The sequence below is a fragment of the Eretmochelys imbricata genome, chromosome 6 (assembly GCF_965152235.1).
Source record: "Eretmochelys imbricata isolate rEreImb1 chromosome 6, rEreImb1.hap1, whole genome shotgun sequence".
In the NCBI taxonomy this organism is placed as follows: domain Eukaryota; kingdom Metazoa; phylum Chordata; order Testudines; family Cheloniidae; genus Eretmochelys; species Eretmochelys imbricata.
The window spans coordinates 123,117,612-123,189,700 of NC_135577.1; the positions used below are offsets into that span (position 1 = coordinate 123,117,612).

The following is a 72,089-nucleotide window of genomic DNA, read 5'->3' on the forward strand; positions in this document are numbered from 1 at the left end:
TGTGCTGCATGAGCTCCTGAATCAAAGTCCAAAGTTAAAAAAAAAAACATACAAAAAATACGAAATGTATCAAACAAGGTTACAGGTGTGGGGCGGGGGGGAGAGGGTTGCTTCTCTTTTATTTATTTATTTGTTTGTTTTCAAGGTTCTCAAAGTTTAGCAGGTCGTTCATACATTTGATCTGCAGCGTTCTCGTGCTTCACCCCTAAGTATCTTGTGGCATATTTAAGAGCATTCATAGGCTTTATAAAGAGAGACCATACTGTGAGAAGGTTGTTTGGATTTGTGTATTGTTTTTCATTCTCTTTGAATCTTAGTAACTCAACTTTAACCAAATGGCTGATTGCAGAAAATTAGGTCTTGCAATTCACACTAATTTCGTTTTAAATTATTTATGACATATACGGACACCAGTCAGACTGGATGCCAACTTTAAAAGTCTGTAACGCCACTGACTTGCCATGAATATGGAGCTTTGAGAGTAGTAAACTCTCCAGATCTGCATTCACGGGGTGGAGTCTGAAACTTGCAAACAGTCACCATTCAGTAATTCTTTTACATCAATAAATCTTGCCCCAAGATTACACGCTGGTTTATTATAAAGGGATTAGAAATTAAAAAATAAAAAATCTTACTACAGAATTGCAAAGACACATTTCTTGTGGAAAACTCTTAGCTTATATACACCTCGGACTATCTCCAGGTAGGAACATCGCTCTATGATTGGTGCTTGAATTAGACTTGCCATGCAGATCCAAATTAAACAGACTTTTAGAGGGTACTGACAATGATGTCTTCATTTGATATCATGATCACTGCAGAAGCTTTAGCTGCATGTTTGCTCATGTAATGATGTGCCAAGATCTTGTCCTTTAAATGTTCCCAGAATTCCCTGGAAACATGACTCATTCATTTGTGAGTACAGGCTTTAGAGCTGTTTTGCATTTGTGACAAGTGTCAGGATGAGCAATACGGACAATCCTCCCCCGGCATCTCTTAGTGGGTGCTGCAGTTAACCAGATGTCTTAAAGCAAGCCAGCAACTCATCAGGACTTTTTTGTTCAGATCTAAGCTTGTAAATACCATCCTTAAGGCTGAAGCCTAGTCTGGTAAATTTCCAAAACACACAAGTTAAGTCGTGAAAACCAGAGAAAGGGTTTTGTGCCATAATGCATGACCCTGATGTTTTTCAGGCTGTGCTGGACCATGAGACATTTTTAGTATAAATATAAAAGTATCTGAAACACGGAAACAGTTATTTTCTGTTTGACTTGTGGAGGGAGGAAAACACACCTAAATTAATTCTGTATTTAACACAATCTCTGTTTAAACAAAATATTAGTTTACAGTAAAACACCTAAGTGCCTACAGTTATGGATTGGTTGATTCTAACCCTTTTTATTTGTTTAGTGCAGTGGGGTATGCAGAGGGGTATGCAGAGATCTACCGGGGGTGCACCAACTCCTCTAGATATTTGCCTAGTTTTACAACAGGCTACATAAAAAGAACTAGCAAAGTCAGTACAAACTAAAATTTCATATAGACAACGACTTGTCTATACTGCTCTGTATACTATACACTGAAATGTAAGTGCAATATTTGTATTCCCATTGATTTATTTTATAATTATATGGTAAAAATGAGAAAGTAAGCAGTTTTTCAGTAATAGTGTGCTGTGACACTTTTGCATTTTTATGTCTGATTTTGTAAGCAAGTCGTTTTTAAGTCAGGTGAAACTTGGGGCTACACAAGACAAACCAGACTCCTGAAAGGGATACAGTAGTCTGGAAAGGTGGAGAGCCACTGGTTTAATGAGATATCACAGTTGTTAGATATGGGGCAATATCCCAAGATCAAAATCATCACTGGGCATATGGAAACTATGCCATATCATTACACTTCATATCCCGTATAAATGGTTGCAAATGATTGATATCAACTTTTCCACCATATAAAACAATTCCCTGGCCATGGACATGCGCTGTTTTGAGTGGATAGATGCTTATATTGCATTCATGGCTATTTAATGGTAATGCAGACACCCAAAATCCAAGTCAATTTCCGAACAGAATATCCCTCTGTTAGGATTCTGGCGCCATGATTATTTTATAAGCAGTGACTGTACATCGTGTAAGCACAGACGCGCCCATTTACCAAGTACTTGCTTAACATTTTACACTGCACTGAACCCTAACAGGTCTGGTTTTGTTTTAAGGTAAACCAAGCATTTTTTGGTTCCTCCCTGTGGAGAAGTTACTTTCAAGTCAGTGAAATTTCTTGGCCCATGATTAAAAGTCTTTGCCAATTAGGACTCAACAACTTCAATTCATTTTTTCTGGTTCAAGATGAGCAGGAGCCTAATAAGGCTGTGATAAAAGGGCAAAAGGCACCGAGAGCCAAAAAGGGATTAATGAGCTCCTCCATTTATTTGTCTTCCTAACAGCTGAACTGTTACAACTATTGACACTCTTCAAAAGGTTCCGCTCTGAACCCTACCCAGACTCTGCAGGCTCCAATGGACATCTTCAAATCCAGAGAATGGAGGGGCAAGAGCTTCCCCTGTGTGATGCCAAAACCAACAAAGCCCCACGGATCAGGTAATGAAACTTCAGCTTTTCCCCCTTTGAGATTTATTTACTGGCAGCTGACAAGGGGCAAATTCAGCTCGAATTGTGTAGTCAAGGCCCTGTCAAGCCTTTAGAGGCACCCTTGTCTTGAAGCACCTTCATGACTGGCATTTCACTCAAAAGCCCTCGGCACTGGTCCTTAACAGCTTATGACATCACAAAGGACACTCCAGACAGATGCCTACATGGCATCCTGCAGCATTTTAAAAGAGAATTAGTGGTTTTAATTATGGTCGTAGTCTGAAAAGGAACCATGCAAGCTCCACAGGAGACCTTTGATCAGACCCTTTTGCTAGTACAATGCCACGGAACTGTGACTATTCCTAGTAAGGGGCCTTTTCTTGCTGAATGACTCACCAGTGATCTTTGAATGCAGACAAGCTTCTAGCCCTCCCTCTTCATTAGTGAGCATTTCTATACAGAGGCCTATATAGTGCTTGGAGTCTAGGAGCTATACAATTGGAGGGAAAAGAATCCCTACAGATTCTGGCCTCTACTTAGGAAGTGCTGAAGGACTTTGAGTGACTTTATTCATTAAAACAGGTTGCTATTAATTAACTGTCATAATAAAATAAAGAACTATTATTTGCATTTCTTAGTGCGCTCCCTTTAGTAATATGTATAAAAGATGCTTGTAACAGAAATGAATTTATAAGAGAAACCCTCAGAAGTCTCCTTTTTTACATTTAGGCAGCAGGAGTCTGGCTAATTATTAGAACCAGTTCTGCAAGAGAACAAATAGAGGTAAAACACACATATGAAAGTAATTAGGAAAATGCAAAATCCTGTTTACTTGGCAACCGATTCATGCAACTGAGACTAACGAAGACTTTATCAGCTTTGCTTGTTTGATAAACTTAGGGTGCCACCTAAGAGGAGCTGATAAAAATTAAACTTCTGCCAGCATCTCTGAGCATTGCCATTTAGCATGTAGGCTTTGAAACGTTCTCAGAACAATTGCTTTGGGTAAAAGTACCAGCAGACCTAATCCAAATGGTTTTATTAAACGGAATCTTGAAACTTCTGTTGCTTCCAAAGTTTTACCTTCACAGTCTGACATCAGTGATATTTTTCAGCTCTAGATACACACACTATCTATTTCTATCTACCTACATATGCATGCACACATGTACTGGGAGTAGATAATCCAGGGAAATTCCCTCCCAACCCCTTAAAATAGCTGTTTACTAGCTCCACATTTCCAATAATTTTCCAGCCAGGGAATGTATTTATCTGTGGGAGAATTCTTCTCTGGTTTGCGTTGCTACTTACTAAAATAGAGATGACACTTTATTTTAATCAGATCACAGTTTAAATGTCTGTGTGGCTCTGCTTTTTCCCAAGTAGGCATTAGAATCCACAAAGGCTTCAAATTATTTCAGGGCTATACAGCTAAGACCGGGCATCAAATCAAGATAGAAATTGCCTAACTATATCTGCCTGAACCGATTGTGAATAATATAGGGAATAAAAGCAGTCAAAAAACCAGAGTTTCTAATGTCATCCATTGTGCTGAAGGACGGATCAAGAGAAGGAAGAAGAATGCTTATTTTAAAAGGCTGGTATGTAGGGATGTATGATATACTGTCGTTTTATATGAATGCTTTACTTATACAGTAATTGACAAAATGGAAGGGTACTATCAACCTGAAATCTAGTCAATTGCAAAACAATGAGTTAAAAGCACACCTGAGGACTTCTACATGCAGCCTTAGCTCACGGCAAGCTGAGGTGTAAATCCACCCCACGCTAGCCCGTCATGCACTCAGTGGCTGTCATATGCTAAAAGCTCCCACCTCTCATTTCAAAGTGAGGTAGATCAATGCAGAACAAAGGGAACACAGATCAAAGGAAATTTTTAGTGCGCAGCAGCAGGGTCCACCTGGACACTTGGTGCATGCGCTTAGTGCATTTAGCACCCCAACTTGCTCACAACTAAGTTTTCGTGTAGACAAGCTCTGAGTCACGCTGGCAATTTTTCTGATTTTATAACCACATGTTCCCATTCTTCTCAGTGTTTGCAAATCCCCCACCACAAACATGGAGCAACTGACTATTCAAAACGTGCTGCCAAATGTACACAGTGACCAAAATGGAAAGAAAGAGAGGAAAATATTTTTCTCTAATATTGTAGCGTAACAACTGGAGGGTAAGAACTTTCAGACAGAAGGGTGATCTTTAAGTACTCAGTGTCCATTTAAGCCTTTATGGAACGGAATGAATCTGTTACATTTAAAAACACAGACCTACACATGAAGAATATCTGAGAAATATCAGAGCTGGTAAGTGGAGTAACAGTCCAGAATCACATATGCACAGACAGATATATACATATATCGGGCGGAAATCCATATCATAAATTGCAGAGCCATGTGATAAACATATGGTGCACCTTTGACCATTTCTCCTGCACTCTGCTCACTATACAATCTCCACTTCTTCTAAGGTTCCAAACCTCAAAATAGCTTTGATCAGTGGTAATTGAAAAGAAGAAGAAAAAAATATCAACCTGCCACATAAATGTTTCCTCTTTCTCCCCAAAAATTACCTCCACCAAGATTCCGTTGTGGGCCAGCAACAGCTTCTCTAAATCTAAAAATATCTCAAGGGCCTGCAAGGCTAGAAACGGGAACGTTATAATCACTGGGAAGGTAAAATTCCTACCTTGCCAGTGGGGGCCCAGCACTCAGTTTTAGCCCTTGAAAGACCAAATAAAAAGGAATAAATATCAGTAACAAAATAAAATACAGACCAGCTATTTTAGGTCATTTTTAGACAATTTTATTGGTCCCTTGAGCCTGACACAGTTCGACTCATGGTAACCAACTCACTTGGCTCCATAGGAAAGACGAAAAATAGTTCAGATAAAATGCTCTAAAACATTCCTAAAACTATTTTTTGTAGCATCTGTGACATCTACAGGATGCGTGAGAGAGTAGTGAGGTGTAAAGGTTTTACCAGCACTCTTTCTGGATAACTTGTGTAACTCAATCATGGCTTCACCCACTATGAATAATGATCCTATATCCCAGACACCCACACACACCCACACGCACTCTTTCTCTAATGGAAGTGTATAATATTGTGCACAAAGATATACAAAATAGAGATATTTTACACAGCTGAAACTCTACAACAGAAAGAACTTTTAGTAGGAAATGAATTTCATATATTTATGAAGTAATTATACATATCAAATAAAATCAATGGACGTATCTGCACGCACAGTATTTTGGATTTCCTCACTTTTTTTTTTTTTTTTTTAAACACAGTGCTTAATTTGGTAACAAATTTTTTTCTACACAAATCAATGTGAAGGGCGCGCTGGCTACCAGAACTCTTCATCTGGCGACAACTAAAAGAAAGAACAGTGCTACATTTCCATCCAGGAGGCCACTTGATTTCCTTCTGCTATCACGTCTGTCGTATTTAAAAAACCTTCTCATGTTGTTAACTAACAGATTAAATTTTACCTCCCAACTTCAGAATTTTAACACTTCAGAAAGCAGGTCCACAAACGGGTTCTATACAGCCAGCTGCTTCAGATCTTTTTTCATTTTTCTCAGCCCCTGCAGCTCTTTCTTCAGGTGTTTTACAGCCTGCAAAATATCGGCTCGTTGGGGATCATCCTCTGCTTTCGCCGTATAGAGGAGGAAATGTTTAACAGTTTCAGATAACAACACTTCAGGGTCCACATCCACCTTATGCAGATGCAGCATCCTTTCGCAAGCTATTGCATAGTTTTTATGCCAATTGACTGGATGTTTTTTGTGTGAATTGATGATTTCCTTGTACGACTGTAAAAATAAATAAAATATGAAGCGCACACACATTTCTCTCTCTAGTGGCTTTTTCAGAATTTTATAGTGTTAAGAAAACAGACAAGATCAACATCATTTTGATGGCCACAATCTAGAATGGCATGTCTGTGAAATCAATCTAGTAGTAATGCAGAGAAGTATGAGTTGGAATATCATTGGGTGGCAAAAATATGTCATTTACTAGAACTGCTATGTTTTCTTTAGAATGCTGCAAATAAATGATATAACCCCATCCCCTGACATAATATACTTCCCTGAGAGAGTTGTTACACTATGGAAAAAAGATTCAGCTGTAATGCATGGAAAGACATTTATCATAGTTCAGAAGGTCAGGACATCTTAAACAGGACTTAAGCAGTCCATTGACTTCAATGGGACCATTCACATGCTCCAAAGTTAGGCACATGCTTAGGAATCTGCCTGACAAGGGGATGACTCAAACTCTAAAATGTTACACAGCAGGGAACAATTTAAAGAAAACTATTAATAGTTCATCTCTTGGGTTAAGACGTTCCTCATCTCTACCAACGGAGATTATTAGTTTTGCGACTGTGCATCACTTAATACCATTACCAATAAGGTACTACCAATGAGCCACTGATGAGGTCACAGCTAATATTTCTAGTGGTGTGAAGTACAGCACAACTTATTTCCAGAACGAAGATTTTAGAATTTTATATATGCTGGCACAGCTGTGCATAGACATGGGGACTAGTGTGCACAGGGAACTTCAGTGCTCAATTGGCATGGTTTAGGAGTACATAATGCAACAAAACAAGGTGCTAGCTAGAGAGAAGATGTTTTGAGCATCACCTTTATTTGCTAACTGAATGACCATCCAGACATGCTGCTGCAATTGTTTGGGGGCAGGCCTTTAAAGCGGGAAACAGGAATGGATAAAATCTCTGAACAATCCCCTTTTAATTTGCTATATACTTGGATTGGATGAACAAGAACACATCCAGCACTCATGCTATCTAGCTATGTGTATGTGCCCTGGGCACTAACACAGCACTAGAGATAGCTCGCCAACAACAACAACAAAAGGAAAAAAAAAAGGTGACAAAAAGTTACCTACATTGTACGCAAATGTATAAAGTTGAGATTTTATATCTGCAGACACGCTAGCAGTTTCTGCAAGGTCAAAAATAAAGAAGGCTGTTTTCATCCTAGAAAACAGAATAAACTCCATCACGACAATTATAATAATTTTTAAATACAACTAGATCACTTCACATTAATAGGCAAAACCTTCAATATTATCTTATGGAAGATGCATCCACAAAATCCCCTTATAATTGTATATGAAAGCCCACCTCTCCTCCACTTGAAAGTCTGCTGTGGATTACATTTGACACAAATATATTTCCTCACTCTATCTCCAAACTATCCTCTCCTTCATCGAGACATTTACAGCAAAATCCACATTACTGCAGGACCCCGCAACAGAATTCACTCAGTTCTAACCATTTCATCAAGCTGATGTACAATCCATAGGATGCAGGGAATTTTCCTTATAAGCAAGTCTTCCTCTAGACATTTATTTTTTTCTGAGGGGGAAATACTTCACTTCGCGGCAAAGCAACACCCGTTATTACAGCACCCACTTTGACATGCGTTTCACGGCAACAAATTGAAACCATTAGCCGTGGGTTGCTGGGAAGTGAAGGGAACCTCACCTGGCTTGCCACATCTCTTCATTTGCTACAGCTTCCCAGGAAGATGGATCAAACCTAAAAAATAATTAAAGTGAAATTCAACCACGCTGCCTACAGCACTGCGTTTCATCCATTGGACTCCAGGCATATCACCCACTGCACGATCATCTTGCGCTCTACGACAAAACCCCTTCCCCTCCAACTTCTCAGATTATAACTCACCTAGGCAGAAGGAACGGGGCCATGAAGTCTAGGGCACGGCAGCAAGGAATGCAGAATGAACCTGCTCCTGGATAAACCTTATTTTTCTCGCTAGATATAATCTCTTGCTGCTCCTTTTACACGTCTCACAGTGCCCTGACTATTCTCAGCCTGGGCAGCCTGATATAAGCACCCTTTGTAGCTCTGTTTGTGACGCTTTGGGAGTTAGATAAGTGATGTCCTTAATACTCTTGGTCCCTGTGAACAGGGAAAAGAAGATCTGAGCCCAGTGAGTCACCAAACTGGCCTGTGTCTCATATTTTAACACTGCGGGCATGAAAGAGTAATATAAGCAGGAACTACGGAGATTATAATTTTACACTTTAAAAAAAACCACAATTATTTTATTATTAAATTGGGGAACAGAAGTTGCAATTCAGCACAGCACTTAAGCATATGTTTAAATGCCATTGACTTCACTGGGATTCAAACATGTGCTTAAGTGATCCACTGAATAGAGATGGACTTAAGGACATGCATTTAAGTGCTCTAGTGACTAGGGGCCTTTGTGCTCTTGAAGACAAGGGATCACAGCACTGACTACAACCGGAAAAGGAGTGAGATGGCTCTTTATAAGAGCCCCTACCCAGCTGTGTGGCTGCCCCATAATTTCGACTTGACGTGCCAACAAATCTATAGTTATGAAATACCCCACCAGTCCTACAGATCCTCACTAGCCCATTCCCAAGCCTCTCTCCTACAGACACTATCCATCCTGGGGAGTGGAGCCACACTCACCATGGTGGAGGAAGACTGTGATGACACCTCTACACCAATTTTCACTTGTGACCGCATCAGTGTTTGAGCCTCTCTGAAGGTGAACAGCTACGAGAATTAACACTGCAGCACACAGCTCCCCCACTGTTTATGCTGGTGGCAGAAGACTAATTAAACAGGAAGACACAGCACAGAGTCCTCATGATTTACGAGGCCAAGACAGACAAATAAGATTTGAAACAGTCGCGCTTCATACCTTCCATAGTCTTCAGTCCAGTTATAGATGTTCCTTGTAAGATGTATCCACTCTCCTGGGTTAAAAACCGTTCCTGAAGAAACCAATTTGTCACAGGAACCCCATGGCCAAAGTGAATGGCTTTTTCTCCAAGTTGAGTCCCCTTCGTTAAGTCCTATGCAGGCAAATGCTTCCTTACTGTCAACAAACAGAGAGACTCCGTTATTTGTAAACGCTTCCAGCGTTCACTGCATCGCTCACCACTACAACGGAAAACAGCTCCTCCCGAGCGTCGCCCAGTACAAAGCACGGCATCTGGGATAAGGCGCAGGCAATGAACCGGGAGAAGATCTGAAGATCTGAAAGAAGTTCAGTGAGTATGTGCTACTTGGGACTGACAAGGAGGGGGGACTGTTGCAACATCCCAGCAGATAATGACTCCCCTGCCTGGCGGCCATTCACATCTGCAGCAGCTATGGCGCCAGCGGCAGATGGTTTTGTCCTGAGGCTCCTGTTGGCAGCCGCAGTGACAAACAGGTCATCTGCTGACCTCCAGGCTGGGCAGGTGGGAGAACGGGCCCTGCCGGTGGTGGGCTGGGTGATCAGTTGCAGGGATGGGTCTCCCTGACAGTCTTGAAATGGGCAGGACTCGACTAACAGGTGTGTGCAAGAGTGAGGAGGGGGGAACCCCTGTTCCCCTGGCTTGTGTTGGTGGAGGGGGCTCCTTATTCAGTTTCCAGGTGGGGGCCGGGCAGGTGTACACTAGCACATAGAGAGACAGGCTGCAGTAGCTGCAGGACTTCCACTCAGTGGAGCAATAGCTTGGTCTGTCTCCTCCTCAGGTGTTCCTGGGGGGCTAACGAAGGAGGGAGGAGTCTACAGGAACAACATCCCCCCTAGAAGAACTGATGTGGGGCAGAAGGGAGCCCAACACACACACACACACACACTGTCTGCTGAGGTTGCGGCAACAGAGGGCGCACTCAGGGAAGGGGCTGCCCAGGGCAGAGTGAATGTAACTCTTTCTATGCCAAAGCGTAGGCAATGACTCCGCCTTCTCCCCATGCAGCAGCGTGTAGGTGTATCTGCCAGTGCTGCGTAATCCACCTCCCCTCCTTCCATTCCATTGAATCTATTAAGGTATTTCTAGCACCCCTACCACTGGGCACCAGATAGTAAACTGGAAGTTATCTTGCAGTCTGTGAGCTCTACAGTGACCCAGTCAGGCTGAAAGGAGAGTATCTAAGTCTGAAAACACACAGATGCAGACACACACACGCAGAAACAGTTTTTTCCCAGAGGTCAACTGTTAAAATACTTACTTACAATATTAAAAAAGGGAAAATTACCAGACCAATATCTTAGGAAAGGCTTTCTATCCCTATCAATTAATGCAGAACAAAACTATTAGAACTCTGGTGTTATGAAACAGCATTAACTGACTTGCTCAGAATTGCAGACGTAGCCTTTGTCAGGACTGGAATCAGAACTCAGGAGTTCCGGGTCCCGGTCCTGTGTCCAGACCACACAGCTCTGTCCTCGAGAACTGCAGCTAGGAGACCTGGCAATTGGACATTCAGCACTATATTGCCTATCCTTATACAACGGTCACCCCTATGTGTGTCACAATCTTTATTCATTAGGTGCACACTGTTATTAGCACAGTGCTGTGGTGTGCACAGCATTTGACTTGCTGGGCTTTGAATATTGAAACCACTGCTGTGTTACACGCCCATCAAGGCCATTTAACTTTAGAAGGGGAGTTTCTGTGGATTAGTCTAATGTTCCATCCAATATTGCACCTCTGGAATGGCTAATACTGGATGCTTCAGAGTGAGGTAAGGAGACCCCTCCAGTGCACATGGCCAACTGGGAACCATCACACCATGGAATGGAAACACATTTCTTCCTGACCACACCTGACAATTGTCTTATGCCTTGAAGCCCTTGCCATGTTTCTCCTGGCTAGTCAAAATGTGGATGCTATTCTTATTCATGTGAGTGTTTAATCCTTTCTTTGCTCTTACTAGGCTATTTTTGTACAATGTTTATTCCTGGAGTACCTTCATTCTATACTACTAAGATGGCTGCAGTGTCATGAAGGGGAAACGACAAGTTTTCTCTCCACCTGTGGTGATTTCAAGTATGTAGGAGCTTTGCTTTTTTTTAACTGAATTGTGCCAAGATCTTTTGAGCAGTCTTTATTAATCACCTTTTATTTTTCCTCCTGAACAATAAAGTTTATAGCTGGACAGTGTTACTTCGGCCTAGACATTCAATTAGATCAGTGGGGGAAGTCAGTGTAGACAAGTGGTCTTTTGGAATGTAATAGCTGCTGCTACGTAAACAATTTTACGAAAAAAGCTTAAAGGTTTTAGGAAAGAAATGCTTACTGTTTATTTACTTTGAGAAAATGATGGAGATTAAACGTGAGCGCTCCATCGGGTAATATTCCTTCCACAGGATTCCACCGCCTCCCAGGAAAAGAGATGCCTGGCAAATGCTTAGACATCTTTGGTAAATACCACTCATAAGTCATCATCTACCACAAAAGATAAAGAAAATATTAAAATGATCTAAACTTTAAGACAAAATTCCCCACCCGCACATACACAAAAAAAATGTAAGTTTGCACAGATTAAAAAAAAAAATTTGGCTCAAGAGAGTCTAGAAAAACCTCTCTGCATGTGTAAATGTATCCACTGACTAGAGATGTGCAAAGATGCTAAAGTTTGGTTAAACACTAGGCAGCGTATTTTGGTTTTGCAGGCAAATCAAAAAACCTTGCAAAATAGATCATTTTACACATTCAAGGTTTCAGTGCTCATTTGTGACAAAGTGAAATAAGCGATCTCCTTTTCCATGTTAAATAATTCTTTCCTGCTTCTAGGGCTACAAGGGGAATGAAATAAACCCTACAAACATACCACAGATATAATCATAAAAGGACTCGTTAAGGCAGCTTTATAAAAACTGTACAACTAGGAGCCTGGAAAATCTCACTCACAAGACAGCAAAGGACACAGAGTGCAGGAAAAGAGCCACAACATTGTACAAAATGCCAAACCCCATCACTGGCATACTGCGGTCAGCATCTTGCTTGGGGTGGGGGCCAGGGACCTGCTCCCTTCTTGCAATGCCTTGTGGGGACAGCTGACAGACTTGCTCCCCCTTTTAACATTTTCCAGGTGCCTTTCTGCACCCACGGGAGTCTCTCTCTTTGCTGGCCAGTCACAAGAGGCTTTAGGTCCAGTAACTTCCCAAACAGCACAAATATTGGCTGTAAGTGACATCCGAATATTTTCAGTTATCGATTACTTGGGCAGCCTATTCCCCCTCCACCTCCTGTTGTCTGTGGTGCTGAGAAGAGAGCACCGGAGGTAGAAGCACTGATCAGTGTCCCATCACTGCATCTGCCTCTGACTGAGCTCTTCCTCTTCTTCAAGGAAGGGGTATGATGATGTCCTTCTGAGAGCTCTCCTCCCGGCAAACTGGTAGGTGGAAGAAGGGGGGCTGGAGGGGGCAGGAATGGCAAAAGAGGCATGCGGCAAGAGGTACAATCTTACACCAGGGAAGACAGATTGGGCACAAGCGTCGGGGAAAGGAGGAAGCAATCTTTTGCAATAAACGATGAAGCTTCCCATTCAATGGCAGAGCTCCATTGCGGGTGCTGGGTCAGAACCCCTCTGTGAGAAGGCCAATTGCCATGGCTGCTCTCAAGAATCTGCATTTGAGAACATCTCATTGAGCACTTCACCTGCCTCATCAGAATAGCCCCAAACTCTTGTCACAAAAGTAAGTGACCCATGGTCGTGGATTGTGGCTACTTTCTTTGGGGTCCTTTCTGTCATTCCTCTACAAACTGTGCAACCCCTGATCAGTGTTTGAAAGTTACTTGCAGCTAGTCCCAAGGGGAAACCTCACACTGGACGGCTTGTTACCTTGAGAAAATGTATCTTTTTAATTAAATTAAAGTCACATGGCTAACCATGTGGAAACCTCATGGGCCATTGCATAAACACACACACTGATACCGGTATCTCCATATTGACAGGTGAAAAAACACTTTTCTTTTACATTTACAGATTTGCCATATTCTTCTTCACTTCTTCCTCACACCCACTGGCTATTGTGGTACCCTCTTGTTGGCATACATGCTCCACTCTAAGCCAAAAGCACGAGCGATAAAGTTCAAGCGAAACTTCGTGCCACTCTGGAGGAGTGCTGGAGGCACAACCTTGCAACAGAGAAAATGGGCCCTCATGGTTTGAACACATCTTCTGAGTCAAGCCCAGTCGCTTCAAGTCTCAGAACTTGGAAACTTCAACTAGACCCTGAACGGCAGGAGACTATTTATAAAACAACGTTATAAATCAGAAAAATGAAACATAAGGAAAAAGTGAAAAGCTGAACCTGCATTTGTTTTCTATGACAAAGTTTTGGATTGCCTCCTATGTATTTACCTACCTCCTGATCCACTAATGTGACATCAGGCCTCATTCCCTCACAATAATGAAGGTAACGAAGAGAATTCCCTGGTAGGTCTCCTCTGAGCAAGATTATTGCATCAGGTGGCATGGAGGACAAAAGGTTCCTTGCAAATTTATCGACAACGTAATTGCGGCTTTGGTCACAAATGCTTAACAGAAGAGATCAAAATATAAACATCTTAGAATAGACATTGATGGGGGCTTTAAACAATTTTATTTGATAGGCAGTCAGAAATATAAATGATACCGGATAGCTATTCAATAGTATTTTTCACCCATAGATCTCAAAGCCTTTTATGACTATCACAATCCCCATTTTACAGATGGGGAAAATGAGACACAAAAGTTGAAGCGACTTGCTCAAGGTCACATAACCATATAACCCATACCAGCGTTTATTAGTTTTAGCTGCAAGTGCCAGTACAATGAAATGTCTGATAGTGTCAATTAAAAACCATTTTTCTCGCTTTAAAAAATACCTCAGTGTATTGAGAATCTCAGCATGGGAATATAAAGTCAGCCGGAGAGGGGCAGATTTACACCAGCTGAGGAGGTGGTTCATTTTAAAACAAAAACAAACAAACATTAATAGGTAGCTCCAACTCAAAATGTCTGTGGTTTTCCAAACTGCATAGACCCCACACAGTCACAGGCTTTGGGATAGGCTGTTGAATGACTTTAGAGCACAGGCCGAGATGCCTCGGAGGCCAGTAGTAAGTTGAGGAGCTGCCTATGAGGAAGGAACTCATGAATTCTCCACTTCCCACACTTCACTGCTTCTGGCTCTTGCAACCTTTCTCCTTCAGCATGCAACCACCAGAAATTAGTTCATACCCAAGCTGGAGAATCTTTGGCTTGGCCATAGAACAGGGCTCTGGTGAGACCTTAACTCCCCAAAAGTACCCAGAGAGGCAGGCAAGGCATGTGGAAAGCCAGAGTAGAGCAGCGGAAGGTCTAAGTGGCTGTTCTGGCCAACTGAAATGCGTAACCCTCTTATTGAAATAAAATGCAAATGTATTGCTTTGTTTGAAAACAATTTAATTCACCTCCATGTTTTCCTTCTGACGCTCCAGGAGCCCCAGCTCCCTGGTCCAGAGTGCCACCTCTGGTCCCAGAGAAGGAGTAAGGGCAGGCGATGGAGCAGATTATATTCCACATGGCTTCAGCAGTCAGGTTGGAACACTAGAAGCAGGGGATTTGTTTTCTTGCCATAAAGGGAGATCAAAGCATAGGACAGAGGGGCAGTGCAGAAGGATGGAAAGGGTGATACCAACACAGTTGGACGGCACTCCCTTGCATGGTTCAGAAAGATGGCATCAACAAAACCCGATTATGGAAATAACCTGAGGCCACTTTGGGTGGTGGCTCCAGGGACTTGGGTGCTGGGGAGAGGGCCTGCAGGACAGAATGGTGCTTCTCTAGGATGAGTAGGAGGCAAAACAACATTGCATGTCAGAAGGTCTTCAAGACACTGCCAAAAAGGCCCTGGACAGCACTGTCTCCAAACCCATCTCTGGATGTGGCCTTTGACCTGCGACCTTCCTTCCCCAAAGCCAGCAAAGAAAACAGCCCCCAGGCCTTTTACTGCCTTTGTACGCCCTCTGAGTCCATCCAAGGAATCACCCCAATTCCTCCACCCCATTGCCAAAAATTGGCCTTTTAAAGTTTGATAAGCATTTGAGAATTGAGCAGTATGGTTAGGGCCACTACAAATCCGAGATGCATGTGGTAACAGGGCCACGAGGTCCCGTCAAGAAGTATTTCTGGGGTATTTGTTACCTGTAATTGGCATAAATTTGACTAGTAACAAGAGCAGCGGCGGAAAGCCACTCCACGCACTGCAGCACACGGTTGTTCTCAAGCACTGTACTTCCGACGGAGACAAGAGAGGCCAGTCCTAGTCCCGCTAGAACAGCGACCACTGCATTGCTCTGCATCCAAAATCGTTCCACCTACGGCTCAAAACACAGCGAGAATGGACCCAGCTGACAGGCATGTCGTTATTATTTATTTGTATGTGGCAGAGCTCACAGTGGGCTCAGCACTTTCCAAGTTCCCAGACAGGATAGTCTCTGCTTGGAGGTGCTCACAGATAAAGGGCAGACAGAGATTAAGGAAGAGGAACAAGAAACAGGGACTTTTTATTTAAATACAGGTCACCTCGCTTCAAACATACATTTCTAGACAACAACCTCTTCATATTTCACACATTTTATAAGAAAGTACACTACTTATTTGTATTTCTTACTAAGTTTTATGTGGCACTGTCTAGACCTGCACCCTCTGATGAAATAAAGATAGATAAGGGTAGCCCACTGAACATGATAGGTGCCTCTTTATAAAATTAATATAACACAAAACTTACCACACCCATAAAAAGTGGTTTTGTAATATCCAAATTTGCCCTCCAAGCAAAGAATAACGAATAAATGCAGAGCATTCCAGTAAATAGGCATATCATTGAAGACTTCTCCTGCTTAGCCCTAAAAGAAACAACATAGCATTCCACTGAAAATGATTAAAAGGAGAACAGAAAAGTAATATTTATCTTGAAAAAGCAATATATGTATATTTAAGACAATGAATTGGCCTCTAGATAAACTCAGTCCTGCCATGAGTGCAGGGGACTGGACTAGATGACCTCTCGAGATCCCTTCCAGTCCTATGATTCTCTTTTATTACTAAAGATAAAAGTTCTCTCTTTTCAAAGTGCACCACCAATGGAAGGATTCCAGAGCTACACATTAAACACTAAGTTTAATTTAGAAGAATCACTAGGTCATCAGCAACAAGTAAAGTTTGTCTAATTAAGGCACAGCAGCAGCAGATTCTCTGAAAGTGGGCACTGTAATTAAAAATGGTCGGTACTGGCACAGTGCTGAAAAATGTTACTCTAAACTATCATTCAGCCGATAACCAAAGACAGAATAGAGCATATTCACTCTGACTTACTGCATTGCTGTACGTAGCCACGCCACAATCGCAAGGGCTGGGACAGTAAAGGAAAGTTCTGTTTTCATGTGTGTTACCTGCGAACTATGGAGAAATCAATGGTTATTTCATCCCCCCAAATCACAGTTGGCACAAAATATCGGTGACAATACAGCATAAGCACAGTGTCATGGATTCCTGTTGCGCTGTGATACAGCTGTATGAAATTGCAACCAAGATGTTTTGTATTTCAAAAAGTGGAACGAACATCATTTCAGTTGACACATCCCACCATCGGGGGACAGAGAAAAGGAGAAACACTGTCGTTTCCTGCCCTTCTCTGATTCATTTCATTATACAGCGCAGTGCCCATCCATTTGTCTGGGTGCGTCTCAAAAATGCAGAAGAGTGCCTTTAACCTCTCGCACCACCATCTCCTCACTACAGAGGAAGGCAAATCAGAACAAAGCTCAGTTCCTTATGGCTGGCTGACACCAAAGCTACTCTGGGCTAAGCCTGCTCTAGCTCTCAGCTAGCTGCCCTGCTCTTGATGACGGCGACTGGTGAGTGGCGGAATCGTGATTTGCGCATTGTAGCGATGAGCTCTTCTTACCTGGGATGGGTGGGTGCAGCAACCACAGGTTACTGGAGCCCTCAAGCTGAAGTAGCTGCCAGAGAAATAGCTCTCCTGCCATTGCAGAGGCTGGTGGTAAAATTACTCCCTTTGCAGGGCACTCCAGCACCCAGCCTAGATACTTGGACTGTGTGAAGCAAACGGAATTTAGCCCTTCCTGCTCCGAAACAGCACTTTCTGACTTACACAGCATATACCACGTCTGCTCGGCAGCAGGAAAAAATACCAGCGTCCCACTGAGTAGGCATCCACCCTCTTCCTTTGGTATTTTTATTTAATAGAGAATTAATGTCAACAGCTGTCATGTGCATCATCCCAGGGCCAAAGCTGGGCCTAGACACACATGCCAACATGGCCACATGCTTTCTAGACATCCCCTGCCCAAGCTATGAAGTCCATAAACTCAGCACTTCAGGAAAGGAATAATTATTACAAAGAATAATTGAGGGAACAGGGATGACCCCACAACTTCGGGGTGCGTTAAAGTTTTTACTCACAGCAACATCTCTCTCATAGTGGATCCTGTCTCTGATTTGGCCTAGACACAAAAGTTAGAAAAAACATATGCTTAGACTGTACACTGTTTGCGATGCTGCCTGTGTTTTCACTGTGTAGGTGCAGAGTGCTTAGTACAATGGGGCCCCAACTGGAGCCTCTGGGCATGACCATAATACAAATAATAGTGATGACCTTATATTTTTGAAGACAAAACTCTAGTGGAAGTTTTGCTGTGATATAATCTTCCAGCAGTTTACATTCCTTTTGACATCCAGTTATAAATTGTACTGTATTTCATGCATGCAATAAGAACTTTCTTCATTTCAAATACTACAACATTATTGTTTCTTCCACCCTTTCAGAAACATATTATACACCTTAGCAGAATCTTAACTGCATCCTAAGTCTGCTTTGTGACTGTCCTGACAGTCTGTGTCGTACGTGGGTGTTGTCCCGTGTCTTAAAATACACAGAAGCCATTCACAGACAGTAAAAATATCAGCTCAAATGGGAAATTTGTTACTAAATGATCTATTTTCTGGGACTTACACCTCCCCCAATTTGAGATATTTGGGCTGCACTTCTCTTCCTGAATACTGGCAGCAGCTTGTGTTTGTCCACGTGTGCTGAGGGCTTGGCCATGCCCCTTCTTCCCTCCTGCCACCCCGTACAAAGCTGCACAGAAGTCCGGGATTCTTAGCAGCAGAGAAGAGTAAACTCTTCACAATAGCACTTTATTCAATTGTATTAACTACATACATGGACCTGAGAAGAGGCTATTGCAGATGTACCAACAGAAACTACCTCGCCTACGTACGTACAGTCGGGGAGAGAACAGTCCCAAAAAGGAAATAACCACCTAACAGACTTTCCATTCTAGACCCCAATCCCCACCCTCCTAGTATGAGATATTCAGGATGTCGTGAGCAGTGAGGAAAAGCTAACAGAAGAAGAAATAAATAGGACAGGAAAAAGATTCTCCTCTTCCCTACAATTAGCAGTATTTATTTTGGCATCTCTGCTTGGAACGATTTCCTGCTGGAGGATGCTGCTGCTGAAGACTGGACATCAAGCCTCTAGTGTTTTATAAAAGGTGTTAGTGGTTGAGTGCATGGTAGCTTTGTTGGTTTTCTCTGTGGGGGATGATGGCCTTCCTGCTCCGGGTGATGCAGTGGAAATGTGCTGAATGGGTTAAATCTCTTTCTAGAACTAATTTCTATGCAGCTGAATATGTATTGATTCAGCACTTGATCCACCCAGCTATGGAGGATTTACATGTTTTCAGACCCATACACTGAAACGGAAAAAAAAAAATGAATGAAGATGACATTCTCCTGAAGTAACTAGTTCTACTTAGATAAATGGTAGCAGCTCCTTTTTCATCTACCAGGCTTTTTCGTTTGAGTGTTGAGACTTTGGGATAAATGAAGGAAGAAAGCTTTCCTGTGAGCTATGGAAGAAAGAGTTTATCTTGGTAAAAAAAATTACACTGGAGCCCAAAGAATGACCTCACCCCTTGCGGAATCATGGACTCAAGCAAGGATCATGCTTTCCAAGAGCAGAGGTTCTAGAGAATCTTTTTGTCAACATGATTATGACGAGCGAGCACATCTTTACGGAGAGAAACCACAGGAAAAAGGATGCTATCAGCTCAAAAGGAGTGTTATCTAGAACTCATAACACTGTGGTCTGGCCCCAGGTCAGGAAAATAAGCCTGACTTTTTGGCTGGATACACGTTATCCTTCAGTAGCCTTGAACAAGCAGGTGACTACCAGACACTTGGATGTGCCTGCGGTTTTGATATTGTGCAGAGCTGAGATGTGGGAGGGTCTTAAGTTCAAAACTAGGCCATCATGTGAGAAACATAAGAAACCCAGAAGAGCTGGAACACTGTTCTTGGGGGTTTTTTTTCCTTTTTTTTGTGGAATATGTGTTTTTTTTTTTTTTTTTAAACACATCATAGTGTTCAGTTTTACACCAGGCTTCCCATTTGGTACTTGCTGTATCAAGTAGTAAGTTACAGATGTCCCACTCGTGGTTTGTTTCAGAATCTAGACAACTATTATAGTTTTATTCATCAGCCTGTTGTACTGTTCCCTTCTCGGAAACATAGATACATCCAAGAATTTTCTGATATCCTTGTTCCTGACTGTTGTCGCCTGCTGGATGAAGGCAGCTATTCCTAACTTGACATAAATAAGAGGATCTTGTTCAGTCTCTTGCCATCTACGAAGGGGTGGGAGGCCTGAAGGAGGCTTCCAGAGTATGTATCACCCTGGGTGAGGATTCTATCTTGGCTAGGCTAAGCTGCCAGATGCAGGTAACCCGTGGTGTAGGAGCAGGCCATGGGGTAAGTTGACCGGGGCTCAATTCCTGGGTGTCCAACTTGAGATGGCTTAAAGGGGCCTGATTTTCAGAAGATGGTTGTTGACAGAGTAGATCTGAGGGAAAGCTGAAGAAGCCTCCAAGACCTTCTGAAGGTAGCTTCTATCTTCCTACCTGCAAGATCTCTGGTGAATAAACTACCTTCGTCAAGCATTACAGCCTTTGCCAGAAACGCTGCACCTACGCTGCCCTTCGGTAAGGTTGTAGTGGTATTCTTTATAGCAAGGATGGAGCTTGTACCAAAAAGCTATGATGAAGCTACTGTGCACATTGGACTTTTCTACACAGAATCTTTCGGTTCTGGGACCCTATGGAGTTTGCCAAATGAGACATTAGTTTCCCACTCTTCTCCATTTACTTTTGTGAAGGAGGCATGAATGCAGGGATGATAACCAACTGCTCTCTTCTTGCTGCCAGAGGCAGAGAACCTGATGCAAGGATGGAAGGGGCCTGGCCAAGCCCCAAAGCTCCATGGACAAGTATGAACTAACTCCTGTATTTGCAGGAAGAGGGGCACAGTCAAAATGTTTCAGACTGGGGGAGAGGTCAAGAACCAAAAAACTCCTTTCGTTTTATGTAACATTTATACTAAGAAATACATTAGAAGTACATTCTTTTATAAATAAAATGAATGAATGAAAACTGATTGTGACACTTTTTAAACAGCTGAAATTTCCCCCAAGTTTTATAATTAAAAACCAACACAACTGAAGCTGTGTAATTTGACTTAAGACAGGGTCATTTAAAATTTACTTTTCAACCTTTCTTAACTATTGTTTATTCTTCATGCCAATACACACTGGTAACAGGACTGCAACTGAATGTACTTGTACATTTTCCAATAAATAACTGTATCCCGAATAGCATGAAGGTGGATTAAATTATTTTTCTACTCTCCAAGCCACCTTAGCGATCCCAAGAAACAAGCTCAGGAATAAAGTGCTAGAAGGTTAACATTTTACATCAATTCTCCTACAGGACACTGACCTAAATGAATGCAAAGGCTTTGCTGTTGCATAACTTCAAGAAGACTTTTCTCTTTTAGAAAATGACCCTATTTACCAGACTGAATGTCCCATATTCTTCCCTGAGAAAGTGGGTCAAAAATCCTTGAAAAGTCGTCTGGTCTCCCCATGTCCAACGTGCTTGATTTAGGTAGGACGAGGCAGGCAGATAGAGATAAGGCAGCAAACCAGCCAAGAAGCATAAGCCCAACTTCATCAAATGGCCAAAGGACAATTCCTGCACCAAAATGTGTCATATTGCACAACAATGTTTATTTTAGTTTAATCACACTGGAACTTCAAGAACAGATAAAGAAAAACATCAAATATATTTACACAGAGTTGATCTCTCAATTTATAGTAAGTCCCTACAAAATGCTATGTTAAACCTTACAATTTTGTGGATTACTAGGAAACTGCATCAAACTGATCTCCTTTGCATGGCAGGGTGAAATTTAAGTGAAGCAAATAATATTAGCTAGGACTCATGAGTATCATATGCATTGCATCTTTTACATTTAAATCATGTCATGACATGCATAGATGGCTGAAGCACTGCAAGGCTGAGATAACCCACTTTCCAGTGATTAAGAGTTGGCTGGTATTCCATCTGGCAAAAAAAAAAAAAGCTGTTCCCATGTAACCGCTTACATCATCATCAGGAGTCCGTTCTGCCATTTACTTTATCATGATCACACCGGCTAAACTGGGTCACTCAACTTCAGGGGTGGGATTTTGAAAACGCCTAAGGGAGTTAGGCGTGCAAGACTTTCAAATGGACTGCTGCTCCTAATTTCTTTAAGCACTTCTGAAAATCCCACTCTTGAATATTTCACGCTGCTTTTTTCGGGGGGGGGGGGTCATTCATTACATTTTAGTCAAACAAAAATACTTCCTTTCATATTTGAGTTTATTTGGGAGAGACAGTGTTTAAAACAACCTTCCACATACTGAAATGTAGTTTAAAAGTTGGTGGCTAAAGTTCCTTAAGACTGAGGTGGAGCAATCTTGGAAGACATTTTACTATATCAAATAACTGGTCAATTATAGGGTTTTCTGTCGCCCGGAACACCAGGATATCTAAAGCATTTCCGAGGTACATTGAATCTGCATGGCAAGCTCCCTACTGGAATTCATGGAGCTTTCTATTCTTCACCCACCTCTGGTTTAAAAAAAGGCTTTGCTTAGGGAATTATGTTGATTATAAAATTAAATGGTCATCATGCCAGTTATGGTGGAAACATTTTGGCAAAAAGGGCTTCACAAAACGTGCTGAATATAGTCAGGTTCTGTATCATTCCTCTAGAAAATGAGCCCCATGGAGCCAGAACATCTTATCCCCAGATCCCATACGTTTCACCCTGGGCTCAGTACGCTGCCTTGTCCCAGAGAAGAACAGCTGTTGTATTGGGTCATGGATACTGATGCAGTCAGGACCTGACCAGTTGACAGCTTTGAAGGTCAGGATCAAGATCTTCAACTGGCAATGGAAGCAAACTGGGAGCCAGTGGGAGGACTGAAGCCACAGCAGTGATGTGCTCACAACATCTGCCTCTTACTGTGCTTTGAGACCTACTGACGAAAAGCACTACGTAGGAGCTGGGCATTATTGATTATTTTTACTGAAGTGGGTCAGCACATTTTGTGCAAACTGAAGCATCTGCATTCCATCCATATCCAGGCAGAGGCAATGATTTATAGCAATCCAGTTTGGAAGTGAGAAATGTTTGATCTCTGGCTGGATCCTCACCAAGGAGGAATGTGCAAAGTTTCCTAGCAAGCCGGAGGTGGGAAAACACCACTGATGTTACCTGATTAGCGATACTTAACCATGAGTCTAACAGAATCGTGAGATTTTATACAACTTTGGCAAACAGGGGACTTTGACGGAAGGAGAGGACAGTGTTTCAACTAGTTTTTAAGACAAGCATCACTTTGGTCTTGCCCAGGTTGAGTTTGAGCCAGATGCTTGTCATCTGAAAGCTGATCTTTTGCAGACCTTGTGACATCCTTGAGATGGTGCTGTTTGCATTTGTGGAAAATGAGATATGCAGTATGGTGTTGCTGATGTATTGTTCACAGCAGAGCCTATGGCATCTCATCCCCCTCTCCAACCAGTTTCAGATAGATGTTGAAGTTGAGTTCTTTTGGAGAGGAATGACTGGAGCCATTTTACTGCTGTGCTGTCTACTCCAGCCATGCCATATGTTTGCAGAGAGGTTGTGCAATACTGAGATGTGAATACCAGGAGAAAGTCAGTACATGGAGACTAGTCCTGTGGGTTAAAAGGATTTCCATGCCACCGTCAGCCACCAGGAGCTCTGAGTTGTGAGGGCCAGACTGCTCCTACACTTCTCTGATCTCAAGGGAGTACAGTCACCATCAATTTTATCTACTCTTCTGTCTGAGGAAGGTCATTTTACACACAGAATATGCTCATAATTCCACACACTCGGAACTTCCACCACTCTGCTCATCACAGTACTAACAATGCTCTAGCTACATTGTAGATGGTCAGAAGACAGGGTCCCTGTCCCAAAGAGTTTACAATACAAATGGACGGCTCTGAGAATGCTCATGTGACTGACAGCTTCAAAATCCTTCAAAGACATAATCCTCGGCTGGGATGCCAGCCAGATGGATTGTGACTTTACGTTGTCTGTGGATCATGATTGACTAGCTTAGGCATATCATGAACTGTTGCCATCCATACACACATACTTCAATATAAAATCAGTGTCGGAAGAATTACCATCTGTCCTTTGAGTATACTAGAAAAACGACACTCTTTAATATTCAACTCAGCAATAGACAAGTTACCTACCTTCCCTTTGAAAAGTTGGAACAGAACCCATAGTACAATGCACAACACATAAAGCACTATGGTGTGCTGATTGCACAAACTAAGCCCACAGCAAAAGGCACCAACTTTCGATATCTGAAAGGAAGAAAGTACTTAAAATTATTCTGAAAAATCTGCAAAATATACACACAGTGAAACTGCATCAATGCTATGCGGTGTATTCTTACAATGGAAAGGCAGCTACCTTGTGTGTAATGTTCAATAAATATTTACAAAGAAAATATCACGTATGTCTAAATAGAGGTAAGCTAATTATTTTACTGGAAATCTATAAGAACTATTTCAGACTCCGTTTTTTTACAATGGTTATATCTTGATATCTATATAGGTAGACAGCATACGCAGATATGTGGTGGTAGTATTTATGTCATACCATGTACATGATGGTAATATCTATATGATAAATTGCAGAGCCAGAGTGATAAGCTGCAGATCCATGTGGTTAACTGCATGTATCATGGACCTCTGATCACCTTACCTACCCACTGTCTACTGGGAGTGCTTCTACCATCCCCAATCTCTCAGCAGCTTCTAACAACCTGCCTTCTTTCCCCCAAACGTGCAGTTTCCCCTAAAATTACATTGGTCTGAGGCGCAGCATAAATAATATTCAGTCCTGCACTCGTGACAGGTGTGGGGTCCAATATCTCACAACCCATGAGGGCTAGAAAGGGAACTTTACACTGCTGGAAAAGGGAGATCGCTCATAGTACTGCATATTCCCCAGCAATCAGATTCTAAAATCATGATTTTACTACAGACAGAGAAACTACTTTAGGTTGTTTCAGTGGTTTTAAAGATTTATTGGTGATGATTTTTTTCTCTCCCTCTCAGGCGTGCACAGCTGGCATCAGAGTTTAAATTTAAGCACCTTTGCTTCATGAGCTAAGAGAATTCAAGACAGTACCAATAAAATGCATTAAAACATTTCTAAAATAGTTTTTCTATAAAAAAAATAGCACATCCAACACATACAGCTTAGACCCAAGATTTTAGTGGGGTTGCTTATGACTACACGACTTTGTTACGTGGCTACCCCAAGCTCCTGCTGATAGAAGACCTTCTCCCATGCCAGAACATCACGTGTTCTGCATGCCCCCAAACATGCCCCACTAAAATCAATGGCAAAACACTTGAGAGTTTCAGCAGCAGCCTCATATGAGCATTGGGTCACCACCTTTAATCTTTGCCCCATGAACCATAAACATTCCCGTTATTTGAATTCATTGTCTACTTATCACCTTTGGTCTTTTTGTCTTACGTTTTGTCTGCAATATATGCCTACCACCAGCCTACTTCTATTCAGTGGGGTGCAGCCTCAGCTGGTGAAAACCGTCACAGATTCACTGAAGTTAATGGTGCTACAACAATTTACCAGATGAGGATCTGCCCTATATCACCTGCCCTTCCGCACTCCTCTGACGGGTCAGGCACTGTCGTCTCTTGCTACTCAGGCACTTTTAACATTGAAAATGGAACCATGGCATGGCTTTCTTTGAGAGTCCATTAAAATGGAAGAGATGCGCAATGCGAATGTTTGCTTTCACTGAGTGATGAAATAATATCAGCACGGATGTGAGTTTCTGTCAATAGTCTGGCATTTTCCTTTGAATATGATTTCCACCATTAACAAAGGATTTTTTTTCATCATTGCAATACTAATACATCTGACATTTTCAAACCTGCTTAACAGGTTTGGACACCCAGACCACATTTTTCAGAAGTCACTAGTGATTTTGGGTGATGAGCTGGAGGTGTCAAATGGGTGGGCCTGAGTCCCAGGAAGTGCTGAGCACCTGCCTTCTAAATACTAACCCCCTTTCCGGTGTACATAGTAGGATACCCCAAAAGTTGAGGCCACCAAAACCATTAGTCACTTTTGAAAGGGCACATCCATTGCATTAGAAAGGTAAGAAACTACTGATATTAAAATAGGAGTTGTGTGCTTTTATTCGTAGAACAAAAAACGTTCATTATTATTAACTTTTTTTATTTTGCATTTTTATCCAAAGCACTTTACAATAGTTAGCTAACAGTACAAACAACATTTGGAAAGATCATTAAGTGGTCCGCTGAGACCCTCAGCAATTTTCAAGTGGTCCGCAGGGAAAAAAAGTTTGAGAACCACTGCGTTCGGCGGCTCTGAAAATGTCAAATGACATCATTAAGGAATTTAGCAGTCAGTGATCCAGAAATGGTAGTAACCAATAAAACAATTGCTCTTCGTGATGTTTAATGCCAAATAAAAAAGCCCTCATCTGTCGCGAACCAGAAAACAGGTATGAAGACCCATTACAGCAGCACAGAATTAGTCTGAACTTCAAAAATTCTGGGCTACTTTTATTAAAAAAAAATTGTATTCAGAGAATTTACAGTGGTCATAAAAAGAGAGCTTATAAAAGAAGAATAGATATGATGTCCCCATGCTTAGGGAGAGTGAAGAGAAACACTAACCATTTTTAAAAATTGCTTGAATGTGCCATTTTTATGAAGTATGTAATGTGAAATTTATGGGCGAGATTTTCAAAGCTCTAGGGCTGATCAAAATTTCCCATCCAGACTTTCAATAGAACTTTGGGTTTTCAACTAAACAAGGATTTTTGTGGTTAGTTCCTGGTCTCCATCCAAAATACAGTCTTTTAACTGAAAAATAAGAACCTGAAAACCAAAAACTTTTCAGCGTTTTGACAAAAAGTTGCACTTTTCTGCAGAAAATTTCAATGAAAGCCATTTTTTTCTTTCATCATAATTTTCTACCCCACCTCCTGAACAGCACTCAATGACGCCAACTTAGACCCTTAGTAAGTGGCCGTATTTTTAGGAGCTTGGCACCTACCTAGTGTGGCCAGAGTCTCAGAAGTGCTCAGCACCCAGTCCTCCCATTCAGAACAATAAACGCTTAGCACTTTTGAAGATCTAGCCCTTAATTTTTAAACCAACCAAAATTATTAAAAACAAACAAGCCACACACACAACAAATACATTTAAAATCAATATTCACTTTGATCCAAACAGGTTACCTTTGATCTCTCCTTCGCAGTGGCTGCCTCCTCAAAATGTACAGTAAGCATCATCAGCAGCCCCACAAACAGATTGTTTAAGCTAAAAACCTCTGCTGTGATGGACCACTGCCATGTTAGACGAGAAAATGAAAACACCCCCGCAGCAAGGATTCCTCCAGCATATGAGCCAGAAAGCCTGCAAACACAGATAACATGAAATCTTCTTTTCCAACAAAAAGAGCCTACTTCATTGTCCTTTTTTTTAAACATACTGTAGCAGCAGAAATTATGACTGGCATCCAGCACCCTTCCAAAACATTATATGGTTAATATGTCGCTTATAATAATTTCCTTGCACAAGATTTCACTTAGGAAGGCCAGTTATTAACCATACTGTACACTATGCAAGGTAGTGAATGCACTTCCCTCAATGACCAATGGCTAGCATGCCATACACAATAGTTCTTTCAAGCACAGAGGGTAACTTCTAGTATTCGAGTCAGTTTGGAAACCTTGATGAGAGATGACATAGTGGATCATGGCACACCAAGCCAGAGAGTCATGCTTTCAACCAGATACTCTTAGCTGGAAGATTTTTGAGCGACGGTGCAGTCTTAAATTCATCAAGACGCTGGATAAAAAATGGATTATAGATATTCATGACAGTGGGTATTATAACGCTTTCCTATGGGGGAGCTTTTAGTTTCGTAGGGCGGGGGTGGGAAATGAAACACTGAGGGCGCTAAGAAGGAAAAGTGTACTTTGGAGTTGGGAGTGTGGCCAGGAAAGAGAGGAAACAAGTGTGAATTGCAATGAGGAAGCAAACACAAACACACGAAGCACCCAGCATTTGGACGTTTGCAACCTTTTCTGTCAAACCAAGATCCCACGACGGTAATCACTGCCTTTCTGACTTCCAGACTGGATTACTGCATGCACTTCCCATGAAGCTACATTCCGAGACCACTTGGATGCTCAGCTGTTGCAGAAGGCCCATTAGATGGTATTTAGCCCCAAGAAACATATTCCGTCAATTCTTCAACAAGTACCCTGGCTTCCTCTCCATTCCTGGGCCAGTTTGTTATTTAATTTGATCTATAAAATCCTGAACTATTCAGAATTTGGCTATCTGGGAGACCTGGCCTCTCACTGAGTCATCATGAAAGTGTTGTCGGGTGACGCACTCAAGCTAACAGTCCCTAAGATTTACGGGGTGGCAGCAGGGCATTCTCAGGAGAAGACTCTTGTCCCAGAAATTCACTTTCCGAGCTGGTGTGACTAAGCCAGAGTTTATTGCCTTTCAGAGCATAGTGTAATGCTCATCTCGTTGCTCAGGATTCTGTCAGAGAGGACGGCTGTTAGTTTATTTGGGGGATTGTCATTTCTCTGCCACTCCCACTTATATTTTGTTTTTTAAACTCTCTGCATGTCCCTTGAGATGGGGATTTGGAACATTTGATAAGTTAACAAAAGAAAGAGATTTCACCAAGCTGTACATTGTTGTTAAAGGTTTACTGTAGCCTCTGATACTGACATGGCTTGAATCAAGTCATTGGTTATTCTACCTCAATTGTTTCGCTTGTTAATGACTGCGAAATGCATCGACGCAATGTTTGCTTCCTAAATATTTATTTTAAAATAGTAACATTGAGATGAGTGGGGGGCACCCCCCCTCCATTCCCTAACTGATATAAAAGAGAGGGAGCAGCTGGCAGAACATTCTCTACACAGGCTTCTTTCCTCTCAGATGCTCTCCCTCCCCTGGTCTGAAGCAGCCCAAACCCATTAACCTTAGCGAACGCTGCAAAGCCAAAGGATTTGAGCAGGTTCAGACAGTTGGGGTAGAAGCTTTAAGCCACAATGGACCAATAAAAGATGGGAGGCAGTGTGGTCTAGTGACTAGATCGCTGCACAGGGACTCAGGAGACCTGGGCTCTATTCTTGACTCTGCCACTGGTTTTGGTGGCTGACCTTGGGCAAGTCACATCACCCCACCCCACCTGTGCCTCAGTTTCCCCATCAGAAAAATGGGGATAACAATAGTCACCTCCTGTGTAAAGTGCTTTCAGCCCCATGGATAAAATGTGCCATAACAGCTTGGTATTATCATCTACTCACTGCTGATTGGTTGGAGGGGGGGAAAGAGAAGCACTGTTGTTGCTTTGACTTACTGTGTAACTCTTTTATTGGGTTTTAAATAAATAAGGGCCCTCACAGCTCCTTTCTTCAGCATGGAATCCAAAATCGAAACACAGAAAAGTCCAGATCTGTTTGTTTCATTTAACAATTGCCCCCTTCTCTCCCAGACCACAAGACTCCAGTTAAACAAACTTGAAAAAAATCCAGATTTTGTCCCAAAATAGATTTCATCATAAAATGTGCTCCCGAAGGGGGGATCTCCCCTCCCTGAGAGAAGATACTTCCATGAACGTATCCAGTAAATTGATTCCTGAAATTGGTAGGGAAATAAAATCAGACACTACCATAATTTCGATTTGCAGGGATAGTACAACAAGGCCTTGATCCTGAACCATTGCAATCAACAGGAGCTCTCTCGCTGCTTTCAGTGGATCAGGCTTGAAATGTTTGCAATCGGAACAACTGGTAACATTTAGTGGGAAGGGGAGAGAGCTGGCTCAAAGGGACGATGCAAACTGAATTCAAATCCTTGCTTTGCTCACAGGGGAATGTGAATTTGATCTGACCCAGTATCCCCATCACAACATTACCATGCAACCTGGCATGGCCGCTGAGAGAGGCAGAGAACAGGAATGGAAGCAGGTTGTTTTACACCCCAGGACTGAGAAACACTGGCACAACTGGCTGAAGCTTGCATAATCCTGCTGGCATTGTGCTGGGCTCCTGACAATTAGATCAAACTTCACTGATAGTATTTGCGCTCCTGAAGATTTTACATGCTACCTAATCCATGCAAAGTATTTACTGTAAGAGCCAAATGCAGGGCTTTTTTTGTTTAATACTCAAAATCATTTAAGGGCCAACCTAGTAACACTTTTATTGTGAGTATCACAGCTGCACGGCAGAGCCCCAGTCATGGGCCATGCTTACAACCTCAGCACTACAGATTTGGGCATCAAGCTTCAAAGGGGATATTCTAAAACAGTGGCTCTGAACCTTTCCAGACTACTGTATCCCTTTCTGATTTGTCCTGTGTACCCCCAAGTTTCACCTGACTTAGAAACCACTTGCCTACAAAATCAGACATAAAAATACAAGCGTCACCGCACACTATTACTGAAAAATTGCTGGACTTTCTCATTTTGACCACATAATAATAAAATAAATGGGAATATAAATATTGCACTTACATTTCAGTGTGTAATATACAGAGCAATATAAAGCAATATAAACATTGTCTGTATGAAATGTTAGTTTGTACTGACTTCGCTAGTACTTTTTATGTATCCTGTTGTAAAACTAGGCAAATATCCAGATGAGATGATGTATCCCCCAGAAGATCTCTGTGTACCCCTAGGGTATGCATAGCCCTGGTTGAGAATCTCTGATCTAAAACATAAAAATAAGATTTTATAATCCCACCTTGACAGTGGTTTTTTAAACTAAACTCAGATTGTGACTATGGAGGGTTATACATGCCTCGGGAAGAGAGATGCAGAGCCTGTAAGGAGGCTCTTTCTGGGCTGTAGAAGCTAACGGGAATGGAAATCACAAAGTCCTGAAATAACCCTGATGGCTAGTTAAATGCACTCACCCATTCATGACCCTATTGTGCAAGGTTACCCTGTCACAACTGACGAATGTGGGCATAGCAATCATGCCTCCTTAGAGTGGATGCATGCTCAACCTGGCTCCTTCCAGAGGCATTTTGGAACTGCATTTCACCACCTCTGCAATGCAGGAACGTTTTTATCACATTAGGCTGAGACTGTCAGAGGCCTGAGGGAGTCAGGCACCCAAATCCCAGTGAAAGTCCGTGGAGATGGAGGCTTAACACTGGCCCTTTTGAAAATTACAGGTTTAAAATATTATAACGCTCAGCTCTGATATAGCACTTTTTATCTAGATCTCACAGCACTTCATGAAGGAAGGTCAGTATCACTATAACCATTTTAGTGATGGGAAACAGCAATAGTAGCTGCTGAACTTCCTATGTGCAAGACACTTCTAAATATGTTCCCACGCAGCTCAAAGATGTTCTTGAAGAAAAAGAAAGGTGAATCCATACTAACTAGAAAATAAGTAGATGAATGTGGACACATTTACTTATTGTCTTCCTGGCCACAGAAAATTCAGTGTAGATTTCAAGATGGGTTGGTTGGAACTGGCCATACAATTTGTTGCATACGGTGTTTGTTCGTGTCCTTTGATTGGCTGAGTCTATCTCACGTAACCAGGAGGTGCAGCACAAGCTATCTGAACTGTTTATTTGATGCTGACAGCTATGTCTTTCTATAAAATTCTCATATACATACCCAGGTCTGTACTACTGTGGAACAGTGCCCAGGAAAGTCACTGTGGTAACTATTTTTTTACTTGTCTCTTACAAACTAGGAAGAAAATATCTATTCTGAACATGTAGAAAAGTCCCCTGTGCACAATAGTTGAATCTCAAGGGAAGATATATATGTATTTTAGGGCAAATGCCATCACACCTACAAGACTAACTACTGCACCCTTACCTAAATCACCAAAGTAGTGAAAGCAATTTTAAGGTGAGGTTCCGACTCTGAAAAATAACTCCTTAAACATGGCACTATGGGTTTCCATATCAGGTGTGCTCTGTTTCTAGTTGCCATCCATGCAAACTCGATATGAGTTCCCTTCCTGGGCAAGTTCAGGTTCTGCAGGCCAAATTCTGCTTTCAGGGACACCTAGGTAACTGCACTCTCTTCAGACTATGCACCAGGTAATACCTGTGTAATTCCACTGATTTCAAGTGGTTTGCACAAGTGTAACTGACTGTTGTTTTGTAAACGATCCCGTTGATAATGCACTAGAAAGAGTCTAGAAAAACTGATTTTTGTCACTGAAGTAGGCAGACATGACCTGATACACACAGAGAACTGATCTGTTCAGCAGAAAAGGAGTTTTCTCACACCTTTTGTCTGTCTTGCCCATTTGGGTCCCAGTCCTGCAATGAGGTCCATGTGGGTACACCCTTGCAGAGCTCTATTGATGTCAATGGAGTTCCACACAGGGGCAAGAGGGTCTGCCTACTGTGAGATCTATGCACGATCAGGGTCTTCAGTAGTCAGCTGCTATGTATATAGGAGCACCCAGCACCATGGGGACCTGTTTGGAGCCTCTAGACACTATTATAATACAAAATACAATAAATGATAACAACAACAACAGAAAGGTGCCATTTTACATGATTACTTTTTACAGTGGAACAGCAATTTAAAATCCTTAACAGATAAAATGCAATTCTCTTAGTACTCACAGTAATTAATCATTAAGGTATTCTACCACCAATAATGTAATACAATTGCAGGAGTCCTTTGACAGACACACAAACATGGTACTAAACAAAGTTGAACTCTTCTCTATGAACTTTGACTGTGCAATTCTGATAGACCCATCTGGAAGCACTGACTCACTGGATGTCATCACATGGACGATGGGCAGAAACACCTGGCAAAGGTTTCGGCCCTGAGGACTCCCTGATTTTGCTTTCCTCCCCAAAAACTCAAGTGATGTGGCAGTCAGAGTGGAAGAGGAATGATAAGGGGGAACATTACAGAAATTAAACAAACCAAAGGTAGCGCCTACTCCTCAACCAACCTCCCCACAACCCAATGGGGTTGAAAAAGTTGTAAGAGCAGGAGGTTGTGATCCAGCAACATTGCTAAACAGTGTCTCTACGTACTCTTGGCTGGATCTTTCTAAAATTCTCATTTCTTTCTCCCTCCAAAGAAATAGCCTTCTAAACCACTATAGAATCTTTTCTGAGAATTCAAGCCATAAGATTACCCTGTGCTATACACTTCTGAATGTAAAACAAAGACTGAGACAAATTTCCCATCATATTTATTTACCAATTTATTCTCATTTTATAAGCAATAGGTCCTTCCTTGGAAGAAACTTCAATGCTGTGTTAAAACCTACATGAGATTAAACAATTCCCCGTTTCCAGGTAGACAAAAAAATCTAAAACTTTATTCTATTTTATGGAATAAGACTTAGGCAGTGGCTGTTAAACCCAAATGTTAGAGGCTTATCCTAGATTGTGAAGGGTGGAGCAGGATACTGTCCTTTTTTCCCCTTATCTGAACAGCACCAAGCACAATAAGGCCTTGACCTTTGATTGGGGTCCCTAGCTTTTACTGCAATAAAAACAAAAACAGCTTTTACTTTCTATTCTAAAGTTCATGATTCCTCATTTAGAATAGATTTGATTTTTCCAAAAGCTGAAACAAGCCTTAACATGCTTAGCAGCTTCTAGGATGGATATGATTCTTAGTTCAGAACGTGCCTCAGTATACACGTGGTTAGAAACACAGGATAGCAAAGACCAGGGTAAGGATTCCCATCTGAGACACTAAGCATTAGTGTCCAATGTATCAGTAATACTTTGAAATAAGTGATACCGAAGCAAACCCCATAGGGATTTTATGGGAGGCAATGAAGACTTGATTTTCAAAAGGGATGAGCACCGAACAGCTCCCTAGCCAATCAGCTAGAGACAGACTTGGGAGAGCAAGACTGCTGGAGACAGACGTTTAGAGCATCACACTTGACAAATTCCCTGCCATCGATGCACCTCGGTCCCTCCTGTTCTCCCCTTGTGGCACACAATAGTTTAGTCTCCTCAGGGCTCTAACACTTGGTTTAATTCTGGTTGTTGGTCTGGGTACAGGGGTGGCTGGGTGGTGTTCAGAGGCCTGTGATATACAGCAGGCCAAACTAGATGATCTGATGGTTCCTTCTGGGCTGAAACTCTATGACTAATGAATGCAAAGTAGCACAGACAGAACAGACAGACCCAGGAGATGTGCGTTTAAGTGGCTCTCTATAAGAAATGTTCCTTGCCCACCTCCCTAGATTTATTAGCCTTTTCTCTCCTATTTACCTCTTTCGTTTTTCCTTTCAACCACAAAGGAGCAAGGGCATTCACCTGCAACTCACCTCCATAGAACCACAAAGGGCTGGGGAAATAAGGAGAGAGAGTGGAACCTAAAGGCTTCAAAGCCAAAACTTTTGCCACCACATAACTGCAGCATCTTCCTTTCTGACATTGGTCGCTAATGACCCAAAGGTCTACAGGAGTGTATCATGAGGAAGTTCCCTAATTCTAACAGATGCAAGGCCTGAATATATTAACAGCAGACAATGAGCTTCTCTCCTCAATTAAAATATTTGGACCATCATTCTTTTAATCACCACCTTTCTCTTCAGTGCTTCTTTTTAAAAAAAGGTTTATATTCTTTTCCCAATGATTAGTAAAAATGGAAGCAACTCAAAAGTGCTCACGCTTATTTTAACTACGTTATGTATTTCAATAATAAAATATAAGTACTTTAAAAGCAAATAAAAGTGAAATAAGAGTTTAGAAATTCTTTTCTTTTCGCAATAATAGCAATTATACAAAACCAGCTCTTCTGTTTGAGTGTCTGCTACATGCATCTTCTAACCACATTTACTTTCTGAAAAAAAGCAAGTTTCTACAGCTCTTAGCACTGAATAACCAAAACAGATACTATAGGGAATACTATATTAGACAGCATTCTTCCTTGAGTATCTTCAGTTGAATTGCCACTTAAGTTCTGACCGCAGAATCTATTGCTCAGGAAGAAGTAAAAGGCAGAGAGTACACAGCTTGAGTTTCACATTCCAGGTTGAATCTTCAGGGCTGACACTCAGAAAAAAATATCTTTTGACATATAAATAACACAAATGAAAGAGAAGCACAATGACACTTTTGTAGTCACTTTAACTATAATCACAGGTTTTAAAACGAAAAGTTTTCCATAACATAACTTAGCACTGAAAAAAACATAATTACCATAAATTAGAGAAATAAGAAATTAAAATTTAGTCTGAGTGATCTGTCATCAGAATTTGTTATTGTTATTCAATGGGGCTTGTGGGGGGTGTTGTGGCAGTAGTGATGGTTGTTTTTAGTTTTTGTTTTGTTTTCTTGATTGTCCACATTAAATACCCTTAAACTTGTCCAACCCACAGAACAATTTTCAGCCAGGTCAACAATATAAAGGATCACCAAAAGAGACTCTATGGTACTGAATTCCTTCCCCCCTTCCTGATCCAATGCTTGATTCAGCAAGGTCAAAGGAAGAACCACTTCAAGCTGGCAGAGCACACAGCTAGCAGCAAAGGTTAACATCGCAAAACAGATGAACCAACTCTTACAGAGTTTCCTCACTGCCCTCCACATACCCTCTACTTCTTTATCTTGTAAGGCTGCTGGTCACTGGAGGGGTGGAAAGGACTTCTTTGTATTCAACCAAGAACCTCAGACCCCCAACCATTTCTGTTATTTTTGTTGCGGGCAGCACTAGTATAATGGTGATAGATAGATAGGACTGGACAATGAACTCCTCTATTTAGAACAGGTAAAAATAAGGGCGGTGGCATTGTAAGTTTCTCAGCATTGCGCTAACATTTCTCGTCTCCAGAGATGAGCAGGTAGTTTAATCCCGACACGAATTCAAACCTTAGCATCTGCTGACACTGCCAATAAAAATACCGTGATGGTGGTTTTCAACCTGTGACACATTAACGACAGCCACTGCCTCAGAGAGTAAATCATAATGTAGGACCTAAGGGACAGATTAATGTCCTCAATATGCACAAGAGACACCCACTGACAGCACTAGGAACTCCGGGTGGAATCCTGGCCCCAGTGAATGAGAGTTTTGTCAGCAGGGTCAGGATTTCACCTTCCGTGCACCAATCAAGGGAAATTCAGTTCCCAAAACAACACTCAACTCAGGTTATTTCCATTATTGGCCATCAAAAGGAAAAGTACAGCTATTTTAAAAGCAGACACACAAACCCTAATGGACAGCGTATGCCCAAAAGGCATTGCCCCACTTGAGACAATAGCTTATGACATGAAGAGTGATAAGAGAGGAGTCTTACACACAGCATCCCCAACTTCCTTGTGTCCATGTAACTAACTGGTGCTTAAAGCCAGTTAACCTGTCCTCTCCAAAACAATCTGATTAGCTTGCCTGCTGGGCTACTCCGTGCAAAATGTTGTAAAATACACAGCTAATAGCTTTGAGTTGCAATAATGGAAAACAGTTGGGTAAACTCAATGGTTGGTCCTACTCCAACTTAAAAATGGCCAGACCAAGCTCAACATTTGTAATAAAAAAGACAAGACACCCTGGGACTAGAGTATTTTATTCCAATTTCTTAGAATCTAAAGTCGTCAGGGCAGAGAGCAGGTCTTTGGAGATGTTTGTACAATGGGGGTCAGATATTATGGTGGAGACACTTGTGTGCTGAAGTGACAGGGGCAATATAAATTCCTAGATTAGGGGTTTGCAAACTTTTCCATAACGGAACCTATCAACCAAACCCTCATCCCTATCTAACAATATCTGACGGGCAGGGTGGTTATGGTAGAACGCCCATGACCTAGATAGGTGGGAAGTATCTTCTAGCTGCTACCGCAACATGAATATTCAACAAGAACTTTCAGCCTGAAATGAATGTTTTTAACGCAGGTATGTCTACATACCATGGAAGACAAGCCTTTATTATGCAAATCTTAACAGAAAATTAGTTTTAGTTATGTCAATGGGCTTTATTGTACTATTCGTAGAGAGAGGATGAGACAAACCGCTACTACCATAGGCCCTGATCCTGCAATTGCATTGTCACTGGGACTCTGCAGGGGCAGAATGATCTGCCTGTATGGATCTGATCACAGGATTGTGGCCTGAGGGGCCCGATCTCGCAGACTTTTGTAATCAGTAGTAAATGGTTGCAGATCAGGCCTACAGGTAAGGACTAGTTTGCACTAAACTGTTCATATCCCAAGGACTTTAATTCAGAAAAAGTCTTTGAAGTATATAATTATTAACACAAAAATACCTGTTTATTACAGCTATAAACTTTCAAAGAAGTAAGGCAGATGAATGCTTAAAATCAATGGCTTGACACAAACTATACTGAAGCAACTTAATGAGCAGCATTAACCAAAACAGTACAATACTCTGCACATATGCTGAACTTCATAAAGAAAAATATTTCACCGTTAATAGCTTTCTATTATACAAGTTATAAGAACAGTATTTCAAGTCACTAAAATTCAGAGGGGAATTGCTTTCTTTATGTCTTTGTAAACAGCAAGGGCATATTAGTTATGATCTATTATTTGATTAATAAATTTTTAAAAAAATCTTTAGAAAATGTACATTTATCACTGCAACCACAATAAGTGGTGTCTGGTTCCAATGGCAGAAACTCTGTAGGAAACAGATTTAGCAATTTAAATGTTTTATAAGTTTTTGTAATTGAAGAAACTTTTCATAATCTGACATTTGTTAAAACCACTTATTAGAAATTATGCAGCACAGTAGCTGTGGAAATATGAGCTCGCTTCACAATTATAAAGTCAGCCTATGTAGCCCTTTCCTATTGTATGAAGTGGCATAAACCCCACGGCGGCCTATCAGCTAACTGGCAGGCAGGGGGCTGCTCTATTCAAAGTGAGAGATACAAGCTGCAGGGCAAAAACCTGGCAGCTCCCATCTGACCCCACAATCCCCTACTGGTGACAGCTCCAAGCTCCATAGCAAATTAGGCCTTCTCATATTACAATTGGAGAAGACAGATTCCATTAGCAGTATCTGAAATTGAGTGGAGAGCTGCACTGTTATCAGACTTGACTCATAAGCACTGCTATTAATCAGAGCTATGATAGCATTTATATATTTCAAGCTATCTGCTGCCGCTGTGATATTCTGCTACAAAGGGTTGATGGGACTTAGGAAAGTGAACAATAGAGCTTTCTGGGAAAAGCAGAGTAAATCAAGAAAGTCTATGACTTCCGCACATTCTGAAGGGATTGCGGTTTACATAAATTTTCTCCCAATTGGAGATTGAGCTCTTCCTCATCTTACACATGGGATTTAGTTGTCACTCAATGGTAACAGCTGTGAAAAGGTGAAGCGGCCCACCGCTCAGAATATTGCCTTCGCTTTTAAAGCAATTAACCCATGAACAGGAGGATACCTGGTGATATCAAAGGGATTAAGCTAGGCAGTGCATTATTAACATTTCCTTGAACTAATTCTAACTCTGACTAGCTGTCAGAAAAGACTCTTCAGTCTTTAAAAAAAAAAAAAAAAAAAAGGAGTTTTGCCCTGCTTTTTTCTTCAGAACGAAGCACAGCTATTTGAGCCTAATGTGCCTACTTTATAACAAAATGCAAATGAACAAATCGGTTAATGTCCTTAAACAGCCTGAACTCAATGCAATTTTATAACAAGTATGAGAAAAAAATATATGATCAATTAGCCAGGGGTCATGGTAGATAGTCTTCTAAAAGGAAATTAATACTTGAGTACTTTCCATTCTACTATCCCTATTAAAACTCGGTAACTACTTGTTACTTATGCATAGCTGCTTTGGAAATTGTGAAGATCTTCATATTATGCTACAATATCAATGATCTAAAATAATCTCTAATCTGGAAAATCCAAATATACCTTAGTCAGAAGATTCCTCATTCTCTAAGGTACTGTATTTTAATTTTCTGTTCTTTGCTGAATACGTCAGTGGTCAAGAGTGTAACAATTGAAAAAAATTAGGCTTTCTGACTTACTCCAGATTAATAAACTAAATTTCTGCATTATAGCTGTGGAATATTTAAAGTCGCCCCGGATCCCTATACTACCTGTAATGGAAACGTTGATAAGTCAATTTGTCTGAAAATGAACATAATCAAAATGTAAATGTGTAAAATGCTCTAAAATATAATTTCATCAGCTCAGTGTACTGAGGGTCAATGTAGTAAAGGAACCTTTATCTCTCTACTGTGTATGGCTGCTTAGTTTCTATGCTTTTGGGTTAACTTTGACGTGCAATAAGGGTACACTTCTCTCTTACACTTAGGTCTCCTTTCAACTTCATCGAAAACGTTCAACTCCCCAGTGACTATTCCTGCTGGAGCAAAACTGATATGTGAAGCACCCAGGGGGCGGAGGGAGGGGTTCCCCAACAGTTGATGGCCTTACGGCTCTGTTTTTGTTTTAAAGAAGCAACATATTCTGATAACAAAACTGCAAGATAACTTTCACACAGTTTTTGCTTCTACCTCCTACTATTAACCACCAGTGCACTTTAGAGAGCACAACAAATATCACAAACTTTGCTAACTTTCCAACTCACAAGGTTTGCAAGACTTCTTCTCCAACTAGAGACCACAAGTCCAGAACATAAAATATGGTGCAATAAACCTCAGAGTGTTTAATATATTAGGTTCCATCTACATACTACAAAGATGATTTCATAATAAAGTGTTACTTTTTTAGGGAGGGCGCTTTGTCTCAGATTTTTATTTATGATCACAGTTTCTTACAGCATGAATTATTTTGGAAAAATTTCACATTATTCTAACTTTTGACATATATTTTGAAGCACTAGCTGAAAAAACCCTCAGCTGCTCAGTATTACATGAGAGTTAATGCAGATTTTCTCTTTTTAATAGCTTAAATGAACTTCACATAGTGCAACATCACTTCAGAATGAAGCTGCAAAACTTAAAAGAGACACTTTAGAAACAATGACTTTTACTCTAACACTGTGACTGCAAGTATAACTGCTTCTCTAAAGACTACTACACACTAAATATGCTAGTCAATATAGGTAATTAAAATACCCAACTATGAAATGAATACATAGAAAATATATACCTAAAGCAATGAAATGCATAATATTGAATTTCTCTCTACAATAGAGAATGCATCTTCTACGCAAAAAAATTACACTTTGGAAATCATATTATGCAAACACAAAAGATTTTTTTGTAAAATGAATAAATATTAACTTAAAAGAATCATTCATTCTTTCTACATACTGAAATTATAATATAGTTTTTCAGTATCACAAAGCAAAAATTAATGAATTATTGACTTCTATTATCAACAGTCTAACTAAAGAATTCTTTCTAAATGCCACCTTATGGACCTTAAAAGCAGTATGTTAAGAAATGTAAAGAGAAAAAAACGATATTTTGTAATTGTAGCTCTAAAGAGTAAGCTGCTCATTCAGTAAAAGTCTTGCTTACTGAAAACAGCTTTTTACATCAACACATTTCAAGTGGCCTTTGTTTTAAGAAACAAAATCTGTGGTAAAAAAGAAACAGGAGTTCTTTATATCTATCCCAGCAGTCAGTAGAGAGAACACCATGTGAACAATTACCTGGTCGAAGTATAAATCTGTTTAAAGAATAAATGTACTGAACACCATTCAACACTAATCCTGTATGTACTGTAATGTCCTCTTAAATAAGAAAGAATGCCACTATTCAGAGACTCAAAAGCCTCTCATTAAACATGAAAATAAATTGTTCTGACCTGTGAATGAATAAACTCGTGAAATATCTCAAACAAATGCCTGACAAAGGAATAACCCGGATAAAGGAATACATTTCCAGTACACATATGCCAGAAAATAACAAAACACAACAAAAATTAAAAAAACAATGCTTCACTGTAGTGGATGTATAAGCAAGCGTGCCCTGCTGGTGGTTTTGCGTTCACAGAAGAAAGGTTTTTAGAGGTTAAGTTCAGGTCACACGACAAATGAAATTGTAACAACCCAACTGACATTGTATAATGTCTTCTTCCACTCAATCAATAGGGCACTGTTAGTCCTATTTCCATAGAGATGGCTTGCTCCTTTCTGAAGGGTGCCTATTGTTTGAGGAGAGAGATTTGCCACTTGAACTGCGTTGTTCCCAAAGGATACATACTTCATCAATTATTTGTATTCTTAACATCTACATATTTTCATATTAACATCTGCAGCATACATACAGCAAGCATGAGCACTTAGCTGTTTTTCTCTTGACCCTGACAGGTTTTCAGAAGCCCCTTAACAATCAGCTAAATTATAATTAAGGCACAAAGATGTATAAGGATTTGATACACTGTTTTAGAGAGCTCAAGGTGTCTAGAAACCTGGTTAAAAAAAATGCAACAACCCATAAAATTTTAAAGCTTCTAAAGTAGATTGTGCCCATACATTTTCAGAAAAATGTACAAATGTGTAACAGACCCAGACAGTGACAGCTTTTTTGTTAAATAAATGTCTTTAAGCACTAAGAACTGATTTAATAAAACACCACCAAACCATACTTTTGAAATATATTTGACACACAACGCCTCAAAATATACTTTATCAGTTGGCACTGCTGAGCTTACATGATGTTAACAAAGATAGCATATTATTAAGAGTTATGAAAAGCTACTTCAGAGACAGAAAAGATTATGGCCGATTGTTGACTTGACCATTTCAAGGGATTCTTGCTGCTCTTTTAAATAAGTTTTAAATATGACTGAACGAACAAATTTAATTTTAGAATCCCTGGTTTTCCTTTAAGAGTAAAAAACACCCAAAACTAGTTTGCCATTTTAATACTGCTTTCCTGTAAGAAAACTTTTTTTAAGTTGCGGGAGGAAACGGGGGAATTACAAGGCTTCATAGGCCAAGTTTCAGCACATAACAGATGTCTGAGTTATAAACTAAGAACCAGGGAAGACCATTAATGACAGCGTAATAATAGCAGCTATAATAATGATCAAAAAGATTTAGAGCATGAAAGAAAGTGTTCTTCTTGCTAATTAATTCAAGCATTATGATGTTTTGTGCCCTGACACTGTGCATGGTGCTGTACATAAAAGAAATTAGAATACTTCCTGCCCTGAAAGTTTACACTCTAAATATACTGTTACAAACTGAGAGTCTTTTAACTGGAGACATTAACTAGATTTATTATTAGTTAAGGATAAAAATGAAGGAGCTAAATTTTATTTATTCACTATTATAGAGAACTATCTAGCACATAATATAGCTAAAGATATTTCAATCTATAGACGTACACTTCGGGGTACAGTATGAAATCATGTATGAAGGACCATGTTTGGTTTTAAGGTACATATCTTATGTTAAAATATCAATTTCTCTTTAATAAAAGAGAGCTTGTCAAACGACGGGGGCCATTCCTGTGTGGAGCTGAGAGCTCTCAACACTGACTGAAGTTTGTCAGAGTTCAGGATATTCCAGCTCCCGGAGGCTCAAGTCCATTGTTAATTTCCTTATACATATTTTAAGTGACATTTTGTGCTTCCACTCAAAGAACGTATTAAAAATTCTGATATGATTTGGTAACATTTTCAAGTCATGAAGTATGCCCTATTTTTCTCTGTAAAAGAGAATTAGAAATTGTTTATATCTTTTTCCATAATCCTCTCCAATATGGGTCAGGCTAAGGTTAAGAGTAGAGGGAACTACCACATCAAAGACAACCAGGGTTAACAAAATCCAAAACCATGTGCAATTCCAGTTGTCTTCTTGTTACAAGGTTAGAGGTCTAGAGAAAATGGAGAGGTTAGAAGGTTCTGATTCTCCTGCAGACTGCAATGCTTACAGTGGGAGAAAGCAGCAAACCACTGCGATAGATACAGCAGCCAATATTGATCTTTGCTGTTCACATTTTCCTTCTTGCATGTATTCTGAATTAAAATGAATATCCATTACAGTGATGTAACTAGAATGCAGCACAAGTATGAAGACAAATCAGGTACCAGAGACAGGCATCTGCCCATAACCGCTAACATAAACAATTAAATTAAATTTACAGTTTACCAATAGGTGAAGCTCATCTTGCTAATCTAAACGGACCATCTGCATCTTTGTATAATGACAAACTTCATTAGTTCTGGTTAGTTAATCTGATCAGTGATTTGTAATAATGAGACTGAAAAACTTGTCAATCCTTTTTAAGAAGAGTGCTGGGTTTTTTTAAAGAAACTTTTGTGAAGGGACCTAGGCCAAATTTAGATTAAACTATGGCTAGTTTAATCAGATGAATCTATTACAGTTCAAAATTTAAGGGAGAAAATTATGGTTAAAAAGGCCCAGAGGTATTGCTGGTTAATCTAACCCACTTTCTGAGATGTGGAAGAGAGCTGAGAGAAAAAAAGAATAATACTAGCAACTACTTTACCTGAAAACTGTATAATAAAGCAAAGATGCTGCAGCTGCTCCCAATAAGCCACAGAAAAGATTTACTCGGTAGGCAATGGAACCAAAAGGGAATAGACCAATCACCAGTTTGGCCAGCAGAGTGAACAAAGGGTAACCAGGAGGATGGGCAACCTATGGACAAACCAGTAATAGGTTCACAAAGTTTCCATACAGCTGAAGTAAAGATAGCAATGACATTCTAACTGAGAAGTATCTTCTTTATTAGCCTGGTATTATACACTATGGTCTATCATCAATAACTAGGGTCTTTGAACAGAAGCTTCTCTGTAACAATCTTTTTGTGCCAATTTTAACTTAGCAAATATTTTCTTTAGTAGATTTTGCCACACAAATCACCCATAATAATGACTCACTTAGAAAAGAGGTGACACATTTCATTATGATTTCTTAAACTGCTTGTTGTATGGGGTCACAGTACATTAGGGTCATTCAAAAGGCTGTTTTTAAAAAAGCAAATTCTGAACTATTTTATTGGTTAGCAAGTTGAAAGACCACACTGCTATCGGATTACCACCATGCTGACAGTCCTAAGGTCTTGCCTAAAGGGATCATGCACCATAATAAAGTTTATTAAATAATAAAACTTATTAAAATTGTTAACCCGATTTATTTTATTCTCCCCAGCTTATACAAAATTTGGGTTGATAATAAGCCAGCTACTGTATATACAGTAAAGCCTTTGCTTTATAATTTAGTTTAATTGGATTTAAAACTTGAAGTAAATTGTCGCGTGCTGTACTTATAAGTTAGTAAAAACTGTGGTTTGAAAATAAATTAATCTACTTTACTCCATGCTTAATTAAACTTCCTTAATTCCTAAAACTGTTAATGAGAGCATTGATTAAACAATAAAACTAATACTTACTCCAAGCTCATATGCGGCTGTGATCAGCTCCCCTGTGAAAAAATAATGTAAAACCAATAATTACTATTAGGAAATGACACTCCTCCAAAGTTTTCAAAATCCAAATGCTTGCATTGGGGTTTTGCATTAATTTGACTGGATAAAACTGTAAATCTGTAGAGATTTAACAGCATGAAATTTTCTAAGAATATTTTCTCCCTCTGATGTCGTTGCACAAAATATCTATTGTATGTTTTTTCGCAAGACTCTTACGGACAGATATGTGAAGGTGTAGGTAGGCTGCATTAAAGAATGGCCTGATACATTCAAGTTACAAGCATTATTTAAAAAGAAAAAATTAAACCGAGACTGCTTGTTTCAATAACTTTCAAGAAAAATAGCATTACAGTTTGTATAGTTTATACTGCATTGTTTCTTAACAACCTGGTTATTTCTCATGAAAAAATACGGCTTTATATTTTTAAATAGGGCAAAAATAATCTGTGTGCATGTATGCCTGGGTCAGTTTATTCAGGAGACCAGCTATAACCTGGTGCAATTTGACTTTGCATCATTATTTATTTAAAAAGTGACCCTTGTTCCTGCTAGGGGATATTAGACTCAGCCGACATCTTCATTATATAATATAATTTAGATTTTATATTCCGTTTGTATTTCCTGTGATTTAAAAAAAAAGCCAAGAAAGAATTGTGTTAGTGTAATAATACTTAGCATTTCTACAGTGATTTACATCATTAAAGAATTTTACAAACATTATGTAGTCATATATATTAAATATATTCAACACACATAAATACATTTAAATAACATGAAGGCAACAACACAAGTAGTCCCGAAATTCAAAGTTAATGCTGATATTCTATCACTAAATGGAACATCAAGAATTTAAGTCACCTTGGATAGTTTGCTACCTGACATTCTAAATCAGTGATGTGATCCTGCCTTGAATTTCTATTCCCTTTCTTAAATGGACAGCTGCAGTCTCACTGTTGTACTGAATATTACTGGTCATTATTATTACTATTATTATAGACATTTTAAGGTGCTTGTGCAGTATTTTAAGGTGCAGTATGTATGGCCAAACGATACATGATACAGACATAATATGAATTGCATTGCTCCTTGCCATATAAATGGCTAAGTGTATGTTACAACAGTATGCTTTTTCATTTGCAAATAATTCTAAAACAGAGATCAGACTTATAAAAGAAGTTTTTAAAAAACATCCAGTTACAGTGCACAATTAGGAAAGAGGTGATAGTCAAGTTACACTTCCTGTTAGTCACTGATGTCAAATCAGGGATCTCATCTAGAGTATTTGAGAAACCCCATAGCCAGCCCCTGATAGCATAAAAACCTTTTGGCTCTTGGTTTTGTAGTGCTATGAAGTAAGTGCTATTTTTATTACTACTCTATTTTAGGAAAGTTTCCATGCAACCTATGATCTACAAAAACATAGTTTGGATTTGGAATTTACTCATCCCCAAATTTAATTTAATCCATAATGGCTACGGCAGTTCTGAGGTATTAGAAATCCAGGGAAGCCGGCAGGGCTTGGTTCTGCATGAAAATGAGCAACTCAGAAGAACTGAGCATTCTTGCTACCCAGAGCATACTCAATAGGGTGCACACCTCGCTGCAACTTGCTAAGCCAGGGTTGTCTCTTTTCTTCTGCAGAGAATTAGGTAGAGCTGGGAGTGGGTTTAGAGACCTGGGGTGGAATCCGGAACTAAAAGGAGTTTTGCCATTGACTTCAGTGGCAACAGGATTTCACCACTTGTACTTAAGTGTGAATCCATAAATTTAGGTTCAAATGCCAGCAGTTTTTTGTTCCATAAAAGTTACTAGAGATCTCACCGGGCTGAAACTCCCCCTAGGTGCATGCTCAGCAACACGACTAAGACGTTCTGGAAAGCACAGTGCAAACCCCAGTACAGACAGCACTGGCCATAAGCTATCGTAACCACAGCCTGAGGCACGTTAGCAAAGCAAACCTCTGTAATTTGTTCCAAGTGATTCCCCGATTTTGACTATGACCATCATCTAAGGTGCTCCTTGTTTTCCTTTGCAAACAGAAATGTATGAACACCTGCAGCACACTGCGTCCTGGAAAGCAGGCATGAGGATCAAAATTAGCAACTACTGTGAATGTGGAAAAAGGTCACATTAATAAAGGAACCCCTGAATCAGGCTTCCTGCCACTTTAAAAGCGCTGTGATAACTGCATACCAGCACAGTTGCTAAGGAAGCTGAATTATCCAGACTTCAACTTGTTGGATTAACAGCAGGTAAAACCAGGCTCAGAATTGGATGTTGCCAATTTTTGCACTCACCTGTAGCCAAAGCCACAGCCCGCAGGACTGAGCCAAGAACAGGGCAGCGTCTGAAACAACATCACGGACTGTATCTAAGAGATGGCTAGGGACTCAATTAAATCTTTCTAGGATATTGGGTAATGTATTTGTTTAAAATACCTATTATTGACAAGAAAGATTATGCACTATTATGTTGATAAATATTACTATGGTATTGATCCCTACTGTGGATAAGGACATCAAGATAATATGTACGTAAACTACCAAGAAAAGTTGTGTGAAAAGTTAGAGGATGTATAGCATTGTCAATTTTCAAGCATTACGACACAGCTTTTTAAAAAGTGTTTATCGGAACAAATACCAAAACCTCTAAAACGCTTTAGGCACCAACCTTCATTTGAAAAATGAAACAATACAAAAGAGACAAAGAAAGTGCTGCTGCAATCTTGATGAATTACGAGGGGTATCAGAGTAGCAGCCGTGTTAGTCTGTATCTGCAAAAAGAAAAGGAAGCCTTGTGGCACCTGAGAGACTAACAAATTCTTGACATCTGATTTGTGTCCATTTATGTAAAAGAATAAATGGACACAAATCAGACGTTAAGAATTATAACATTCAAAAATCAGTCGGAGAACACGTCAATCTCTCCGGTCACTCGATTACAGACCTAAAAGTGGAAATTCTTCAACAAAAAAACTTCAAAAACAGACTCCAACGAGAGACTGCTGAATTGGAATTAATTTGCAAGCTGGATACAATTAATTTAGGCTTGAATAAAGACGGGGAGTGGATGTGTCATTACACAAAGTAAAACTATTTCTCCATGTTTATTTCCCCCCCTCCATGCCCCACCACTGTTCCTCACACGTTCTTGTCAACTGCTGGAAATGGCCCACCTTGATTATCACTACAAAAGATTCCCCCCCCCCCACCTCCCCCACCCCCGCTCTTCTGCTGGTAATAGCTCACCTTATCTGATCACTCTTGTGTATGGTAACACCCATTGTCTCATGTTCTCTGTGTATATAAAATCTCCCCACTGTATTTTCCACTACATGCGTCCGATGAAGTGAGCTGTAGCTCATGAAAGCTTACGCTCAAATAAATTGGTTAGTCTCTAAGGTGCCACAAATACTCCTTTTCTTTTTACTAGGGGTATGTGATTTGTTGGTCTGCACACAGGACAAGGAGCCAGGAACAACTGGATTCTAATCTGGCCTCTGACCCTGCCTAATTTTATGACCTTGAGTGAATCATCAGCCACTTAATCTCTCTTCCTCAGTTTCCTTGGCCATCTGTAAAATGTGGATAATAATTACCTACCTCACAACCATGCTGTGGGCATTAATTAGTGTTTACAAAACACTAAGTATTATTATTACATAACAGGGTACATGTGACACTGATATAAAATCAGGACATGAACATGAGATTGACTTTAAAAACACGGTGTGTCTTGAGGCTCAGAATGTAGGGTGCTGCTGTCTGAAACAGAGAGAAAAGTTCTTTTCAACTTGAGTTTATTTGATCCATTTTAAGCTGATTCAATGTCTGCAGATGTTTTTGAATTAAGTGTAAATTTTATTCTCCCTCTTTTTTTATTATTATTATACCAGCAATGGCAAAACACTATGAGAAAGATGCCACTGAAAAGATCTACATCATTCCTGGTATTTACATTTTACGATTACAACACTTTAAGAACAATTTTTAAAAAATATAGTGTTTCGAAAATATTGGGCTGTCTTTCAAAACTATGTATGATTTTAGACACCAATCCTGCAAATACTTAAGCACTTGTGCAACTTTACTTACATGAGTAGTCCCATTGACTTCAATGGAACTACTCTCATGACTAAAGTTAAGTGCTTGCAGGATCAGGGTCTTAGAGCCCAGATGCTCAGAGACAAAATTTACAAAGGACTTGTTTGTCCAGGAGTGGGGGAAGGGAACTGACCTGGTCCTTAAGCGGAAGTGCTTATCACGACTATAGTACTGCATTTATTGATTCAATACGCTTTAGTTTATCGCTATCAGCCACTGTTTTGGAAGGAAAAAACCTGATCCTCCCAGTGGGATGTGGTGTGGAAGTGCTGGGACCCTAGATGCACCTATTCAAATATTTTAAGCAGAAGCCCGTGTAGAAGGCTAGGAAGAGCTGAGTTGGAAATGACCTGGCCTCAACAAGATCCAGCCGCAAAGCCCCAAAAGACACGGATGGTGTAACTGGTCACTGATTCAGAATGAAATGGAAAGAACAAGGGAAGAAGAGACGCTATTAGGCAGACTACCAGAGGGACATGCCACAGGAACACATCTCACATTAACTGCCACATCTAAGGCATGGTCTAGCTCCCCTGACAGGGTGGTTCAGGGTCTCTGTGACTGCTCAAGCCCCACAACACATGCAAAGACTGTCACTTATGTCTTTGTCTTACTCACAACCTCAAGTGGAATCTATTACAGACCGCCTTTTAGGAATCTCTCTTGCAGTGTATCAAAGGCAATTCTCTGAACTGAAAGCAGACATTTCCCTGCGGCTCTCTTGGTGGCAACACTCTTCTTATTAAAGTTCGAGGCTTCTTATGAGCAGAGTCAGCCAATCATGCTAAACTAGGCAGTGGTGCTGTGACACATCATAGCACAGTAGCACCCATAATACGCCAAGTTATTATTAGCAGAATTGTGGTAGTACCTACAGACCCCAATCACAGACCAAGTCCCCCTCGTATTAGGCGCTGTACAAACACAGAACAAAAAGATAATGCCTGTCGTGAGGCATTAACACTATAAAAATATCACCAACATAAAAAGACATGGGGTGGATAAAATAAATACAACACACAAGGAAACAGGTCTAAGGGATGAAGAACACATGCCTTGTTGTTTCTTGGGTTTTGCTGCTGTTGTTTTTGATATGCTCTAACCCATCAGACGTAATCAACACCCAAAGAACTAAACTCACTTTAATCAAATTCCGGTCAAATCAGGAAGCAGTATTGTAGAATCGTAGAAGTGTAGAAGCGTCTATCCCCCTGCACTGAGGCAGGACTAAGTAAACCTAGCCCACCCTGGACAGGTGTTCGTCTGATTCTTAAAAACCTCCAGTGATAAAGATTCCACAATCACCCTAGATAACCTATTCCACTACTTAACTATCCCTATAGTTAGGAAGATTTTCCTAATGTCTAACCTAAATCTTCCTTGCTACAGATTAAGCTGATTACTTCTTGTCGTTCCTTCAGTAGACATGGAGAGCATGTATATCACATTTGTTAAATTTATTTGCATCCTGGATACAAAAAACTGAACAAGATCACAACCAAAACAGCACAGAACTGTTCCAAAAACTGTAACCATGCATTATAGCTATGACCCACAGGCACTGTCTAAGGTAATACAGGTATGTATCCCATCAGGAATTATTTTAGAAGATGAAAAGGTTATTATTGTAAATATATTATTAATTCCAGATTAACATATAATATCGTTAAAATATGGAAACAGGCAAAGGAAGATGCTTAAAATTAAAATAAAAAATGTTAAACTGAATGAGAAGTCATCAAGATGTGCCATAGCTAGCCAATGAAATGAGACAGTTACCCCATTTGTCTCTCCCTTCACGCTCCCATTGTCTGCTGAATTCACTTCTTCCATCTTGTTTTAAATATAGTTTGTAAACTCTTTGGGGCCAGGGACTATCTTTTACTCTGTGACTGTACAGCATTTAGCACCACAGGGGCCCAGCCTTCATTGGAGCCTCTAAGTATTGGTATAATAATAATTACAGCCCTGCAGCCAGGTTACTTACAAGGCATGCAATGTACCTGGGGACCCAAATGTGCACTTTATTAGGAAGATTTTTGTGAAGTGAAACAATTCTGTTTTGCACTGTCCTTAAATCAAGTACCTATCACTTGAAACATTATTCAACTTTGTATTAGGGTATACACGGTTATGCTAAGAATATATTACCTTAAACTTACAATACTGCCAATAAAAAGAAAAGGAGTACTTGTGGCACCTTAGACACTAACAAATTTATTTGAGCATAAGCTTTCGTGAGCTACAGAAAGCTTATGCTCAAATAAATTTGTTAGTCTCTAAGGTGCCACAAGTACTCCTGTTCTTTTCGTAGATACAGAATAACACGGCTGCTACTCTGAAATACTGCCAATGTAAAACATCAACATATTACGCAGGAAATATTGTACGTTGCATAACTATCAACCGACTGTTAAAGAAATCCAAGATAACTGACCACAAGTCTAGGGGAAAAAAATTGAAAAAGTATAATTTAAGATGAAAATTAAAATATAGCTCTAATGGGTTTTCATTTCTAAAATTACTTTCTCTAATTAAATCCTAATTTCCAACAAGGGGCAATGTCAGTTTAAACAGAGACGAGAAACATCTTAGATGCAGAGGTGAAGAGGCAAAGCATTGAATAAACTGCTCAGCTCTTTTGGGGGCTGGGAAGGAGAAAGCAACTTAGTCTGTAAGTACCGTTAGGTAATTAATACACCATCCGACACACACAAACTCAAACTGCAGCTGTACAGGCAACATGCTAACCAGAAGTTTAAGCAGGACCAGCCTTACAATTTGCAAGTTCCCCAAGGAACTGGAGGAGAGATGACATTTTCCCTTCCTATTGGCAGAAGAAGAGTGAGTTTGTTTCCCATTTTCCCCCAGTTATACTACTAGAAGGACAAATCAGCCTAGTCAATACACTGCCATGTCAAATATAGCCAGACACACGCTCAAAAGAGTAAGAGCCCAAGCAGTCCCATATTGCTTGCAACACTGGCTGGTCTTGGACACAAATTGTCCCCCCAAGGCTGCTTTCTAAATCCCTCATTGAAAGGCAGGACACAGACACAACACATGTCACAAAACCGGACGCCACACGAAATCAGCATGGTTGGGGTGTGGCTCCAAAATAAATCTCAGGGAGTAAGCTGAGGTCCCTAGAGATTTCAGGAAGCTTCTCCACTGCAGTAGAGCACAGCAATTGGGCACAGAGGAAGCGACCAGCCCCGACCCTGAGACCCCATCCCTGGAGTGGAGGGAGCATGAGGCAGGAGATGCAGATGGACAGGCTACACAGCGTCCGGACAGCAGTCTTCTTAAGACTGGTTACCGCTCATTACTGCATGACTATGGGAGAGCAGGGGATGGGCATGGGAGGGCTCCTGGACCTGTTAGGGAGACAGCCCATATACTCTTCTCAATTCTCACTTGCTGGGGTGAGACTCTCCTCATTCATTCCCTCCCCAAGTCTCTCCCAGGGGGAAAGGGTCGTGGGAGCTGCACAGGGACCTCTGCTTGGTGTCCCTCTGTAGAACCCTGACTTTGAACCTCTGACTCAGACTCCCTGCCTGTTTTCTCATTTGTTGTGCCTCAAAATCAGCTGATCCCTCTGTTCTCTTTTGGCCCTTCCTCTCTGAAGAGGGGCAGGCCCTTCTGATTTGGTAGCTAGATCGTCAATGGCAATCCATAGAATCAGAGGACTGGACGGAACCTCAAGAGGTCATCCAATGATGGAGATTTTGCAACCTCCCTAGGCAATTTATTCCAGTGCTTAACTACCTTGACCATTAGGAAGTTTTTTCCTAATGTCCAACCTAAACTGCCCTTGCTGCAATTTACGCCCATAGCTTCTTGTCCTATCCTCAGAGGTTAAGAACAACAATTTTTCTCTCTCCTCTTTGTAACAACCTTTTACGTACTTGAAAACTGTTATAACGTCCCCTCTTAGGCTTCTCTTCTCCAGACTAAACAAACCCAATTTTTTCAATCTTCCCTCATAGGTCATGTTTTCTAGACCTTTAATCATTTTTGTTGCTCTTCTCTGGACTCTCTGCAATTTGTCCACATCCTTTCTGAAATGTGTCACCCAGAACTGGACACAATACTCCAGTTAAGGCCTAATCAGCACGGAGTAGAGCAGAAGAATTACTCCTCGTGTCTTGCTTACAATATTCATGTTAATACATCCCAGAATGATGTTTGCTTTTTTTTTTTTTTACAATGGTGTTACATTGTTGACTCATATTTAGCTAATGATCCTCCATGACCCCCAGATCTCTTTCTACAGTACTCCTTCCTAGGTTGTCCTTTCCCATTTTGTATGTGTGTGTCTGACAGTTCCTTCCCAGGGGAGCATTTTGCATTTGTCCTTATTGAATTTCATCCTGTTTACTTCAGACCATTTCTCCAGTTTGTCCAGATCATTTTGAATTTTAAACCTATCCTCCAAGGCCCTTGCAACCCCTCCAAGCTTGGTATTATAAGCTTTATAAGCGTACTCTCTACGCCATTATCTAAATTATTGATGAAGCTACTGAACAGAACCGGACCCAGAACTGATCCCTGCGGTATGCCACCCTGCGGGACCCCACCAGCCCTTCTAGCTTGACCGTGAATTACTAATAACTGTTCTCTGGGAACGGTTTTCCAACCAGTTCCGCACACATCCATCTAGAAAACAAGGGACCATCCAGAGTTTTCTGCTTGGTGTCCCCATCCAGAACCCTGATTCTGACCCCTTTGACTTCACTCCCCTTCCTGGTTTTGCACTGGCTGCCCCCAGTACTTCATTGTCCTCTGGGTCTCTCGCTCTCCCCACTGGATTGAGGGGTGAGCCTGGGCCTGCCCTTCCCAGAACCCAAACAGACCCGGCGGGAGAAGGGGGAGGGCTGTACAGAAAAGCATCCCTGGGGGGGCTGTTTGTGCTTGGCCGGCACACCCTTCGCGGACGGCTGTGTGTGTGTGGGGGGGGGTTAGTTCAGTCTCTCCCCCTGGAGATCTAGGGCGGCGAGGGGGGCAGAGCCGCTGCACTATCACCGCCCCCGCGGTGTGGGTACCCGGCCGCGCACCGCAGGCGGGGGGAGCCCGGCCTGGGACAGTGACGAGACGGGCTGGACGCGGGCACCGCGGCCTGCGGAGCGGGGCAGGAGCCATGGCCCAGCTGCAGCCCCCGGACAGCGGGGGCCGGGGGGGGGGGGCGGGTCCCAGCCCCGTCTCCCCCGCAGGGCGAAGCGGCTCGCGGGCCCGGACGCTGCAGGCGGGGCGCGGGGGGAGGGTCCCTGCGCCGGGGTCGCGGGGGCGGCCTGGGTACTTTACCCGAGTCTCCCCCGGGCACGGACGGCGGCAGCGTGGCCGCGTACGCGGCAGCCACGGCAGCGCCCAGCGCCCCGGCGAAGCCACCGGCTCCGCGGCGCTGGGGGCCCCGCTGCCTCCCGGGGCGGCTGCCGCGCTCGGGACCCATGTGCAGCCTCCGGGCAGGCAGCCCCCCCGCTCCTTCCGGGAGAGCCGCGGGGCGGGGCGGGCGGTACCACTGCCGCAGGCCGCGCGGGGGGGGAGGCCCGCAGCGGGGCAAAGGGCAGGCGCTGTGGTCCGACCCTGGCGTGCTTCCCCCCCCCCAGTGTTGGTACATTCGGAAAGGGTGCGGAGGAGGGGGCGCCGCTGTCTCCCTGGGCCACGGGCTCTCTGCGGTGGGGAGACGCACTACGGGCGGGAGAAACCACTGAGTGGGGGGGCCTGGAGAAACCACTGCGGTGGGGGAGGATTGAGGAGGCTGGAGCAGGGAGGAAGGAGATGAGGCGGGAAGACAGACTGGAGGGAAGGGGGGAGGGGGTAAGGAGAGAGTGGGGGAGGAGAGAGTGATTGGGGGAGGGGCACAAGGAGAAAGTGGGGGAGGGGAAAGAGGCTGGGGGAGGGGTACAAGGAGAGAGTGGGGCAGGGGAAAGAGGCTGGGGGGGGCACAAGGAGAGAGTGGGGAGGGGAAAGAGGCTGGGGGAGGGGCACAAGGAGAGAGTGGGGGAGGGGAAAGAGGCTGGGGGAGGGGCACAAAGAGAGAGTGGGGGAGGGGAAAGAGGCTGGGGGAGGGGCACAAGGAGAGAGTGGGGGAGGGGAAAGAGGCTGGGGGAGGGGCACAAGGAGAGAGTGGGGGAGGGGAAAGAGGCTGGGGGAGGGGCACAGGGAGAGAGTGGGGGAGGGGAAAGAGGCTGGGGGAGGGGCACAAGGAGAGAGTGGGGGAGGGGAAAGAGGCTGGGGGAGGGGCACAAGGAGAGAGTGGGGGAGGAGAAAGAGGCTGGGGGGGCACAAGGAGAGAGTGGGGAGGGGAAAGAGGCTGGGGGAGGGGCACAAGGAGAGAGTGGGGAGGGGAGACCGACCAGGGAGGAGCACAAGGAGAGAGGGGAGGGAAAGAGACTGGGGGAGAGGCACAAGGAGAGAGTGGGGGAGGGGAGAGCGACTGGGCGGGGAGACAAAGAGCTAGGGGAGCTCAGGACTAGGCAGGGCAAAGAGTGGGGATGCATGGGGAGTGCTGTGGGTACCGGTCTGGTCCAGTCAGGCTCAGCTGTCACCTCCTCACCCCATCTCCTCCTCTGTGGCTTGTCTGGCCCTGCCCCTGGCACATGTACCTGGCTGCTGGGCAGCTCCTCACAGCTGCTTTGCCAGCCCTCATGCTGCAGGCTGAGCTGAGCCCTGATTTACACCTGGGTGTGCCCAGCTGACAATGCCACAGGCCTTCCCCTCACCCGCAGCGACAGGATCATCGGAAGCACCATTCCTGCAGCTGTTAGAGCCTGCTGCTCCCTCCACTGCAGCTCCTGTCAGTCACCGGTTCCTCATTGTCCTGCTGGCACAACCCTAGCTCATGTTCCACTCCTTTCCTGCCTGGCTAATCTCCTCCCTGCTGGGCCACTCCTCTCCCATCTTCAGTAGGAGCAAAACAAAGCTGCCATGAGCATCATCCTCTTTCACCACTCTGATCACATCTCTCTCCCTCCCCCTATTATTATTAATGGCAGAAGAGGGGGTATGTAGGGCAAATTCAACAGCATAGTAGACAGCTGCACCCATATGGGGGTGGTTTGCTTGCAGTTGGCCCTGGTGCCTCACTCATCTTGCACTAGTGGCTTCAAGCAGCTGCAAGTGCACTGTCGTGTCATCACCCCTGGCACCTTGCCTCAGCTTGGCATGCGAAATCTAGTAAAGGTAACTAGCTGGGGCAACAACAAATGAAGGACACGACAGGTTCTCCAAGTGCATGCCCAGGAGTCGTGGTCAAACATTAGACCATAGAAACCAAAAGAAGAATGGAAAAGACTATTTGGCCCCCTTGTCGTTGAGCTGACGGATGGGGATTAAAGAAAAAGAAAGGCAAATGGAACCATTAAATTCATCTGGTCTGAGTTCCTGCATAGCACGGTCCATGGAACCTCGCCCCCTAATCTCTGCATCAAGCCCGTAGCTTCTGTTTGAGCGACATCATAAATGTTAATATGTACAGTGTTGGCACCTAGGTTTCCAAGTGATGGATTAAGGCCCCGTTATGCTAGGTGCCGTACAAACACAACAGGCTTTTCAGTCTTTGTACAGACTTCTTTTGGTTTTCTGCATAACTTACAAATTCCTCCTGAATTTTTAAAGTGCCCTGGAGCTCTGATTCTGCCTATACCACAACGTGATTCCTTCCCACAAGCCCTTCCATTCCCAAGCTTGTCCCCAAAGATCTCATCTTCCTATCTTTGTCTTCTTTCCCCAGCCTGATTTCATACTTTTTATGATGCCTCTTAATATTGGAACATACTCCCAAATAACATACACTAAGGGTACCCCCATTACTTCCTCCTTCAAATCTCTTTTGGAAACACCTGCTCCATGAAGTTTATCTCTCTTACTGCCCCCTACCATTCTGGTTGTTATACATACAGTTCATGACCTTAGACAGACAAGATAGGCTCCTCTCATCTGACATGCACCTGTGTAAATCAGGAGTAAAATCAATGATGTTGCACTCCTATTAGGGGGTGGACAATCAGGACTTTAGAGCAAAGTTTCTGTTATGTGGTTTTTGTTTTGATCATCTTACTCACTGAACAGTTAAGGTGCTATACAAATAATAAGAATTTATGCCCTGAATGGACGTACGTTGTAAAACGCTGATCAAGGAAAGGATTGCAGGCTACAGTGTACAGAATATTAAAAACACCAGCTCACCGTGTGGTAGTTGTTAGGGAAAGTAAATAGAATACTGAGATGTATCGATAGAAGAATAAAACACATCTGCAGAAATCATTATGGGATTGTACAAAAGACTGGTGAGGACATACCTGGAGTATTGAGGCAGATTAAAGAAGGGCTTTTGAATACAAATGTAAAAGGTATAGACGAGGGTAACAAGGATGATAAACAGTCTTATGGATTATATCTAAGTGGAGACGTTGGGAAAATTAGGTTTGCATTCATTAAAAAAAGAGATTAAGGATGGACATGAATGAAATATTGTGTATCAAATTCTGAGGGGCACAAAGAAGGTGTATACTGCAAGAATATTTTAGAGCATAACCAGCTCGAAAACAAGAGGACATGAATTGAAACGAAGAAAGGTATTCAGGGAATTTAGGAGATATTTCTTTACACAGCATAACTGGTGTGCAGAGACAGCAAAAGAAGCTGCCACTTTACCATATTCAAACAGAAGTTAGGTTGTTAGAGGGAACCAGTATTTCAGGATATAAACACTGGCTGAGTAAGATGATGGGACCAAATGGCTGCCTTCCCTCTACAAGTGTTACTCCTTGGTCACCAAGTGTGTTTCAACATATTGAACTCCTTGGCCTGTTTCAGATGTTAGTGGATGAGGCTCATTGGGGAGAAGGAAAAAGTAAGTCGCAGTCCTCAGCCAACCATTGTCACTATGGTAATGAGAGCAATCATTGTTCTTGCACACATTGTGCCTGCTAAAATGTAATGTTAGCAGCAAAGTGAATGGTCAGTTTGCTTATGTATACAGGTGGGGGTGAGGCTCTTTCGCAGAAGTGTTTTGGGTTTTTTTGATTCCTTTGTATTTAACTTGGAAAAGGCATCAACCGACAATGTTAATCATGAGTGATTACATTACTACCACACCATCAATATTTAGGTGTACAGTAGGACAGTGGTTCTCAGCCAGGGGTCCGAGGCCCCCTGTGGGGCCATGAACCGGTTTCAGGGGGAGCTGCCAAGAAGGGCCGGCATTAGACTTGCTGGGGCCAGGGGCAGAAAGCTGAAGCCGTGCTGCATGGGGGTTGAAGCCCAGGGCTCTGAGCCCCTCCACCCAGGGCTGAAGCCGAAGCCTGAGTCATGTAGCTTCATGGGGGCCCCATGGGATGAAGCCCCAGGCAATTGCCCTGCTTGCTACACCCTAACAGTCACCCTGGCTTTTATATGCAGAAAACCAGTTCTTGTGGCATGCGGGGCCGTGGAGTTTTATAGCATGTTGGGGGCGGGCCTCAGAAAAAGAAAGGTTGAGAACCCCTACAGTCAGATATGGTGAGGACAAACTGTTCTTTAATTGTCCTGTAAGTTATATTTGTCATGCAAAAGCTACCGCGTTTAGAGCACCAGTAACAAGGTACGTTGATCCAGCATTGGAGGGAAGGCTCGTAGAAGCCTTTATCTTACTGAATAAATACTACATTTTCAAGGGCAAACATATCTTCACTATCGGCACATGCAGTTTGGAGAGTGGCTTTACATTTTGATTCAGAAAACCGAAATGTGATGATCAATGACATTTGACTTTGTGCCTGATCTTTCACTTTTTTCTCAGACATCACTTCCACTGAGGTCAATAGGAGTTTTACCAGAGCAAGATTTGCAGGACTGAACCCTCTATTTTCATTTTGATCAATGCTATGAGCTATGGAATTTTTACCAGTGCATTTTGTTTGTGCACAGAATAATGTTCCTGAACCAACATTATTATTAGTTCATCTGAATAACCTTGAACTCATCTCATTGTCCCTGAACAACTCAAGCCAGCCCCCTGGATTTTAGGGACATTTAGATTTGAACTTTGGAGCATGAATCCATTTCTACTAAAAAGAATACTCAAATAAAAAGCACAAAGACAACTGAAAACCTTTCCAGATATGTCCTCGTGCTGTACACATTGGTAAAAATTCTGGATGTAGCACTAGAGCATACTCTAGTGGTAGGTAAGCAAAGTAAATCCTTCTGGTTGTGTACAGTTTGAATGCTATATTGGTAATGGAATGCGTTCTGTGTTGAACAGGAGGGTAATTCCTTTTATTTCTCCTGTTACAATAAAGCACCTTTGTACTTTTCTCTCAGCATATTAGGAAATATCCAAGGCAAAAAGAAAGTAAACAGGAATGTGTAAAGTAATTTAAAACCCAGCTTGAGAACACATCTCCAAACATGGCTATGTACTTAGTTCTTTTTATCAGGGTCTCTTGCAGATTTACTCATGAAAGACACAGTTTAGAAGAGGCAGGAGATAGAAAGGAAAGAGTAATACTTAAAGCAAATTCTGTTCACCCATGGCAGTGTCATTACAAAGTTGAATGAGCACAATTATTGAAAATAAACAAAAACAATGGACCAGAACCAGTTTTACATAAGAAAATACTGAAATGCTATTCAATTAGTCCAAAGCTTTAGTTAAACCTTTTCTTTTGCCCATCAGTTGATAACGTTAATACAGAAAGCACTCAACTGCTGTACTTGTGTAATAATCAGCATCCATTTAATGACCTTACATATAGACGCATTCAACAAAGCTTCAATATTGTCATCATTGGACTGGTGCAAGAATTTAAGTAGCAAAATTTAACTAGCCAGTCCATTTTTAATTGTTAACCGTATCCTTATATAATAAAAGCACCTTCTAGTGAACAATTGTAACAGTATAAATTAACATTGCTTATTTAAACAAGACATTTAACATTCTGTGGTACTGATACAGAAAATACAGGACTGTTTTAAAAGAACTAAAGAGATTATTATCTTTGAGTTTAATTTGTTTCAATAAGCATCAATTTTGCAGATCAGATAACACATGTGACTGACAACTATTTTGACATGCTGCAAGTTGTACCTGACCTAAAAGCAACCGATTGACTGAAGAAATGTGTGGTTGAAATGTCTCAGCAAGCATCATTCTGACCTCACCCACAAGAAGCTGTCTTTGATCTTGGGTCCCAATCCTGCAAACACTGATGCATGTGTTTGGCTTTGCATGAGCTTCATTGGCCTCAATGGGACTACTCATGTTGTCAGATGCCACTGGTGTGGTGCTCTGCTCTATCCAATGTTGATAACAGTCGGCTGCGTGAGTGTGTTCCCTCTGTGTGCTGCCCCAGCTCTGCACAGATAGCTGACACAGCAGACCCCCGAGAGAACCCTCAATGACCACAGACTCCGATAAGGTACGAAGGCACCCAGTCAGGTTTATTGCCAAACGAAACACAGTCTCTAGCTCCCCGGATCAGATGTCTACAGTTCTGCTAGTACATATGTGCTCCCTGACAAAGGACACAGCTCAGTCAGTGGCGGGACACCCCACTGCCCCCTAGGCTGGACAAAGACACCGCCCCAGGGATGCATTCTTAAACACAAGTTACCCATGACTCCTGACATCTTGAGGTGCAACCCCTCTACGTAGCAAGATAGAACCCCTCTACTGTGTAAGGTGCCGCCTCTCACCTTGTACATGTTGGTTTGAACAAAACAACTCTATCCATCATATTACCCTTTTGCCCCTGTCTTTAGAATGGGTCCGCCTGTTCTTTGTTATCTCTGTGTAATGTGCAAGTATCGGAGACATCCTGGCATATGTTTGTATTTCTAGTATCCAGTACCTTGTAGGTATGTGTATTTTTGCAACATCAGCCCTTTCTTTGCCAGCTTCTGTGAGCAGGGCCTGCCTCCGGCTCACAGCTTAACTTTGCTTTGTGTTAGCAAAGTCTTGACCATTACTTTAGCTCAGGCCTTAGGCCTCATACTGGGCCTCTGATACAAGGGTTTATGTTTCAGGGCCTCATCTTACTACAACTCGTATGTGTAAAACTAAGAGCACACAACAGTGTTTGCAGGATTGGGGTCTAATTTGTTATATATGTTTTGTGATATTTCAATAAGCAATTTAAACCTCCTCCTACAACATGAAATAGGTTAACCTTATTTCTCTAGAGGCAAATTTTATTTTCCGTACATTTGCAACTTCATAAAATCCACTTCATGGCCTTCTTGTTGTGTACTACAAATGACGTCTTGTGTGCAGCTCTTTACATGTATCTCAATTAGGGGCCTGATTTTCAGTGGTGCGGAGCTGTCACAGTTCTCATTGGCTCAGCTGGAGTTTTGAAAGCTCAACATTTCTGAAAATCAGGCCCTAAATTTTTACACATGATTTCTGTAGCCATGTGTAACTTAGTTTTTTCGGCATGCCTTAGTTAAATAATTTAGGGCCCGATCCTGGTGTCTGATCTACACAGACAGAGCCCCATTGACTTCACTGGCACTCCGTATGGGCTTAAGCATGTGCCCACATAGATCAGGTTGCAGGATCGTGGTCTTCGATGGCAAAAGAACTGACCATTTCCAGCTGCAACAAATAAGATCTAGTCGTTCTCAACCAGGGGTACACGTACCCCATGGCGTATGCAGAGGCCTTCCAGCGAGTACATCAACTCATCTAGATATTTGCCTGGTTTTACAACAGGCTACATAAAAAGTACTAGCAAAGTCAGTGCAGACTAAAATTTCCTACAGACAGTGACTTAATAAGTACAATATTTCTATTCCAATTGATTTACTTTATAATGATATGGTAAAAATAAGAAAGTAAGCAATTTTTCTGTAATAGTGTGCTGTGACACACTTGTATTTTTATGTCCAATTTTGTAAACAAGTAGTTTTTAAGTGAGGTGAAACTTGGGGCTATGCAAGACAAATCAGACTCCTGAAAGGGGTACAGTTTTCTGGAAAGGTTGAGAGCCACTGATCTAATGAACTAAGCAAGATTATTGGAAATAGATACCTAAAATCCCCATAATCCTCTAGGGGCTAAACCCTGCTTGCTTTACTCATGTGAGTAGTTCCATTGAAGCGCGAGTGGGACAATTCACACAAGTAAGAGTTTATCACGGTATAATTAGCCACTCTTTCTTACCAGGTTTCAGAGTGGTAGCCGTGTTAGTCTGTATAAGCAAAAACAATGAGGAGTCCTTGTGGCACCTTAGAGACTAACAAATTTATTTGGGCATAAGCTTTCGTGGGCTAAAACCCATTACAAAAACTAATTTCTCCCTGCTGATACTCACACCTTCTTGTCAACTGTTTGAAATGGGCTACCTTGATTATATTGGCCTCATTAGCACTACAAAAGTGATTTTTTTCTTCCCTGGGTATTCACCCCTTCTTGTCAACTATTGAGAATAGCCCACTTCCACCTTAATTGAATTGGCTCGTTAGCACTGACCCCCCACTTGGTAAGGCAACTCCCATCTTTTCATGTGCTGTGTATTTATACCTGCCTACTGTATTTTCCACTCCATGCATCTGATGAAGTGGGTTTTAGCCCACGAAAGTTTATGCCCAAATCAATTTGTTAGTCTCTAAGGTGCCACAAGGACTCCTTGTTGTTCTTTCTTACCAGATTCAATGGAGCAATGCCAGTTTATAGCAGCTGAGGATCTGGCCCACCAAATTTAATATTATGTTAGTTAGATAGATAAATGCAATTATTTTCGAAAGATCCCCAATTCTTCTGATCTGCTCTTTATGGGTGAAATTCATACCCGTTCAAAGAATCAGTACCTAAGCCCCCAAAACAGGGTGAAGTAGGATTTCAGTGGTACATTAGCCTTGTGCTGATACTCCACACAGGGAGTGAGTTTCATCCAGTGTCGACAGTTACATTCTCTCAAGAATCATTCTCCCCTAGAATCATAAGGTTAGAAGGGACTGCAAGAGTTGTCTAGTCTAATCCCCTGCCACGATGTAGGATTTGTTGTGTCTAAACCATCCAAGACAAATGGCTCCAGCCTCCTTTTGAAAACCTCCTGTGAAGGAGATTCCACAACTTCCTGAGGCATCTGTGCCATTGTCCTACTGTTCTTACAGTTAGGAAGTTTTTCCTGAGATTTAATCTAAATCTGCTATGTTGTTGTTTGAACGCATTGCCTTTTGTCCTGTCCTCTGTGGCAAAAGAGAACAACTTTTCTCCATCTTTTTTATGGCAGCCTTTCAAGTATTTGAAGACTGCTATCATATCCCCCCTTAATCTCCTCTTTTCCAAACTAAACATACCCAGTTCCTTCAGCTTTTGCTCACATGGCTTCTTTCCATCCCTTTGATCATTTTTGTTGCTTGCTTCTGGATCCTTTCCAGTTTCTCCACACTCTTTCTATACATTGTGACCAAAATTGGACACAGTACTCTAGCTGAGGCCTAACCAGCGCCAAGTAGAGTGGTATTATCACCTCCCATGACTTTCATGCTATGCCTCTGTTAATGCAACACAAAACTGCATTTGCTTGTTTTGCAACAGCATCACATTGTTGACTCATGATGAGGTTGTGATCCACCACAACTCCCAGATCCTTCTCAGCAGGGCTGCTGCCAAGCCAGTGTTCCCCCATTCTATAGTTGTGCATTTTGTTTCATTACCCTAAGTGTAGCACCTTACATTTGTCTTTATTAAATTTCAGTTTGTCTACTTGTGTTTATTGCTGTCTTTGCCGGACCCGCTTCTACATTTACTCACCATATTTGTGCTGTGTTCTGGTTGAGTTTAAAACTCTGATCCTTCAATTGCAGGTTCAGTGCCTTAGATCAGTGTTTCCCAAACTTGGGATGTCGCTTCTGCAGGGAAAGCCCCTGGCGGGCCGGGCCGGTTTGTTTACCTGCCGCGTCCGCAGGTTCGGCCGATCGCAGATCCCACTGACCGCGGTTCGCCGCTGCAGGCCAATGGGGGCTGCGGGAAGCAACAGTTGGTACGTCCCTCAGCCCGCGCCACTTCCCGCAGCCCCCATTGGCCTGTAGCAGTGAACCGTGGCCAATGGCAGCCAAGATCTGCCGAACCTGCGGATGCGGCAGGTAAACAAACCGGCCCGGCCCCCCAGGGGCTTTCCCTGAACAAGCAGCTTCCCAAGTTTGGGAACCACTGCCTTAGATTGTAAAGCTTCTCCTGGCTTACTATCTTGTCTGTTACCTGCTTGGAAAGTCCTGGAGCTTCAGAGTCAATTCAATAAAATCTGAGTCCTCCATCAAAGCCATTATATTTGACACCTTCCCTTGCTGCAAAGCCAATGATTATTTCTTCTAACTTCTTCCCCAAAACATCCTGTCATATTAAGGTTCATGGCCAGGATCATATGGAGTAGGAAATGTATCCAAATCTGGTGTATGTACTTGTGGAGCGTGTTAAGAACAGTGGGTAGCATTTTTCTGTTTAGCATGAGGATGATGTGGGAGACTTCTTATCAACACCACCGAGGTCTTAGCACAAAGCATCCCATAGCCTATAAACCATGCACTCTGAAGTACGAGAAGCAAAACTTTCCACTAACACTGCAAACTGTCCCATGCGAGAATAGGAGTCCTATGACCTTAGAGTCCCCTTCAGCTGCAGGCTTGTCAGCTTTGTCTCAAGAGACTTGGGGGACTACATTTCTAGAAATATAGGCAGTGATGCCAGCTCTGCCTATAGTCAAGGTTGCCTGAGACTTCCCCCTGGAAGTCCCTGTTCTCAGTTGCTTATAACTTCATCAAACTTTAATCGTTTTGGCTGAAATGTTCCATGCCAGGTATCCATCTCAGGCTCTTTTTGGAAAGCTTAAGCTAAAACAGCACAGCTGCTTCTGAGAGTGAGGATAGAGACAAATACCTGTTTTTGCCCTTGTTAACACTCTTATAACATTTTGTTGGGATGCTCTAGTGTCTCCATCTTTTGAAGCAGGGACTTGGAATTTGGTGGGGAAGGTCCCTGCTGTCAGAGATGAGCCTTTTGCTCTCCCCACGTGAAAACTTGTGCAAGTTAAATGCCTCCAAAAACAAACAAACAAAAAAACCCCAACCCCCCACTTCAATTTGCACATGTTCGACACACACATATTGGAGTTTGGCAGCCACATTCCCTGAAGATACCAGCTGCACCAAGTGTACGCCAACCCCTATGCACCACCTCAACAGAGTGATCAAGCATGCTCCGACCCAAGGCTGCAAGGTCTGTGCAGGACTCTCCCTGTAATTGCTCCTCTCGGCAATCAGAGAGCTGCTGGGGCACTGGAACCAGGAAACAAGAGCAGGGAGACTGTCTTTCCTGTGCTGTTAATGATCCCCCTGCTGGTGCCCAGGCAGCAAGGAGGGGAAGTAGAAAGTGCCTGATATAATGAAGATGGGTGAGAAATGGGGGAGGGGATGGACAAGGGGAAGGGGCAGGGGCCAGGAGCAAGTAGATGGGGATGGAGAAGGAGAGGGGCGGCAGATAAGAGCAGTGTGGGACAGGTACTGGGTGGGCTGGACTTAAGGAGATTGGGATAAAAGCAGAGGGGACCATGCAGGTGTCATGGGGCAGAAAGGTATATCCACTAAAAGCTAACCCCCTCCAAAACCTGGAATTGACCCCAGGAGACTGGTGTTTCTACATTCCTCTGTTGTCAGCAAATAGCTGTGACAATCGTTGGCAAAACTGATGTCTCAGTCCCCTCTAGTGGCTGGTCCACATAGAGGATAACAGTATACTACTACAGTACCAGTTATTTGGTTAGGTCGAGCTGCAGAGGTCTGTGCTGTAGATCTAAAGACGGGGTACAGCGTCTGCTACAGACCACCAGCTCACATTAGGGAACAGCATGACCACTCTCCTACACACCTATCTATAATGTGCAGGGAAAAGAAATTGCATGATCACAGGAGACTTCAATTTGAGTGACATAATCCGGAGGTCTCATGCTGCCAGCACTAAAACACCCTTGGAATTTGTAACTATTAAATATGACAATTTACTAACTCAAAAAAGTGTTGCAGTCAACACGGGGGGATTCTTTATTAGATCTTGTCCTAACTGATTAAGAGGAACTAATCAGTAATCACAGAACTAAAAATTAATGGTAGTGTAGGTACAAGTGGCCATGACTTAATCACATATATCATGTGCAAGCAAAATAAAGTCCAGACCAGCCATATATATACTTGGTGCTTCAGTAGGGCCAATTTCACAAAGCGGGCAACAATGATGAGGCAAATCAGCTGGGAGGAAGAATTTTATCAGAAAAATGTGAATGATAATTGGGAATCATGTAAGAATTCCTTACTAGATGCCCCAACAGCCATAATCCAACAACTGAGGAAGAAGTCCTGCTGGTTAAAAAAAATCCTGGTTTAGAGGGGAAGTGAAGGCAGCTATAATTTTTTTTTAAAATGTAACAAATGAAAGAAAAGGGAAGTTGATAGTAAATAATATAAATCAGAAGTTAGAAATGGTAGAAAATTGATAAGGGAAGCAAAGGGACATACAGAGAACCGTATGGCCAGCAGAGTTAAGGATAAGAAGGAGATTTTAAATATATTAGGAACAAAAAGGATCCTGATAGTGGCATTAGTCCATTACTAGATGGAAGTGGTAGAATTATCAATAAAAATGTAGAAAAGGCAAAAGCGATCAATAAATATTTCTGTTCTGTATTTGGGAAAAACACATGGTGTAGTCTCATCATACAGTGATGATAACACTCATTCCATTCCGCTGGTATTTCAGGAGGATGTTAAATGGAAACTGTCAAAGTCAGACATTTTTAAATTAGCAGGTCCAGATAATTTGAATCTAAGAGTTTTTAAAGAGCTGGCTGAGAAGCTTCTTGGACCATTAATGTTGATTTTCAATAAATCTTGGAGCACTAACGAAGTTTTCCAGAAGAGTGGAAAAAAGTTAAATATAATGTTGTGCCAATTTTTAAAAGGAGTAAATGGGATGTCCCAGGTAGTCATACACCAAATCTGGAGAGTAACTCAACCAAAGTCAGTGAATTACACCTGATTTATGCTAGTGTAACTGAAGGCAGAATTTGGTCCCTAGCATTTAGTTATTTTCTGCACCAGCAGTTCCAGCATTTGAAAAATGAGATTCCTTTTTCTCATTTTGGCTTGTGAGGACCCAGAATATACCATGGCACAAAAAGCAGAGGAGGTGAAGTTAGCAGCTCTTAAATTATAAGTAACAGCAGTTCAGCTGCTTTATCATAAGCAGACTTTGAATGGACTCCTCTCTCACATAACACCGTGAGACCGTCCTAGCCTGGGTTCTTAAATGCAGGTGGAAGCGGCTTCCATATTAATGAATACCGTGTTTGGTCTCCAAGGCTACATCTACACTCCCCTGAATGACATAAGTTACCCTGACAGAAGCGCTTGTGTGCACAGTGCTATGTTGATGGGAGAGCTTCTTCCACTGACCTAGCTTCTGCCGCTCGCGGAGGTGGTTTTATTTATTATCTCTCCCACCTTCACCGTACACACTACAGTGGCACAGCTGCATCGGTACAGCCCCAGCACTGTACATATAGACATGACTTTAGGTTCATTACTTAACCTAAACACAAATCATAATGGTATTTCCTTTTGCTATGCTTGAAATAACTGCTCTAGGAAATACCCCCATCTCCTGCAAAGGCCTTGGTTTCTGGCTTTATGCTAAAGGTTCTTTTAATGGCATACTTGTTAACACCTATGTGATGATAGAGAGGAGCCATTGTATTGTTATGTTACATAAAAACTTGCTAAAAGAATGTTAAGGTTGAAAAGTCAAGTACTCAAAAACTTAGGAAATGCCAGGGTTAAGGTTTCCTGAAACAGTCTTTAATTACCTGATCACATACTATTTTTTTTCCCCACAGGAACCTGGCCTCATTCAATGCACAAGATGGATGGTTATCGCTGACTGGGCACCTATTCAATATTTTGTTTTATCCTCATTGTTCAATGTGTGGCCCCAGGCCTTATTTACTGCTCACTATTCAAACCCTGCTCTGAGTATAGAATTATTAATTTCCTCATGGGCTTTTCTATGGTGTTCTATACTGTAACATCCAAGTGCTTCACGGCCATTAATTAATTCATCTTCACAACATCCCTGTGGTGTGAGAGGGGGGTACTATCCCCATTTCTCAGATACACACAATTAGTGATCACCTGTTGAGAGTATGGTTTAAGTCTCCTGCCTAGCATCACATAAGAACTCTGTCACAGCTTCATTAACCACGGAATGCTAATAGGGAAGGGGTCCTCTGGGAAAAATAGTATGTGATTATGTAAAGACAGTATCACAATATATTTGTATAAGGGAGTGAATTAAGGTTGCACTGGCAACCTTAATTCTGGCACTTCTTAAGTTTTGAGGGTTTGACTTTTCAATCTTAACAGGTTATTGTGTGATTTCCTATTTAAAAGCAAACAACATGAAAAAAACAGAATGTCAGTTTCAGAGAGTTAAGGCCAAAAGGGACCATCAGATCATCTAATATGACCTCCTGTATACAAGTCATTAGGCCATACCCAGATACCCCTATATTAAGCCCAAATACTTAAATAGCCCAAATTTCTATCTTCCGGTGGCTACTGAAACCAATCTGAGAGATTTTAATAGGCTCTAAAAGTCTGGTCGGCAGCGCAGCAGGGCTAAGGCAGGCTCCCTACCTGCCCTGGATCTGTGCAGCTCCCGGAAACAACCAGCATATCCAGCTCCTAGGCACAGCAGCAGCCAGGGGGTCTCTGCATGCTGCCCCACCCTGAACGCTGACTCCGCAGCTCCCATTGGCCAGAAACCATGGCCAATGGAAGCTGCGGGGGTGGTGCGTGCAAGCAGACGCAGCGCACAGAGCCACCTGGCCGCCCCTGAGCCTAGGAGCTGGACATGTCGGTTGCTTCCAGGAGCTGCCCACGGTAAGCACTGCCCGGCCGGAGCCCACACCCCTCACCCTCTCCTGCACCCCAACTCCCTGCCCCAGCCCTGAGTCCCCTCCCGCACCCAAACACCCTACACCCCCCTCCTACACCCCAACCCCCTGCCCCAGGATCAGCCCGGAGCCCCCTCCCACACTCTGAACCCCTCGACCCCACCCCCCAGCCCAGAGCCTGCACCCCCTCCTGCATCCCAACCCCCTGCCCCAGCCCGGTGAAAGTGAGTGAGGATGGGGGAGAGCGAGCGACAGAGGGAGGGGAGATGGAGTGAGGAGGGGGGCAGGGCCTCAGAGAAGGGACGGGGTAGGGGCATGGCCTCAGGGAAGTGGCTGGGCAGGGGGTGGGGCAAGGGTGTTTGGATTTGTGCGATTAGACAGTTGGGAACCCTAATTCCCTTGCAGAAGCCACAGTGCATGTATAGTTGTGAGTGAGACATTAGATAGAAGAAACACAACATGGGTGTCACGATCTAGAATGATAGACTCCCTACTAGACATCCCCATCACAGGGGTAGCTATGGTGCAAGTGGTGTAATCATGCTGAGGCCCATGAGGTTCTAGGGGCCCAACCAGCAGTGGGTCCCTCCAAACCTCCGCTAATGCTAAGCCCCTCCAAACCTCTGCTAATGCTCCCTGCTGCAGCCCTGGGACCAGGCTGTGGTGGGGGTCAGAGCTCCTCGGGGTGGCCCAGGCTCAGGGCTCCTTTGGGCTCCAGCTGGGGCTCGGGGCTGCTCCGGGTGCTGAGAGCGGGGGGAAGAAGGGGGGCAGAAGGGGTGGAGCAGGGGGCTAGCCTCCCTGAATGGGGAGTGCACGTGCGGCCCATGGATGTCCATGTAAAATCTACAGGAGCCTTTTATGAACCCATCTACACAGTTATCTAATAGGTTCTCATTAGCTAACAACAATATCAGAAAAACTGTGAAAGAAACCTTTTAAAATGTATTTAACATTAGTGCACAAATAGCTTGGAAACATTAGCCCTTCAGTTCTGGGGGATAGGGGATTGCTTTTATCCCCATTTTGCAGATGGGGAACAGAGAGACAAAGTGACTTGCACAGGGTCACGAAGGAAGTCTGTGGCAAAGAAAAGAATTGAACCTAGATTCCCCTAGCTCTCAAATCACAGGATCATCTTTCCTCACTGATCTCAAAGCACTTTATAAAGATGACAAATATGATCCCATTTCACAGATGAGGAAACAGAGAGGTGCAGAGACTTTCCCAAGGCTACTCAGCACACCAGTGGCAGAGTTGAATACAACCCAGGTCTCCGGAGACCAAATGCAGTGCTCACTCCACTAGGCTGCACTGACTCCAGGCAAGCATCTATTGACTCTAATTTGCCCCGTGGGAGTGAAGAGCACAGCCTTGTGCAGATCAGGCTCACAGTTACCTGTTCTCCAGTTAAAACTGGACAAACATCAACAGGCATATCGCGCCAGAGGGAATGGGGAACATTAATTCTCCTAGAACATAATTTTTAAAAAAATGAGAAACAACTGGAGCAAAAACTTTACTATTTCCCAATAGGAGACCTTTTAAATTTAGAGCAGAGAATTCCAGATTAATTCCTCAGTTACCAGTTCGATTTCTTATGAGCTGAAGCAGAGCACTGGGACAGCAGTACAGCCTTATGGCTATCAGAGGTTCTTCTGTTGGTCATCTGATCACAGAAAAAGACAGTGCCATAAAGTCCATGGGGCCTGATTCTCCTCTGAGACCACTGCAGCCCAGCAGTGATGCCACTGAAGTTACACAGGTGTAAAAGCTTGCAGAGGTGAGAGGAGCATAAGACCCCCATGTCTCTAGCTGCAAGCAGCCTCTTTAATCCTTTGCCTCTATAATCAGTTTTAAAATGGCCATCAAATCTTTCCTTTGCCTCTAATTGAAAAAGTGATGTCAGCAATAATCTGCTGCCCCTGTTTATCTCCATATATTTGGACAGTTTCTGCTAATGCAGTGTTTCATAAACATATGTTCTAACACACATACAAAAAGAGAAAGTCCTCAACTCCCTGTACCAGTTATGGAGCCTAAATGCTTTAAATATTACTTTTAATACTAATGTCAGATTATTAAAAACATAATCCAGTCTACTGATTGGACCTCATGTAAGCAGGAGGATAAGAGGGTTTCTAGCCATGCATTAACACATTTCATGTAGCGCAAAGCCACTTTCTTCCCACTAAAACATAAGGTCATGAACTAATAGGAGCTGTACCTCAAGTGAGGTTTTTTTATTATTATTATATATAAATAGTTTAGTGAAAGTTAATCTGTCAAATGGACGAATATTTGTTGTGCTGTAGCAGAGCAAACAAAAAATAACTGTAATTTATGTAAAATTTTGCTCTTTTGCTCTTAAAGACCCATCCGGGCTCTTAAAAACATGTATGTTTAAATAGAACAGCGACCAACACTAAGAAGCACTCAGCCCAAAGCAGCTTTATTTAAATATGTTGTAAGAGACTAAAATAAAGTAAGCTACCTAAATCTCTCAAAGATGGACTGATAAAGGGAGAAGGGCTCTGACCCCAGATGCTTTTCTCCCTCCTGAAAGGGAGTTGTTGCCCTTTTTCTTTTTAATTCTCTTCCACCTCTTTCGTTTTCCCTGACTTTCTCTCTCTCCCTAGGGACTAGCCCATACATCTGTTTCTGCCCAAGCAAATGCCCGCTCTCCTGGACTGTTTGGCAGAGAAGGCTGGGGGGGGGCAGCGTTATTGGCATCCTTGTCCTAGCGACTGAGCTTGTCACCTCTCCATTCTGCTCGGCGTCTGCCAGCCTAGCGCCTGGCAACCTGAGCATGCCCTCGGACCTGGTTGTTTTCCTAATTCCCAGGGCAGTGGGCTGCGGTGGTTCCAAAGACTAGCTCACTGCTCCCATGTCCTTCGAATTGAAACATGAGAGTGATTTGGAGAACTGGAGCAGCTGGTAATACTGTATGTACCCAGAAAGGGTCTATTTTGTATGGGAAACTCCATTTTAAAACAGACAAAATGCACAACTTTCTGAAGGTCACTAAGGCCAGCTGATTGACCCAATTACAGCTCATTTAGTTGCTTAACGAGGGCTTCAGAGACTGGCAGAGGTTTCTGAAGCTGAGGCCTTGGCTCATGGAAGCAAAGCTGTCTCTCGCTCCCTCTGCTTAAAGGACTTGCTTCTAACTGGTCTACTGAATGGCTCCAGCACCCAGGTCCATTCTGTTCTCCTGAGTCAGTTGCTGGGGGAGAAGGGGGGCACTAGGTGGAAGGAACACCTGGGGTCAGGGTGAGCAAAGAGGGATTTAGCTGCTCATGTTGGTGCCCTGCGGGAGCTGGCCCTGCAGTTTCCAGCCACTGCCAGTGCTTTAAGCTTCATAAACAGGCACCTGCAACCAAAACGAGATTTACAGCAAATAAATTTTGTACATTCAGAAAGGGGGGAAGAAGTCTCCACAGATGCACAGAAGCAGCATAATGCACATATGCTCATTACAGTTTGAGTTCAGATTGAAAGATAGGTTACTTGCATGCAGGATAGGAGGGGAAAAACTAGACCACCCCCATTCCCTCCCCTGTAATGTCCCTCATTACAAAGGTCCTTTTTAGCTTAGATGCATCAGAGATCATTTTTATTATCAGCTTTTCCCTATGGACCTTTTCTATGTTAAGGCTCATACTAACAGTAAGGCAGGATGGCCCAGTGATTAGGCACTAGCTTAGTACTTGGGAGACCTGCAGTCAAGTTCCTGCTCTGCCACAGCCTCTCTATGTGACCCTGGGCAAGTCACTTAGTCTCACCATGCCTCAGTTTCC

General features: G+C 42.2%; 1 protein-coding gene across 4 annotated transcripts; it reads right to left on the bottom strand.

Moving 5' to 3' along the window:
- Positions 1-5,385: 5,385 nt before the first annotated feature.
- Positions 5,386-53,831, bottom strand: TMEM260 (transmembrane protein 260). 4 transcript variants are annotated; one of them, XM_077819573.1, is made up of 16 exons: positions 53,666-53,831; positions 44,223-44,254; positions 43,317-43,468; positions 27,146-27,323; positions 24,087-24,200; positions 21,321-21,500; positions 17,872-17,912; positions 16,762-16,845; positions 16,175-16,292; positions 15,589-15,761; positions 13,787-13,958; positions 11,713-11,861; positions 9,341-9,517; positions 8,128-8,181; positions 7,527-7,617; positions 5,386-6,258 (listed from the first exon to the last, which is right to left on the bottom strand). In XM_077819573.1, the coding sequence occupies exons 1-16, from the start codon at positions 53,808-53,810 to the stop codon at positions 6,220-6,222; spliced, it is 1,899 nt and encodes a 632-aa protein (XP_077675699.1). In that variant the 5' UTR covers positions 53,811-53,831; the 3' UTR covers positions 5,386-6,219. The 4 variants fall into 4 exon arrangements, with proteins under 4 accessions (XP_077675699.1, XP_077675697.1, XP_077675698.1 ...); XM_077819571.1 differs by having other exon boundaries at positions 5,386-6,424; XM_077819572.1 differs by lacking the exon at positions 21,321-21,500 and having other exon boundaries at positions 5,386-6,424.
- Between the last annotated feature and the right edge of the window lie 18,258 nt (positions 53,832-72,089).

Coding starts and splice junctions, on each gene's coding strand:
- TMEM260 (XM_077819571.1), bottom strand. CDS start 53,810: ATGGGTCCCGAGCGCGGCAGCCGCCCCGGGAGGCAGCGGGGCCCCCAG. Junction 11,862..13,786: donor TCACATTAGTGGATCAGGAG/GTAGGTAAATAC, acceptor CTTTTGTGGTAG/ATGATGACTTATGAGTGGTA. Junction 9,518..11,712: donor TTTCTCAAAGTAAATAAACA/GTAAGCATTTCT, acceptor GTTTGTTGACAG/TAAGGAAGCATTTGCCTGCA.